General features: G+C 43.0%; 4 protein-coding genes across 5 annotated transcripts; 1 reads left to right on the forward strand and 3 right to left on the reverse strand.

Annotated features, from left to right (window-relative positions):
- Positions 1 to 617: 617 nt before the first annotated feature.
- Positions 618 to 19,045, reverse strand: LOC311138559 (uncharacterized protein). The gene is made up of 9 exons (XM_084173300.1): positions 18,006 to 19,045; positions 17,432 to 17,467; positions 16,962 to 17,027; positions 14,260 to 14,298; positions 14,047 to 14,101; positions 13,885 to 13,963; positions 8,788 to 8,854; positions 2,625 to 2,773; positions 618 to 2,475 (listed from the first exon to the last, which is right to left on the reverse strand). Exons 1-9 carry the CDS (start codon positions 18,762 to 18,764, stop codon positions 1,569 to 1,571), a joined length of 2,157 nt encoding a protein of 718 aa, XP_084029426.1. The 5' UTR covers positions 18,765 to 19,045; the 3' UTR covers positions 618 to 1,568.
- Positions 19,046 to 24,595: 5,550 nt separating this feature from the next.
- On the reverse strand, positions 24,596 to 35,120 carry LOC311138354 (opioid growth factor receptor-like; the record flags this gene model as incomplete). Its single annotated transcript, XM_084173020.1, has 6 exons — positions 24,596 to 24,839; positions 24,994 to 25,142; positions 25,309 to 25,375; positions 25,479 to 25,557; positions 25,646 to 25,706; positions 35,031 to 35,120. The coding sequence occupies 6 exons, from the start codon at positions 35,118 to 35,120 to the stop codon at positions 24,596 to 24,598; spliced, it is 690 nt and encodes a 229-aa protein (XP_084029146.1).
- A 2,260-nt stretch (positions 35,121 to 37,380) lies between these two features.
- Positions 37,381 to 46,506, reverse strand: LOC311138560 (opioid growth factor receptor-like). 2 transcript variants are annotated; one of them, XM_084173302.1, is made up of 7 exons: positions 45,967 to 46,506; positions 45,217 to 45,243; positions 40,343 to 40,403; positions 40,176 to 40,254; positions 40,006 to 40,072; positions 39,695 to 39,843; positions 37,381 to 39,537 (listed from the first exon to the last, which is right to left on the reverse strand). In XM_084173302.1, the coding sequence occupies exons 1-7, from the start codon at positions 46,327 to 46,329 to the stop codon at positions 39,150 to 39,152; spliced, it is 1,134 nt and encodes a 377-aa protein (XP_084029428.1). In that variant the 5' UTR covers positions 46,330 to 46,506; the 3' UTR covers positions 37,381 to 39,149. The 2 variants fall into 2 exon arrangements, with proteins under 2 accessions (XP_084029428.1, XP_084029427.1); XM_084173301.1 differs by having other exon boundaries at positions 40,224 to 40,254; positions 45,967 to 46,460.
- A 20,137-nt stretch (positions 46,507 to 66,643) lies between these two features.
- Positions 66,644 to 68,366, forward strand: LOC311138355 (potassium channel subfamily K member 15-like; the record flags this gene model as incomplete). The annotated part of the gene is made up of 2 exons (XM_084173021.1): positions 66,644 to 66,926; positions 67,300 to 68,366. 2 exons carry the CDS (start codon positions 66,644 to 66,646, stop codon positions 68,364 to 68,366), a joined length of 1,350 nt encoding a protein of 449 aa, XP_084029147.1.
- Positions 68,367 to 72,089: the final 3,723 nt, after the last annotated feature.

Raw genomic sequence — 72,089 nt, forward strand, 5'->3', positions numbered from 1 at the left:
CCAAATTATTGATTAGTGGCAGTCTTACCACATCCGATCAGGAAAAGTAAAGGAAAGTAGTCAACTTCAGAGCAATCCAAAAAGAAAAGACCTGTAATCCAGCAACACTACAGCACCCACAACCCAATTGCTTAATAAGCACCCAATTATCTTAATTTTACAGAATAATGTCAATGCTGGATTTCCAACACAACACTAATCAAAACAAGTCATTCACAAAAACTCTAATGTGCAATTATCAATTACATCAATTCATCAGTCTGTTGCCAAGTTCCTGCGAAATGGTCACAACATGAAATATTCTATGTGTACACAATGTATGTATTATATCCTGTAAGGGAAAGTAGGTTTTGTGGATAAGAACAGTACTGGCCTTGATTGGACTGGATTGTTGTCGCTGATGTACTGGTCAGCACCTCCTCTCTCTCTCTCTCTCTGTCTCCTCCTTCTCGTCTCTCATATGACAGAAGAACAAAGGAACAGACAACAATTTAGTATTTTATGCATACTTATATTCACATTCACGCTAAGAAATAAGCAAACAGCTTAACTCAGGAATATTATAAATAGCTCAATAACATTTTATTTTATTTATTTATTTTATTATTATTATTTTTAATCCGTCAATATATCTCTCATTCACCAACTCAACCGATATCAACCAAACAGTTTCACAGTCAAGCAACAGTTAATTCAACAAGCAGAACATTCCACTTGTGTGCAAGTTTCCCCCTCCCTCTCTGTCTGCTCTGAGACTGCGTCTCCCAGCAGTTCAGTGCAGGGGAGTGGCACATCTGTTCTACGTAACTCTAAACTCATAAAATCCCACGCGTGCGCAGTTCAGTCACCAATGCGATTTCAGAGTGAACAGAGCCCTCCTAAAAATCTCTCTCTCCAAGCCAAACAACAGAGTAGACAGACCTGCTGTCGCTCCGTTCTCTCCTCCCATAGACAAACAATAACACTTAACAAAACTCACAAACGAACACGGAACACAGAACATAGAACACAAATCCTACTTCCAAGTTTGTTATCTGCACTTATCCTAATCTGCAGATTTATAGTTATGTTGTTATCAATTACAAAACATCTCTATACACTCTTAAAAAAGTCCCAGGAATGGAATGCAGAGAAAAGACATATCACGTCCCAAAAGCCTCGTCGCCATTAAAATGTGGTGAAAAGACAAACATTGCTGATAATGCCGTGATGATAAGAAGATCCGCTGACACTGTACTTTGATTATAAAGGTTTATTATAACAAAGAGTTTCAGCGTCAGATTTACAGATACCTGCAGATATCTAAAGAACAGCCGGACCCAATTCTGTGATTTGCTATTCTCATCTCCTTTGTTCAAGACCTGGTATTTATATCCTATGTGACATAGTATGGCGTGATTTTAATACACCAATCCCTGGCTTTTCACATATCTTCCCATATCCTTTTTTCCAGGAACTTAGTCATGCTTTCCAGATGTTTCCGAAAGCAGAGCCAAGTTTCCTCTAACACACTTTTGCAAACGTCAGCACAATCATAGACCCTCAGACACTACACTCTCCAAAACTGTTTAGGTAGTTTCCCCAATTCTAGGCTTTTTGGGGCGGGGGCCCTTTGTGCCATCTCTGGTTCTGGCTTTATTCACCTGGCTCAGGGATACCTTATGAGGAGATGGCTCTATGGCTGGACCCTCAGTGGTCTGAACCTGGCTCTGGGATGGGTCTTTAGGACATGGCTCTATGGCTGGACCCTCAGTGATCTGAACCTGGCTCTGGGATGGGTCTTTAGGACATGGCTCTATGGCTGGACCCTCAGTGGTCTGAACCTGGCTCTGGGATGGGTCTTTAGGACATGGCTCTATGGCTGGACCCTCAGTGGTCTGAACCTGGCTCTGGGATGGGTCTTTAGGACATGGCTCTATGGCTGGACCCTCAGTGGTCTGAACCTGGCTCTGGGATGGGTCTTTAGGACATGGCTCTATGGCTGGAACCTCAGTGGTCTTCTCCAGGCTCTGGGATAAGTCTTGAGGAGATTGCTCTTTCACTGAATTGTTCTTGCCTTCTGGCCTAATGGAAACAGTTGTGCTAACAATAGCATTGTGAGGAACAGATAGGTCGTCACTGACATCTCTGTCATCTAAGTAGTTACCATGCTGGTAATGGCCTGCCATTGGTTGCCTATTATCTGATAATTCTTCTCCATTTGAGAAAGTCATCTGGATCTTCTTAGGGCACCATACAAACTCATGTTTGGGCTCATAGTGCTTGTAGGCATACTCAACTAGATCCCTGCGCTCTTGCTTATCAATGACAGCGAAGATGAAGTAGTTGAGCACGCTCTCCTTCACATTGTACAGCTGGCCTTTAACAAGAGTTTCCTCCAGGAAGAAGCGGACCAGTGGGGCCTGGTAGTGGTGGAACCCCAGAGTGCCCAGGCACTTCAGGATGCGGGTGATGCGCAGGTTGTTGTGTGTATGTCTACCATAGAAAAATCACAAGACCAACAAAAATACAAAGGTACTGTTATTCTCAGAAGGTTAATTTGAAAACTGAAATTTTAGCTATTATGTATTGCAATCACTATAAAATAAATAATAGTTAAATGACCCAATGAAGAAATTGCTAACCTGTCCAGGTTGTCAAATCTGTCACGCCAGTTATTTGCACATCGCACTTCCCCTGTTGTTTCATTTGACATCTGTATGCCGTAGAAGTCCAGCATGAGCTTGTACGACTTGACCAGCCTCTTCTTCGCAGTTTCATCTTCAAGGAAAGCCTGAGGAAGAAGCAGATTGTCATTCAGAACAATTATGAACAAATTGTATTTTCATTAATTTCTAAGCCCACCAGTCAATAGATGACATACAGGTAACTGCTAAAATAAAGGAAACACCAACATAGTTTGTCTGGTACAAAGTGTCTCTGCCATCATTTCCTATGACTGAAAACAGCTTCTGGACATCAGAACAGCGATCACTAACCTTGATTTGGATGACCATTTCTACTTCAGCGAGTCGGCAGCTCTGGATGTTCTGCTTCCTCCGGAACAGGCCCTAATCTCTGGGACTCGAAAGAGGAAGCAACGGCGCAAGAGAGGCAGGCGAAGAGACACCTTGACGAGATTATGTCGGCAAGCTAATAAACCACCTGTACCCTCAGTTCTATTGGTGAATGTACAGTCACTAATGAACAAACTGGACGAGCTCCTTTCGAGACTATCCTATCAACGGGACCTGAAAAACTGTAATGTTCTATGTTTCTCAGAGTTGTGGCTGAATGGGGGACATGGATAATATACATCTCGCTGGTTTTTCTATGCATCGTCAAGACTGGACGGCAGCCTCAGGTAAGACGAAGGGAGGAGGGGTGTGTCTCTTTGCCAACAGCAGCTGGTGTGCGATCTCTAATGTTAAGGAAGTCTAGAGTTTTTGCTTGCCTGGGTTACAATACCTCATGATAAAATGCAGACCATACTATTTTTCGTAGCTGTCTATTTACCACCACAAACCGATGCTGGCACTAAGACCGCACTCAATGAACTGTATAGGGCCATAAGCAAACCAGAAAATGCACATCCAGAGGTGGCGCTTCTCGTGGCCAATGATTTTAATGTAGGGAAATTGATATCCATTTTACCTCATTTTTACCAACATGTCACATTGCAACTAGAAGCGACAAAACTCTAGATCACCTTTACTCCACACACAAAATCGCATACAAGGCTCTCCCTCGCTCTCCCTTTGTCAAATCAGACCATAACTATATCCTCCTGCTTCCTGCTTACATGCAAAAACTCAAACAGGAAGTATCTGTGACACGCTCAATACAGAAGTGGTCCGATGAAGTGGTTGCTAAGCTACAGGACTGTTTCGCTAGCACAGACTGGAATATATTCCGGGATTCATCCAATAACATTGAGGAGTTTACCACATCAGTCACCGGCTTCATTAATAAGTGCACAGTGACCTTATGTACAGACCCCAACCAGAAGCCATGGATTACAGGCAACATCCGCACTGAACTAAAGGCTAGAGCTGCCACTTTCAAGGAGGGGGACACTAATCCGGGCGTTTATAAGAAATCCCGCTACGACCTCCAACGAGCCATCAAACATGCAAAGCGCCAACACAGGACTAAGATCGAATCGTACTACGCCGGCTCTGATGCTCGTCGGATGTGGCAGGGCTTGCAAACTATCACAGATTACAAACGGAAACCCAGCCAAACTTCCCAGTGAAATGAGCCTACCAGACGAGCTAAATGCCTTCTATGCTCGCTTTGAGGCAAGCAACACTGAACAAGCCAAAATTAAACGGGCTTATTTATATAATGAATATGAATTCGGATGGCAGAAATGATTAAATATTAAACCATTAGACCTCTCACTAAAGGCATCAGTCATACAAAAGTTATACTTAAATCCGAACTGGTTCTCTAGCAGATTATTAAGAATGTCTCACCCCATGTTCAAGAATGGCCTTTTTACCTTTATTCAGATTATAACCTCTCACTTTCGGCTATTTGAAAATGTAATAATCTCCAAAATATCGCTCTTTTTAAAACAAGCCATAGAAAGTTGGATGGAATTTCAGTTTAATCAACCAGAAAAGACAGAACAAATATTACAACAAATATTATGGTTAAACTCAAATATACTGATTGATAAAAACGGTATAATCTTTGTAAATTATATCATAAATATGTCACACATTCAAATAACAAAAATAAATGGAAATGTCTGCTCTACCCAAAATTAGTACCCAAAAAACTATGTTTCAAGCAGACCACCATAGTCCCTGTGCCCAAGGACACCAAGGTAACCTGTCTATATGACTATCGCCCCGTAGTGTGGTCCTCTGTAGCTCAATTGGTAGAGCATGGTGCTTGTAACGCCAGGGTAGTGGGTTCGATCCCCGGGACCACCCATATGTAAAAATGTATGCGCACATGACTGTAAGTCGCTTTGGATAAAAGCGTCTGTTAAATGGCATATTATTATTATAAATAATAATATAATATGCCATTTAGCAGACGCTTTTATCCAAAGCGACTTACAGTCATGCGTGCATAAATCTTTTGTGTATGGGTGGTCTCGGGGTTCGAACCCACTACCTTGGCGTTACAAGCGCCGTGCTCTACCAGCTGAGCTACAGAGGACCACATTATTACATCTGTAGCCATGAAATGCTTTGAAAGACTGGTCATGGCTCACATCAACACCATCATTCCAGACACCTTGGACCCACTCCAATTCGCATACCGCCCCAACAGATTACGCAATCTCTATTGCACTCCACACTGCCCTCTCCCACGTGGACAAGAGGAACACCTACAGTGGGGGAAAAAGTATTTAGTCAGCCACCAATTGTGCAAGTTCTCCCACTTAAAAAGATGAGAGAGGCCTGTAATTTTCATCATAGGTACACGTCAACTATGACAGACAAAATGAGAAAAAGAAATCCAGAAAATCACATTGTAGGATTTTTAATGAATTTATTTGCAAATTATGGTGGAAAATAAGTATTTGGTCAATAACAAAAGTTTCTCAAAACTTTGTTATATACCCTTTGTTGGCAATGACACAGGTCAAACGTTTTCTGTAAGTCTTCACAAGGTTTTCACACACTGTTGCTGGTATTTTGGCCCATTCCTCCATGCAGATCTCCTCTAGAGCAATGATGTTTTGGGGCTGTCGCTGGGCAACACTGACTTTCAACTCCCTCCAAAGATTTTCTATGGGGTTGAGATCTGGAGACTGGCTAGGACACTCCAGGACCTTAAAATGCTTCTTACGAAGCCACTCCTTCGTTGCCCGGGCGGTGTGTTTGGGATCATTGTCATGCTGAAAGACCCAGCCACGTTTCATCTTCAATGCCCTTGCTGATGGAAGGAGGTTTTCACTCAAAATCTCACGATACATGGCCCCATTCATTCTTTCCTTTACACGGATCAGTCGTCCTGGTCCCTTTGCAGAAAAACAGCCCCAAAGCATGATGTTTCCACCCCCATGCTTCACAGTAGGTATGGTGTTCTTTGGATGCAACTCAGCATTCTTTGTCCTCCAAACACGACAAGTTGAGTTTTTACCAAAAAGTTCTATTTTGGTTTCATCTGACCATATGACATTCTCCCAATCCTCTTCTGGATCATCCAAATGCACTCTAGCAAACTTCAGACGGGCCTGGACATGTACTGGCTTAAGCAGGGGGACACGTCTGGCACTGCAGGATTTGAGTTCCTGGCGGCGTAGTGTGTTACTGATGGTAGGCTTTGTTACTTTGGTCCCAGCTCTCTGCAGGTCATTCACTAGTTCTGGGATTTTTGCTCACCGTTCTTGTGATCATTTTGACCCCACGGGGTGAGATCTTGCGTGGAGCCCCAGATCGAGGGAGATTATCAGTGGTCTTGTTTGTCTTCCATTTCCTAATAATTGCTCCCACAGTTGATTTCTTCAAACCAAGCTGCTTACCTATTGCAGATTCAGTCTTCCCAGCCTCGTGCAGGTCTACAATTTTGTTTCTGGTGTCCTTTGACAGCTCTTTGGTCTTGGCCATAGTGGAGTTTGGAGTGTGACTGTTTGAGGTTGTGGACAGGTGTCTTTTATATTGATAACAAGTTCAAACAGGTGCCATTAATACAGGTAACGAGTGGAGGACAGAGGAGCCTCTTAAAGAAGAAGTTACAGGTCTGTGAGAGCCAGAAATCTTGCTTGTTTGTAGGTGACCAAATACTTATTTTCCACCATAATTTGCAAATAAATTCATTAAAAATCCTACAATGTGATTTTCTGGATTTATCTTTCTCAATTTGTCTGTTATAGTTGACGTGTACCTATGATGAAAATTACAGGCCTCTCTCATCTTTTAAGTGGGAGAACTTGCACAATTGGTGGCTGACTAATTACTTTTTTTCCCCACTGTATGTGAGAATGCTGTTCATTGACTACAGCTCAGCGTTCAACACCATAGTGCCCTCCAAGCTCATCACTAAGCTCAGGACCCTGGGACTAAACACCCCCCTCTGCAACTGGATCCTGGACTTCCTGATGGGCCGCCCCCAGGTGGTGAGGATAGGCAACAACTTATCCGCCACACTGACCCTCAACACGGGGGACCCTCAGGGGTGCGTGCTTAGTCCCCTTCTGCACTCCATGTTCACCCACGACTACGTGGCAACGCACGACTCCAACACCATCATCAAGTTAGCTGACAACACGTCAGTGGTAGGCCTGATCACTGACAACGATGAGACAGCCTATAGGGAGGAGGTCAGTGACCTGGCAGTGTGGTGCCAAGACTACAACCTCTCCATCAACATCATTAAGACAAAGGAGCTGATTGTGGACTACAGGAAACGGAGGGCCGAGCACACCCTCATCCACATCAACGAGGCTGTAGTGGTGCGTGTCAAGATCTTCAAGTTCCTCTGTGTCCACATCACTAATGAATTAACATGGTCCACGCACACCAACACAGTCGCGAATAAGGAGCGACAACGCCTCTTCCCCCTCAGGAGGCTGAAAATATTTGGTATACAGCTGCACCATTGAGAGCATCTTGACTGGCTACATCAACGCTTGGTATGGCAACTGCTTCACATCCGACCACAAGGCGCTACAGAGGGTAGTGCGTATGGCCCAGAACATCACTGGGGCCGAGCTCCCTGCCATCCAGGACCTCTATACTAGGCGGTGTCAGAGGAAGGCCCTAAAAATTGTCATAGACTCCAGCCACCCAAGTCATAGACTGTTCTCTCTGCTACCGCACGGCAAGCAGTACCGATGCACCAAGTCTGGAACCAACAGGACCCTGAACAGCTTCTACTCTTTTGACTCTATACACACACACACTGGACTCTACCCACACACTCACACATACTTACACTGAAACTCCAACACATACACACACTCACTCACACATAACATGTACACACAGGCATACTGTTGCCACACACACACACACTTCCACACACATCACATACGCTGTTGCTACTGTTTATTATCTTTCCTGTTGCCTAGTGACTTTACCTCTACCTATATGTACATATCTACCTCAATTTCCTTGTACCCTTGCACATCGACTCGGTACTGGTACCCCCTGTATATAGCCAACTTATTGTTACTCATTGTATATTTATTCCTCGTGTTACTATTTTTCTATTATTTATTTTATTTTAATCTCATCTTGTCTCTGCATTTTTGGGAAGGGCCCGTAAGTAAGCATTTCACTGTTAGTCTGCACCTGTTGTTTACCAAGCATGGGACAAATAACATTTGATTAGATTTTGATTTGATTTGATAGGCGTTGGGCCAACACGAGCCGCCATAACATCTTCAATGCGCCTTGGCATAGATTTTACATGTATCTGGAACTATATTGGAGGGATGCGACACCATTCTTTAATGAAAAATTCCATCATTTGGTGTTTTGTTGATGGTGGTGGAAAATGCTGTCTCAAGAGTTAAATTGGGTTGAGATCTGGTGACTGACACACACACACTTTAAATCTCCAATTCTCCTTTCAGACCCCTCTTTCAAAGTCACAGATCTCTTCTTCTTGCCAAGGTAGCCAAAATAATGGGCAACTGGGCATTTTTATACATGATCCTAAGCATGATGGGATGTTAATTGCTTAATTAACCCAGGACGGACACCTTTGTGAAAGCACCTGCTTTCAATATACTTTGTATCCCTCATTTACGCAAGTGTTTCCTTTATTTTCGTAGTTATCTGTACGTAAATGCAGTATGTAGAGAACATTTCCTTGCTAAAAAAAAACTACTAGAAGTACCTCAATTTCCTTTTTGGTGAGTTCCTTGGCTTGATAATTCATTCCTGGTTCTTGAAGAGGGAACAACCTAAATGAAATGTTTGTTTAAAAAACAACAACATATATATATATATATACACAGTGAGGGAAACAAGTATTTGATCCCCTGCTGATTTTGTACATTTGCCCACTGACAAAGAAATGATCAGTCTATAATTTTAATGGTAGGTTTATTTGAACAGTGAGAGACAGAATAACAACAAAAAAATCCAGAAAAATGCATGTCAAAAATGTTATAAATTGATTTGCATTTTAATGAGGGAAATAAGTATTTGACCCCCTCTCAATCAGAAAGATTTCTGGCTCCCAGGTGTCTTTTATACAGGTAACGAGCTGAGATTAGGAGCACACTCTTAAAGGGAGTGCTCCTAATCTCAGTTTGTTACCTCTATAAAAGACACCTGTCCACAGAAGCAATCAATCAATCAGATTCCAAACTCTCCACCATGGCCAAGACCAAAGAGCTCTCCAAGGATGTCAGGGACAAGATTGTAGACCTACACAAGGCTGGAATGGGCTACAAGACCATCGCCAAGCAGCTTGGTGAGAAGGTGACAACAGTTGGTGCGATTATTCACAAAAGGAAGAAACACAAAATAACTGTCAATCTCCCTCGGCCTGGGGCTTCATGAAAGATCTCACCTCGTGGAGTTGCAATGATCATGAGAACGGTGAGGAATCAGCCCAGAACTACACGGGAGGATCTTGTCAATGATCTCAAGGCAGCTGGGACCATAGTCACCAAGAAAACAATTGGTAACACACTACACCGTGAAGGACTGAAATACTGCAGCGCACGCAAGGTCCCTCTGCTCAAGAAAGCACATAAACAGGGCCGTCTGAAGTTTGCCAATTAACATTTGAATGATTCAGAGGAGAACTGGGTGAAAGTGTTGTGGTCAGATGAGACCAAAATCGAGCTCTTTGGCATCAACTCAACTCGCCGTGTTTGGAGGAGGAGGAATGCTGCCTATGACCCCAAGAACAACATCCCCACTGTCAAACATGGAGGTGGAAACATTATGCTTTGGGGGTGTTTTTCTGCTAAGGGGACAGGACAACTTCACCGCATCAAAGGGACGATGGACGGGGCCATGTACCGTCAAATCTTGGGTGAGAACCTCCTTCCCTCAGCCAGGGCATTGAAAATGGGTCGTGGATGGGTATTCCAGCATGACAATGACCCAAAACACACGGCCAAGGCAACAAAGGAGTGGCTCAAGAAGAAGCACATTAAGGTCCTGGAGTGGCCTAGCCAGTCTCCAGACCTTAATTCCATAGAAAATCTGTGGAGAGAGCTGAAGGTTCGAGTTGCCAAACGTCAGCCTCGAAACCTTAATGACTTGGAGAAGATCTGCAAAGAGGAGTGGGACAAAATCAACTACAAGAAACGTCTGACCTCTGTGATTGCCAACAAGGGTTTTGCCACCAAGTACTAAGTCATGTTTTGCAGAGGGGTCAAATACTTAATTCCCTCCTTAAAATGCTAATCAATTTATAACATTTTTGACATGCGTTTTTTTGGATATTTTTGTTGTTATTCTGTCTCTCACTGTTCAAATAAACCTACCATTCAAATTATAGACTGATCATGTCTTTGTCAGTGGGCAAATGTACAAAATCAGCAGGGGATCAAATACTTTTTTCCCTCACTGTATATATATACAGTGGGGGAAAAAAGTATTTAGTCAGCCACCAATTGTGCATGTTCTCCCACTTAAAAAGATGAGAGAGGCCTGTAATTTTCATCATAGGTACACGTCAACTATGACAGACAAAATGAGAAGAAAAAAAAATCCAGAAAATCACATTGTAGGATTTTTAATGAATTTATTTGCAAATTATGGTGGAAAATAAGTATTTGGTCAATAACAAAAGTTTCTCAATACTTATATACCCTTTGTTGGCAATGACACAGGTCAAACGTTTTCTGTAAGTCTTCACAAGGTTTTCACACACTGTTGCTGGTATTTTGGCCCATTCCTCCATGCAGATCTCCTCTAGAGCAGTGATGTTTTGGGGCTGTCGCTGGGCAACATGGACTTTCAACTCCCTCCAAAGATTTTCTATGGGGTTGAGATCTGGAGACTGGCTAGGCCACTCCAGGACCTTGAAATGCTTCTTACGAAGCCACTCCTTCGTTGCCCGGGCGGTGTGTTTGGGATCATTGTCATGCTGAAAGACCCAGCCACGTTTCATCTTCAATGCCCTTGCTGATGGAAGGAGGTTTTCACTCAAAATCTCACCATACATGGCCCCATTCATTCTTTCCTTTACACGGATCAGTCGTCCTGGTCACTTTGCAGAAAAACAGCCCCAAAGCATGATGTTTCCACCCCCATGCTTCACAGTAGGTATGGTGTTCTTTGGATGCAACTCAGCATTCTTTGTCCTCCAAACACGACAAGTTGAGTTTTAACAAAAAGTTCTATTTTGGTTTCATCTGACCATATGACATTCTCCCAATCCTCTTCTGGATCATCCAAATGCACTCTAGGAAACTTCAGACGGGCCTGGACATGTACTGGCTTAAGCAGGGGGACACGTCTGGCACTGCAGGATTTGAGTTCCTGGCGGCGTAGTGTGTTACTGATGGTAGGCTTTGTTACTTTGGTCCCAGCTCTCTGCAGGTCATTCACTAGTTCTGGGATTTTTGCTCACCGTTCTTGTGATCATTTTGACCCCACGGGGTGAGATCTTGCGTGGAGCCCCAGATCGAGGGAGATTATCAGTGGTCTTGTATGTCTTCCATTTCCTAATAATTGCTCCCACAGTTGATTTCTTCAAACCAAGCTGCTTACCTATTGCAGATTCAGTCTTCCCATCCTGGTGCAGGTCTACAATTTTGTTTCTGGTGTCCTTTGACAGCTCTTTGGTCTTGGCCATAGTGGAGTTTGGAGTGTGACTGTTTGAGGTTGTGGACAGGTGTCTTTTATACTGATAACAAGTTCAAACAGGTGCCATTAATACAGGTAACGAGTGGAGGACAGAGGAGCCTCTTAAAGAAGAAGTTACAGGTCTGTGAGAGCCAGAAATCTTGCTTGTTTGTAGGTGACCAAATACTTATTTTCCACCATAATTTGCAAATAAATTCATTAAAAATCCTACAATGTGATTTTCTGGAGAAAAAAAATCTCAATTTGTCTGTCATAGTTGACATGTACCTATGATGAAAATTACAGGCCTCTCTCATCTTTTTAAGTGGGAGAACTTGCACAATTGGTGGCTGACTAAATACTTTTTTTCCCCCACTGTATATATATATATATATATATATATATACATACACAGTTGAAGTCGGAAGTTTACATACACCTTAGCCAAATACATTTAAACTCAGTTTTTCACAATTCCTGACATTTAATCCTAGAATAAAATCCCTGTCTTAGGTCAGTTAGGATCACCACTTTATTTTAAGAATGTGAAATGTCAGAATAATAGTAGAGAGAATGATTTATTTCAGCTTTTATTTATTTCATCACATTCCCAGTGGGTCAGAAGTTTACATACACTCAATTAGTATTTGGTAGCATTGCCTTTAAATTGTTTAACTTGGGTCAAACGTTTCGGGTAGCCTCCCACAAGCTTCCCACAATAAATTGGGTGAATTTTGGCCCATTCCTCCTGACAGAGCTGGTGTAACTGAGTCAGGTTTATAGGCCTCCTTGCTCGCACACACTTGTTCAGTTCTGCCCACACATTTTCTATAGGATTGAGGTCAGGGCTTTGTGATGGCCACTCCAATACCTTGACTTTGTTGTCCTTAAGCCATTTTGCCACAATTTTGGAAGTATGCTTGGGGTCATTGTCCATTTGGAAGACCCATTTGCGACCAAGCTTTAACTTCCTGACTGATGTCTTGAGATGTTGCTTCAATATATTCCACATAATTTTCCTTCCTCATGATGCCATTAATTTTGTGCACCAGTCCCTCCTGCAGCAAAGCACCCCCACAGCATGATGCTGCAACCCCGTTGGGATGGTTGGGATGGTGTTCTTCGGCTTGCAAGCCGCCCCCCTTTTTCCTCCAAACATAACAATGGTCATTATGGCCAAAGAGTTCTATTTTTGTTTCATCAAACCAGAGGACATTTCTTCAAAAAGTATAATCTTTGTCCCCATGTGCAGTTGCAAACCGTAGTCTGGCTTTTTTATGGCGGTTTTGGAGCAGTGGTTCTTCCTTGCTGAGCGGCCTTTCAGGTTATGTCGATATAGGACTCGTTTTACTGTGGATATAGATACTTTTGTACCCATTTCCTCCAGCAACTTCACAAGGTCCTTTGCTGTTGTTCTGGGATTGATTTGCACTTTTTGCACCAAAGTACGTTCATCTCTAGGAGACAGAACGCGTCTCCTTCCTGAGCAGTATGACGGCTGCGTGGTCCCATGGTGTTTATACTTGTGTACTATTGTTTGTACAGATGAATGTGGTACATTCAGGCATTTTGAAATTGCTCCCAAGGATGAACCAGACTTGTGGAGGTCTACAATTTTTTTTCTGTGGTCTTGGCTGATTTCTTTTGATTTTCCCATGATGTCAAGCAAAGAGGCACTGTTTGAAGGTAGGCCTTGAAATACATCCACAGGTACACCTCCAATTGACTCAAATGATGTCTATTAGCCTATCAGAAGCTTCTAAAGCCATTACATCATTTTGTGGAATTTTCCAAGCTGTTTAAAGGCACAGTCAACTTAGTGTATGTAAACTTCTGACCCACTGGAATTGTGATACAGTGAATTATAAGTGAAATAATCTGTCTGTAAACAATTGTTGGAAAAATTACTTGTGTCATGCACAAAGTAGATGTCCTAACCGACTTGCCAAACCTATAGTTTGTTAACAAGAAATTTGTAGAGTGGTTGAAAAACGAGTTTTAATGACTCCAACCTAAGTGTATGTAAACTTCCGACTTCAACTGTATACACACACACACACACACACACACACACACACACACACACACACACACACACACATTTTAAAGAATTGTATTATAACAATTAATATTCCAAATAAAAATAATTAAAAGCCCATGTACATATGTAAAGGAAACTAACCATTGGATGTATGAGTGAACTCTTTCCAGTTGTGAATATTGCCTTTTCCATTTATAGTGAAAGTCCTCAATGAAGACACCTAATCAGAGCAAAGGTTACATTTACAAATGTCAAAGTCTTGTCAAATCTAAACTGCACTCAAAGAAACAGTAAATAGATTACCATCAGGGGAGGAGGGTATTTGTCCACGGTAGAATTGTAAATTAGGCATATCATCCTGAGGGGGAAAAAGCAATGCAAATTCAGAAATGAGGATATTTCTCAGAGAGCTGTATCAAAACAGTACAATAATTATAGAGGAATTGGACAGTGAAATTATTACTTAAATCATTCAGTTTTTCTATTTATTACATAAAGGAATGATAACTTATTTACTTGTTGTTGCCCGCCGAAGTACAAGTGTGTTCTATGCTCCTGTGGAAACAAGAACCAAGTGCTATTTACTGTACAAGCTACCGACTACACTCTTAGGGTTCTAAAAGGGTTATTTGCAGAGGGATAGTGTTCTACCAAGAACTGTTTTCATCTAAAAACCTTTTTGGAAGACGAGGGTTCTTTGTAAGGCAAAGGGTTATTTGATGGTTCCTTGGAAGGCAAGAAGGGTTCTGGCAATTAGGTTAGTATTGTGGAGTAACTAAAAGGTTGTTGATCCATCCTCAGATTTCTCCTATCAGAGCCATTAAACTCTGTAACTGTTTAAAAGTCACCATTGTCCTCATAGTGAAATCCCTGAGTGGTGTGCGTCCTCTCCGGCAACTGAGTTAGGAAGGACACCTGTATCTTTGTAGTGACTGGGTTGATTGATACACCATCCAAAGTGTAATTAATAACTTCACCATGCTCAAAGGGATATTATTTTACCCATCTACCAATAGGTGCCCTTCTTTGTGAGGTGTTGGAAAACCTCCCTGGTCTTTGTGGTTGAATCTATGTTTGAAATTCACTGCTCGACTGAGGGACCTTACAGATAATTGCATGTGTGGGGTACAGAGATAAGGTAGTCATTCAAAATCATGTTAAACACTATTATTGCACAAAGAGTCCATGCAACTTATTATGTGACTTGTTAAGCACATTTGTACTCCTGAACTTATTTAGGCTTGCCATAACGGGGGGCCAGTATGAAAAAATATATGCACTAACTGTAAGTCGCTCTGGATAAGAGCGTCAGCTAAATGACTAAAATGTAAAAATAACAAAATGTATTGACTCAAAACATTTCAGCTTTTCATTTTTAATTAATTTGTTTAAAAAAACGTTTTAAACATAATTCCACTTTGACATTATGGGGTATTGTGTGTATGCCAGTGACCAAAAAATCTAAATTTAATAAATTTTTAATTTAGGCTGTAACACAACAAAATGTTGAAAAAGTAAAGGGGTTTGAATACTTTCTGAAGGCACTGTATTGTACCCGTTACTGAGATGGTTGTTCAAGTTTAGATGATTTAAGTAGTCTCACCTATCAATCTTCCCTACCCTGGCAATCATTCTGAAAGCAGGTTGCGGGTGATTAAAAGTTCAAATTGTTGGATTTTCTCAATTACATATCAATTACATATCACTTTGCAAGCCAGCATGATGTGACTTGCAGGCCTGATGTGGTCTGTAAACCAGGAGTTTCCTAACACCGCCCTCAAAGAAAGGCCTTGTGATACATGTAATGTATTGATTGTCATAAAAAGTTTAATTGTAAAGCCTGATAAGGCTGGATGAACCGTTCATAGAAGGTTCTAGGAATAACCTTGAGATGATAAAAGGGTTTTTGTTAGCACTATTTATAGAAGGTTCTAGGAATAACCCTTCATAGAGAGTTCTAGGTACAACCATTTACAGAGGGTTCTATGAAGAACCCTACATAGAGGTTCTAGGTAGAACCCTCTGCAAAGGGTTCTACCTAGCACCAAAAAGGGTTCCCCTATGGGCAGGGGTGTAGTACTGCCAGAGAGTGGAGGAGCGGCGTTCCCTCACCTTTTTCAATTTAAGAATACTAGGCGCTGGTAAAACTATTTTGGAAAATAAATTCAGATAAAATCTAAATAAATTTGATTTAATTACCACAAAAATTCCATTAAGAAACGATAGAATGATAAACCAAATAAATATGTATAGCAGCCTTGAGGTAAATGGTGGTGTATTCCCTGTCTTCTCTCTGGCAGTGGCGAGAATGATGAAGAACTATAGGCTACGTGTGTGCACTGCGGAGGCCCGTCGGACGCTTGACCACTTTAGCCAATCAGAACGTCGAAAAAAAATCTAAATTCACCCTGTGTCTGCCTTGATGTTCATAAAACTCCACGGACCCCTTTTGCACAGTGGAACACAGAACGATATGTGACCACTTGGTTACGGTGACACCGTTCTGCCAAGGACACCCAAACCAGAGTGGCCACCGCAAAGCCCAAGGAGCCTGACCCACTCTTGACGTTTCTGTAGCCCTGCTTCGGATATTTAGCCTCTATTGGCTATTGAGACGCAGTGCCCATTCTAGCTTGGGATATCAGGGTGGGAAATTGGAAATGTGAATTGGGCCAAGTTGGAGGTAATAATGCATGTAGGTTATTGTTTATAGAGATGCATCAATACACCACACCAAAAGCTTGATTTTATGGCTGTTTTAAAATACATTTCCTGCAATTCCACGTAGTAATGATTTATGTTCACTAATTGGTCATTCCAATCCTAATCTAACGCACCTGATTCTAATAATTAGCTGGTTTATAAGATTAATCAGGTTAGTTATAACTGGGGTTGGAGTGAAAAACCTACAGGAGGGTGGCTCTCCAGGAACAGGGTTAGAGAGCTCTGTTCTATAATGATAGGCTATTCAATAGGCTGTAGGTACAAACTTTGATTGAAGAAAATTGCACGACACCCCTGCCTATGGGGACAAACCGAAGAATCCTATATGGTTCTACTCAGCAACCTTGTTTCCTAAGAGTCTATGATTAATAGTCAGCAGCAGTAGAACTGCATTAGGATTGATAATGTAGCCTGTGGCACACCATCATTATGAGGTGGATTTATATGAAATAGCATCAATTGTGTAATATTGTGTGAAGAGAATATTGACTTACTGGATAATCACGCCTGTACTTTTGCATATCCCTTGCTGCACTTCTGAATCTGTTAAACCTGTGTGACTAAAAACACATTCACTCCATGAGTTCACAAAATGGCAGTTATGGAAACACCTGACCTAAACAATACTGATAGGCCCACATGTCTGAGCTCATATGTAAAGTCAAACAAAAACTTGGAAGTAAAACGTCACTAGCTGCATAGGCCTGCAATCATTCTACTTGGCTACTGACATAGGCCTATAGCAGACTTTATCAGTAATACCCATTTGATGTATTTTCAAGTTAAAGATGGAGATCTTCACATAGACAGACATAATACATCAGTATTCCTAACCCCTTGGCGGAGCTTTGAATGGTGAGCAATATGAGATGCAATGTTGTACAAATGCAATAATGGTTAAATAAATATTTATAAATGTTGTCCCAAAACCCTGTTTCTCAATGTATCAGAACATAACACTTACTTTTTGCGACCAACCGGTGTCCTGGTGTACCCACACCTGATGAAATACAACAGTGAAAATGAGGTACAAAGAACAGTAGTGATTCATAATCTGCTGAGGTCTGAAAATTATCTGAAGATTTGGGCATATGACAGAGCACATGTATAAGCCATTGAGAAAAGCATTTTATACGATTTTTGTCTGAAAATTCTAAAGGATGAGTTATTAACATTATTCTAGGTCTACATTGGAAAAAATATGTTAAATGTAAATGTTGCTTTGGAAAATTAAATATCTCATCTGTATTTTATGGTGCCAATAGGAGACTTTTAATGATAGGCTACAGCCCTCAACTCTGGACCTCGAAGCCAGTTCCACTGCGTTTTTTCCATTGTTCGCTTCTAATCAGGGACTGACTTAAGACCTGGGACACCAGGTGGCTGCAATTAATTATCAGGTAGAACAGAAATCCAGCAGGCTCCGGACCTCGTAGGGGAAGAGTTGAATACCCCTGGGCTACAGTATTCTAAAACTCATCTGCTGAGAGTCCACAACAAAACAAACATAATCAGGGCCCAGGAGCCTGTGTACGTACATGTTGGGGCCTTTGACGACTGGTTTCTTTGCTTGGAGGATCCTCCCATGTCGAGTCGTACTCGCAGTAGTACTCATCGGATTCTGGCCTCTTCACTTTTCCACTGGGAAGGGATTCGGGATTCCCTACTCCTCCACTGGGAAGGGATTCTGGACTCTCCACTCCTTCACTGGGAAGGGGTTCTGGACTCTCCACTTCTTGAATGGGAAGGGATTCTGGACTCTCCACTTCTTCACTAAAAAGGGATTCTGGACTCCCCAATGCTCCACTGGGAAGGGATTCTGGACTCTCCACTTCTTCACTGGGACGGGATTCTGGACTCCCCACTCCTTCACTGGGAAGGGGTTCTGGACTCTCCACTTCTTGAATGGGAAGGGATTCTGGACTCTCCACTTCTTCACTAAAAAGGGATTCTGGACTCCCCAATGCTCCACTGGGAAGGGATTCTGGACTCTCCACTTCTTCACTGGGACGGGATTCTGGACTCCCCACTCCTTCACTGGGAAGGGGTTCTGGACTCTCCACTTCTTGAATGGGAAGGGATTCTGGACTCCCCACTCCTTCACTGGGAAGTGATTCTGGACTCCTCACTCCTTCACTGGGAAGGGATTCTTGACTGTCACGATCACTTGGCATGATACATTTCCCTGTGCGTTCCAAAAGCCAAGCGAAACAATTTCCCATGAACAATCTCCAGGGTAAGTAGGAGAGAACTGGAACCAGGAAAAATGGCCACAACCGTTCAATCCTGCGAAGCATCCTAAAAAGTTGTTGTCTCAATTTAGCAAAACATTTTACTACTTACTGCTCGGGCCAGCTCTCTTCCTATTATCATTGGACGCCCACTAACTCTGCCGCGCCCTTGCCCTAATAACAAGATAATGTACTCTGTAGCCTATTGACTTTGTAGCCTATTGAAAATGTTCTAAAGGTTAACAAAGATTAGTTTATGATTGACCAAACCACGAGAGCCACCACGATATCTTGCATTCGGATTCGGAGAACGTCTGTACAGTTTCACTTTCGTTTTTTTCTACGTCATGTGCCTCCACCAACGTTTACGAGAAGTCATAAACACCAGCCAATCCAGTTTACTGCTGAGTGATATGGGTTTGGTACCAGCCAATCCAGTTTACTGCTGAGTGATATGGGTTTGGTACGCTATCCTTGATACAGTGAAAATCATTTACAAAAATAGAATAATGAAGTCAGCTTAAATATAATATGCCATTTAGCAGACGCTTTTATCCAAAGCGACGTACAGTCATCTTTTTGAGTGCGAACCCATTACACTTTTTTGTTGATATGGGTTTGGTCAAATGACTCACTGGAGTCATGTAAGCCTAGCTATTTGTAAAGTGAAACATACCTAACAGTTGGAACTATTTTACCAGACTTGATTTGGTTTTCTCCTGTTTCCCCTCACTTAAATTATAGGCCTAACCTTTTCAGAAAAAAATGAATGCCTTTGATGGGCCATATTGTAGGCCTACCACCTACATAATTATTGCTCTGTGTTGAACATCAGCACCATATATAGGCCTAAGCTACTTTGCGACAGAAAAGTGAAAAAATGTCATTATGGCAGTATATTCAAAATAATTTGAGTTAGTCCACACTTTCACCGGGATACACATCCAGCCGCCTTCTCCCACTATAAGTATGTAATGGTAACACAGCCTGGTGATGTTTCCCATACATCATTCTGTTGACATGGACTGCAGAGACATTAAAGAGAGGTGAACATGATACAAGAGTTAACCTTAGTCCTAAGTTATCAGTAGGCCTACAAATACTGTAGTAGGCAGCGGGATCATGACAGAGACAGGAGAAGGGACAGGTCCTGGAGCAGAGACCGGGACCGAAACAGGGACCGAGATAGAGAAAGGGACAAAGACCGAGACCGCCGGGACAGGAGCAAGAGCAAAGAAAAGAGAGAAGACAAAAAAGAAACAAACAAATCTGATGTCCCAAAGGAGAGTGATACACCTGCAGAGGTGGAAAGGGATAAAAACACATGTCTTACTTTTGTGGACAACTTTTCTCTGTAGAAACTCAATCACCCTGTGACTTTCACTTTCAGCATCATAACTGTAAATGTAAATAGATGTTATTGGGAATGTTTTTCTACATGACAAAGGATCTTATGGTAAAATGCTCTTGTAGTGGTCTAAAAATTGTTGTTTTCCTTTTGCCAATTCATATGTTATGGATTTAGTCACATTTGAAGAAACTCATTTTGAGGTCATTTAAATTCAACTGACTTTATTATACCATGTAATTTATATATTACATCTACCTTTCTCCTGTCAAAGTACCTTCACATGGTACAAGAATCACATGAAAGTAACTGATAAACTCCCTTCCTTGTAATGTAAATATGAATGTATTTGTGTATATACTGGTATATTTTTAATTACATTTTTCTAAGTAGAGAAATTATAAGCCATATATCTGGAATGGATAATGTGAGAATTGAGGAAACACTTGATTGCTATAGTCTGAAGTCATTGAACAGTATGAATGGTTGCATCTATAGTATTGTTAATTACAGTTTTCTTCTGATCACTTCTTTATTGATTTGAGTTACATGTAAATCAATGTCAGGGTAAACCACTTCAGGACAATTGCCCTGAGTCTTGTTGTGAGTAGCAGCCAGGTAGCAAGCCATCTATGTAAGTCTCAACCAGTTGAGCCACCTCCAACGGAACACTTGCATTCACGTGTGAATCAGAAGGTCAAGATTTAGTGTGATTTTATTTTATTTGACAATTTAAAATACACCCGGCAACAGATAAGTATACCAAAAACTGTCATGGATATAAACACATCAAAAGTCAAAGGACTTCAGTCTTGTAACCAAAGGCAGTTGAAATGTAGTCATGTAATCAGACAAACAAAAGCAATGTAGTTTGGACATGAGACTTCTATGATTGACTTAGAGAATAGTGAATAGGACAGAGAAGAGTACATCATACCGATTACATTTTCCTAAATATTTTTAGAGGATGACAGTATAATTCTTCCTGAATATTGAGAACAGGAAGATGTCAGACTTATACATTACATTTGACATTTTAGTTATTTAGCAGACGCTCTTATCCAGAACGACTTACAGTTAGTGAGTGCATACATTTTTATAAATTTTTTCATACTGGAATTGAACCCACAACCCTGGCGTTGCAAATGCCATGCTCTACCAACTGAGCTACATCCCTGCCGGCCATTCCCTCCCCTACCCTGGACGACGCTGGGCCAATTGTGCGCCGCCCCATGAGTCTCCCGGTCGCGGCCAGCTACGACAGAGCCTGGATTCGAACCAGGATCTCTAGTGGCACAGCTAGCACTGCGATGCAGTGCCTTAGACCACTTAGACCACTGCGCCACTATTTTTTTTATTTTTTTTTATTCACCTTTATTTAACCAGGTAAGACAGTTGAGAACAAGTTCTCATTTACAACTGCGACTTGGCCAAGATAAAGCAAAGCAGTGCGATAAAAACAACAACACAGAGTTACATATGGGATAAACAAAACGTACAGTCAATAACACAATAGAACATATATATACAGTGTGTGCAAATGTAGTAAATTATGGAGGTAAGGCAATAAATAGGCCATAGTGCAAAATAATTACATGATTGTAAGTGATTAGTACATATCTGTCTATACAGTATTTGGGAAAAGGGCAGCCAGCATTACACTTAATAAGTTGTATCATTTGAACAGTCTACTCACCGCAGGAACCTCACCTCATATAAGCTAAAAAGAGAGACTTAATTCAAATCAGCTCAGTTTATACATGCAAAATGTAATCACAAGTCTAAAAAAGCAGGTAGCATATTTTAAGGCACGTAGCATATTTTAAGCAGTAGAAAGTATGAAATCGCTTCCAAAGGCAAGCAAGAATGTTCATCAAAAACAATGACTGACCACCAGATCACAAAGTCCTACCAGTATAGTCATAAATAAATATATATATATATTGAATGGTTAAGATAGTTTTTTTTGTCCCCACACTATAAGTATACATAATAAATGACAATTCATAATGTCCTATTCCTTGTTTAATACTTGTTTAATATCCATTTCTTTGCAATCTTTCCCTCCACCTTTTTATCTACTTTCTGGTTGCTTCACCATCGCAATTTAGCTGTGCAGAATTATTAGGAATACTCCTCTTCTGAGCATTTTCACTGTTACATAAAACCCAGCCTGTTAAATATCCACATAACCTCTCTTCTCTTGGGTAGGAGCGGGAGTCTTATTTGGTGTTTTACTGTTTAATTTTTTACACTTTTTGGATGGGCAGTTTCCTGAAATCGGAATTGACTTTGGACGGGTTTTGGCCTTAGTCCAGCTCTCGGATTCCTCTTTAGGTGGTGGCCCTGTGGCTGGACCCTCATTGGTCATAACCTGGCTCAGGAATTCCTCTTTAGGATGTGTCCCTGTGGCTGGAACCTCATTGGTCATAACCTGGCTCGAGGATTCCTCTTTAGGGGGTGGCTCATTTGCTGAATCTTTGGTATTTAACAGACTCTCTGAAACCTTTTCGGTAGGTGGCTCATTCACTGAAGTCTTACTCTTCTTGCCCTCTGAATCTCTATGAGGTCTACTCCCTGTTGTGTCATCTCCCTGAATATTTTGCACATCTTTGGTGGGGGGATTATTTTCATTTCCATGGGCAGTATTAGAGTGCCTTGTAGAACCAGTAGCTCCATACTGCTTTGGAGCATTATGATGTTGGCTAATTGAAAGATGTTCAGTGGCCAAATTGTCACAAGTAATTTCTGATTTACCTTTATCTGGGGTTCCATGGCTCCGACACAGGGCCTAATGGAATCAGCTGTGTTCACAATATCATTGCGAGGAACAGATATACAGTTGAAGTCGGAAGTTTACATACACTTAGTTTGGAGTCATTAAAACTAGTTTTTAAACCACTCCACACATTTCTGGTTAACAAACGATAGTTTTGGCAAGTTGGTTAGGACATCTACTTTGTGCATGACACAAGTAATTTTTCAAACAATTGTTTACAGACAGATTATTTCACTTATAAATCACTGTATCACAATTCCAGTGGGTCAGAAGTTTACATACACTAAGTTGAATTCCAGAAAATGATGTTGTGGCTTTAGAAGTTTCTGATAGGCTTATTGACGTAATTTGAGTCAATTGGAGGTGTACCTGTGGATGTATTTCAAGGCCTACCTGCAAACTCAGTGTCTCTTTGCTTGACATCATGGGGAAATCAAAAGAAATCAGCCAAGACCACAGAAAAAAAATTGTAGACCTCCACAAGTCTGGTTCATCCTTGGGAGCAATTTCCAAACGGCTGAAGGTACCACGTTCATCTGTACAAACAATAGTACACAAGTATAAACACCATGGGACCATGCAGCCGTCATACCGCTCAGGAAGGAGACGCATTCTGTCTCCTAGAGATGAACGTACTTTGTTGCGAAAAGTGCAAATCAATCCCAGAACAACAGCAAAGGACCTTGTGAAGATGCTGGAGGAAACAGGTACAAAAGTATCTATATCCACAGTAAAACGATTTCTATATTGACATAACCTGAAAGGCTGCTCAGCAAGGAAGAAGCCACTGCTCCAAAACCACCATAAAAAAGCCAGACTACGGTTTGCAACTGCACATGGGGACAAAGATGGTACTTTTTGGAGAAATGTCCTCTGGTCTGATAGAACTGTTTGGCCATAATGACCATCATTATGTTTGGAGGAAAAAGGGGGTTGCTTGCAAGCCGAAGAACACCATCCCAACTGTGAAGCACGGGGGTGGTAGCATCATGCTGTGGGGGTGCTTTGCTGCAGGAGGGACTGGTGCACTTCACAAAATAGATGGCATCATGAGGAAGGAAAATTATGTGGAATATATTGAAGCAACATCTCAAGACATCAGTCAGGAAGTTAAAGCTTGGTCACAAATGGGTCTTCCAGATGGACAATAACCTCAAGCATACTTCCAAAGTTGTGGCAAAATGGCTTAAGGACAAAAAAGTCAAGCTATTGGAGTGGCCATCACAAAGCCGTGACCTCAATCCTATAGAACATTTGTGGGCAGAAAGGAAAAAGCATGTGCGAGCAAGGAGGCCTACAAACCTGACTCAGTTACACCAGCTCTGTCAGGAGGAATGGGCCAAAATTCACCCAACTTGTTGTGGGAAGCTTGTGGAAGGCTACCCGAAACGTTTGACCCAAGTTAAACAATTTAAAGTCAATGCTACCAAATACTAATTGAGTGTATGTAAACTTCTGACCCACTGGGAATGTGATGAAAGAAATAAAAGCTGAAATAAATCATTCTCTCTACTATTATTCTGACATTTCACATTCTTAAAATAAAGTGGTGATCCTAACTGATTTAGAATTTTTACTAGGATTAAATGTCAGGAATTGTGAAAAACTGAGTTTAAATGTATTTGGCTAAGGTGTATGTAAACTTCCGACTTCAACTGTATCATCACTGTTATCTGAGTAGTCACCATTCTGGGACTGGCCTGCCATTAGTTGCATATTATCTGAGACTGCTTCTCTGTTTGAGAAAATATTCTGGATTTTCTTAGGGCATCACACAAACTCATGTTTGGCCTCATAGTTCTCGTAGGCATACTTAACTAATTCCCTGCGTTGTTGCTGATCACGGAAAGCGAAGATGAAGTAGTTGAGCACGCTCTCCTTCACTTTGTACAGCTTGCCTTTAACAAGAGTTTCCTCCAGGAAGAAGCGGACCAGTGGGGCCTGGTAGTGGGGGAACCCCAGAGTGCCCAGGCACTTCAGGATGCGGGTGATGCACAGGTTGTTGTGTGTATGTCTACCATAAAAAAAACACAAGACCAACAAAAATACAAGGGTACTATTAACCTCAGCACTGTTATTCACAGAGGTTCATTTTAAAACTGAAATCATAATATTGCAAGGACTATAAAATAATAACAGTTAAATGACCAAATTAAGAACTTGCTAACCTGTCCATGTTGTCAAATCTGTCACGCCAATTATTAGTACATCGCACTTCCCCTGTTGTGTCATTTGACATCTGTATGCCGTAGAAGTCCAGCATGAGCTTGTACGACTTGACCAGCTTCTTCTTCACAGTTTCATCTTCAAGAAAAGCCTGAGAAGGAAGCAGATTGTCAGTCAGGACAATAATGGACAAAATATATTTTCATTCATTTCTATGCCCCCCAGTCAATAGATATGACTTATGTAAATGCAGTATGTAGAGAACACTTTCTTTCCTCAAATAAGCTACTATATTTTTTGCCTATGCAACAAAGTACCTCAATTTCCTTCTTGGTGAGTTCCTTGGCTTGATAATTCATTCCTCGTTCTTGAAGATGGAACACCCTAAATAAAATGTTCGTTTAAAAAATATATATTTTAAAGAATTGATTTATAACAAATTATTTAAAAGTTATTAAAAGCCCATATAAATGTTAAGGAAACTGACCATTGGATGTATGAATGAACAGCTTCCAGTTTTGAATACTTCCCATACCAGTTATTGTGAAAGTCCTCAATGTAGACACCTTATCAGAGAAAAGGTTACAGTTACAAATGCCCATGTCTTGGAGTCTTGTCAAATCTACACAGCATTCAATAAACAGTATAGATTACCATCAGGGGAGGAGGCCCTCTGTCCACGAAAGAACTGTAAATTAGGCATACGCCTATCATCCTGAAAAGAAGATGCAATGCAAATTCAGAAATAGGGATATTTCTTGGTTAGATGCCTGTATTTCAACAGTACAGGATTAACATCAGAGAAATTGTCCTGTCAAATGATGAACCAAATTATACTGATTCTCTAGTATTACTTAAAGGCCTAACGCAGCGGTTTTGATCTCAATATAAAATCATTTATCCGTAACAGGTAACAACTAAGTACCTTACTGTGATTTTTTTTCTCCAATTAAAATGGTAAAAAATAAACAAAAATAGCTTCTTAGCTAAAGCAATTTCTCAAGCAAGAATTTTACTAGGACTGTCTAGGTGTGGTCTGAGTGTGGAGGGGAAAACTGAAAACGATCTGTTATTGGCAGAGAGTTTTGGAACTGTCTTTCTTATTGGTCTATTAACTAATTTACCGCCTGGTGATGTCACCAGGCAAGCCAAAACTCCATCCCACCAAAAAGGCGGTCTTTTCAAACAACTCTTACACTAAAAGGGCATTATCATCATTTTCACAATTTCACAGCATTATTCCAACCTCAGTGTGGAAATATATTTAAACCCAGGAAAATCACACTTTTGACTGCACTGGGCCTTTAAAGAAATAAGAACACGCTTACTTCTTCTTGCCCGCATAGGTCCTGAGAAAATACAAGAACAAAAAAATGCTAAAGCAATCTGAAGGGTCACGAAAGAACAACGGATTAACTGGAGGACTCTTAAAATACACAAATGGCATAAATGTGTAAGATTTTTTGAAGAGAATGATGACTTACTGGATAATCACATCTGTACTTTTGCATATCCCTTGCTGCATTCCTGAAACTGTTAAACCTGTAAGACTGAAAACACATTCACTCCATGAGTTCAGAAAATGGCAGATACTGGAAACACCTGACCTGACCAATGCTGATAGGCCCACGTGTCTGAGCTCAATATGTAAAGTGAAACAAAAACTTGGAAGGGAACTGTTTCACTAGCATCAAAGGCTGGCTACCATTCTACCACTGACAAACACCTACTCTAGCAGACTTTATGAGCCATATCCATTAATGTACTCTATTTACAGTGCATTCGGAAAGTATTCAGACCCTTTTACTTTTTACACATTTTGTTACGTTACAGCCTTATTCTAACATGGATTATATTGTTTCCCCCCCTCCTCATCAATCTACACACAATACCCCATAATGGAAAAGCAAAAACTGGTTTTTAGAAATGTTTGCTAATTTATATAAAAACTAAAAAATGAAATATCACATTTATATAAGTATTCAGACCATTTACTAAGTACATTGTTGAAGCACCTTTGGCAGCGATTACAGCCTCGAGTCTTCTTGGGTATGGCGCTACAAGCTTGGCACACCTGTATTTGGGGAGTTTCTCCCATTCTTCTCTACAGATCCTCTCAAGCTCTGTCAGGTTGGATGGGGAGCGTCTCTGCAGAGCTATTTTTAGGTCTCTCCAGAGATATATTAGATCGGGTTCAAGTCCGGGCTCTGGCTGGGCCACTCAGGGACATTCAGGGACTTGTCCCGAAGCCACTCCTGCATTGTCTTGGCTGTGTGCTTAGGGTCGCTGTCCTGTTGGAAGGTAAATCTTCGCCCCAGTCTGAGGTCCTGAGCGCTCTGGAGCAGGTTTTCATCAAGGATCTCTCTGTACTTTGCTCCGTTCATCTTTCCCTCGAACCTGACTAGTCTCCCAGTCCCTGCCGCTGAAAAACATCCCCGCAGCATGATGCTGGCACCACCATGCTTCACCGTAGGGATGGTATTGATGGTAGTGGCCAGGTGATGAGCGGTGCCTGGTTTCCTCCAGATGTGATGCTTGGCATTCAGGCCAAAGAGTTCAATCTTGGTTTCATCAGACCAGAGAATCTTGTTTCTCATGGTCTGAGAGTCCATTAGGTGCCTTTTGGCAAAACTTCAAGAGGGCTGTCATGTGCCTTTTACTGAGGAGTGGCTTCCTTCTGACCACTCTACCATAAAGGCCTGATTGGTGGAGTGCTGCAGAGATGGTTGTCCTTCTGGAAGGTTCTCCCATCTCCACAGAGGAACTCTAGAGCTCTGTCAGAGTGACCATCAGGTTCTTGGTCACCTCGATGACCAAGGCCCTTCTCCCCCGATTGCTCAATTTGGCCGGGCGGCCAGCTCTAGGAAGAGTCTTAGTGGTTCCAAACCTCTTCCATTTAAGAATGATGGAGGTCACTGTGTTCTTGGAGACCTTCAATGCTGCAGAAATGTTTTGGTACCCTTCCCCAGATCTGTGCCTCGACACAATCCTGTCTCGGAGCTCTACGGACAATTCCTTCGACCTCATGGCTTGGGTTTTGCTCTGACATCCACTGTCAACTGTGGGACCTTATATAGACATGTGTGTGCCTTTCCAAATCATGTCCAATCAATTGAATTTACCACAGGTGGACTCCAATCAAGTTGTAGAAACATCTCAAGGATGATCAATGGAAACAGGATGCACCAGAGCTCAATTCTGAGTCTCATAGCAAAGGGTCTGAATAGTTATCTAAATAAGGTACATTTTCTAAAAACCTGTTTTTGCTTTGTCATTATGGGTTATTGTGTGTAGATTGATGACAAAAAAAATAATGGAATCCATTTTAGAATGAGGCTGTAACGTAACAAAATGTGGAAAAAGTAAAGGGGTCTGAATACTTTCCGAATGCACTGTATATCTGAAGTTATGAAAGATAGGTTTTCAGTATTCCTTCCTAATTATTCAATACAACTCCTCAACATGTGAGATCCAATGTTGCCATACAAGTGCAACATTTATTAAATAGCATCTACTAATGGTTAAATATTGATTGTTGTCCTACAATAAATCTGTTTCTCAGTGTAGTAGCTACTATAGAAATGAAAAAATACTTACTTGTTGCCTTGTTGACGGACCGGTGTACTGAGGAAATACAACAGGGAAAATGCTAAAGCAATGTGGTACAAATGACAGTAATGATTGATTCATAATCTACAGAAGTCTGAAAATGCTCTGCAGACTTGGGCCTATGAGAGAGCATGTGAGCTGGATACTTGAGTACTTTCTTTTTGTGGGCATTGCGTATACTGACTTCTTAATCCCCACGATGTGTATCAAAGATGCATATCAATGTCGTGTATTGGAACTATACGCTGTATCAATGAATAAGGCTGATGGAACAGATCAGAATGTTTAGCTTAAAATGTTGATAAACTATTATTTTCTCACATTTTAAGTGCAGCAATGTGCCCAGGCGGTAGGCCTACGAGCAAATGTTCCAAAATACAATTTACAGGAAAACACAGTTCTAAAATGCACACCGGTGGTTTCATGGACAGAGATGAAAATATCTGTTCGAAACTATCATGGGTTGGTAATATGACTAGGATCATGCCTTTGGCTGCTAGACAATGAAAGAAAATTGTCTCCATGTTTCTATGGTGGGATTTTGGCTATAGGCTACTTTGAAGTAAGGTAAGACATGCCTCCAAGGTTGTAGTGCTGCCGGAGCAGCGTTCCCTCACTTTTTTCAATTTGAGAATACACGGAGCAGGTAAAACTATTAGGTTAGTCGAGGTAATTTGGGGGGGGGGGGGGGGGGTCAATGCAAATAGTCCAGGTGGCCGTTTGATTAATTGTTCAGCAGTCTTATGACTTGGGGGTAGAAGCTGTTAAGGAGCGTTTTGGACCTAGACTTGGCACCCGGTACCGCTTGCCGTGCAGTAGTAGAGAGAACAGTCTATGACTTGGGTGACTGGAGTCTTTGACAATTTTTTGGCCCTTCCTCTGACACCGCCTAGTATAGAGGTCCTGGTTGGCAGGAAGCTTGGCCCCAGTGATGTACTGGGCCGTACGCAATACCCTCTGTAGCGCCTTATGGTTGGATGCCGAGCAGTTGCCATACCAGGCAGCGATGCAACCGGTCAGGATGATACATTCTAAATAAATTCAATTTAATTACCAAAAAAATTCCATGAAAAAAATTGAAAGACAAACCAATGTATAAATGTATAGCAGCCTCGAGGTGGGTAAATTGTGGTTTCTTCCCTGTCTTCTCTATGGTGGTGGTGAGAATGATGAAGAGCTGTAGGCTACTTGTGTGCACTGCAGGCATAGGCAGACGTGTGGGCATAGGCAGACGTTGCAATTGGAGGAGACATTTTATGCATATTCTATAATGATAGGCTATTCAATAGGCTACATCTCTTGGTACAAACTTTGATTGAGGAAATGACAATTTACATAATTTTTTTGACATTTGATCACCTACAAAAATAGCACTACACCACTGTATGCCTCATAATATAAGGTAAAATGTCCAGTTTTCAAACAATTAAGGAACAGGAAAAATATAGCGATGCTAATGATAGGCCTAACCGTCTTCTGGTAGATGGAAAGGCTTTCCCAAAAACCTTCTCTATTAAATGTTAGCTAGCTACAAAGTAGCCTATGCCTACCTGGGAGAATGATATAATTATTTGCATCAATCCAGTGGTCATTTGTTTTGAAAACTCCATCTCATGTGCACTACAGAAACACTGCTAACCAAACAACAGTGCTAGGTGCCTGCACAGTTGAATTAAAGGTTAACTACACTCAAAACCTACATTTCTTAAGATTATATATTTTTTTAGTGGGGAAATCTACAACCAGTGAATTTCTGACAGTTGACAGCCTCATTTACAATTGTGCAAGTTCTTCCACTTAGAAAGATAAGAGAGGCCTGTAATTTTCATCATAGGTACACGTCAACTCTGACAGACAAAATGAGAATTTTTTTTCCAGAAAATCACATTGTAGGATTTTTAATGAATTGATTTGCAAATTATGGTGGAAAATAAGTATTTGGTCAATAACAAAAGTTTCTCAATACTTTGTTATATACCCTTTGTTGGCAATGACACAGGTCAAACGTTTTCTGTAAGTCTTCACAAGGTTTTCACACACTGTTGCTGGTATTTTGGCCCATTCCTCCATGCAGATCTCCTCTAGAGCAGTGATGTTTTGGGGCTGTTGCTGGGCAACACAGACTTTCAACTCCCTCCAAAGATTTTCTATGGGGTTGAGATCTGGAGACTGGCTAGGCCACTCCAGGACCTTGAAATGCTTCTTACGAAGCCACTCCATCGTTGCCCGGGCGGTGTGTTTGGGATCATTGTCATGCTGAAAGACCCAGCCACGTTTCATCTTCAATGCCCTTGCTGATGGAAGGAGGTTTTCACTCAAAATCTCATGATACATGGCCCCATTCATTCTTTCCTTTACATGGATCAGTCGTCCTGGTCCCTTTGCAGAAAAACAGCCCCAAAGCATGATGTTTCCACCCCCATGCTTCACAGTAGGTATGGTGTTCTTTGGATGCAACTCAGCATTCTTTGTCCTCCAAACACGACAAGTTGAGTTTTTACCAAAAAGTTCTATTTTGGTTTCATCTGACCATATGACATTCTCCCAATCATCTTCTGGATCATCCAAATGCACTCTAGCAAACTTCAGACGGGCCTGGACATGTACTGGCTTAAGCAGGGGGACACGTCTGGTACTGCAGGATTTGATTCCCTGGCGGCGTAGTGTGTTACTGATGGTAGGCTTTGTTACTTTGGTCCCAGCTCTCTGCAGGTCATTCACTAGGTCCCCCGTGTGGTTCTGGGATTTTTGCTCACCGTTCTTGTGATCATTTTGACCCCACGGGGTGAGATCTTGCGTGGAGCCCCAGATCGAGGGAGATTATCAGTGGTCTTGTATGTCTTCCATTAACTAATAATTGCTCCCACAGTTGATTTCTTCAAACCAAGCTGCTTACCTATTGCAGATTCAGTCTTCCCAGCCTGGTGCAGGTCTACAATTTTGTTTTTGGTGTCCTTTGACAGCTCTTTGGTCTTGGCCATAGTGGAGTTTGGAGTGTGACTGTTTGAGGTTGTGGACAGGTGTCTTTTATACTGATAACAAGTTCAAACAGGTGCCATTAATACAGGTAACGAGTGGAGGACAGAGGAGCCTCTTAAAGAAGAAGTTACAGGTCTGTGAGAGCCAGAAATCTTGCTTGTTTGTAGGTGACCAAATACTTATTTTCCACCATAATTTGCAAATAAATTCATTAAAAATCCTACAATGTGATTTTCTGGATTTTTTTTCCTCAATTTGTCTGTCATAGTTGACGTGTACCTATGATGAAAATTACAGGCCTCTCTCATCTTTTTAAGTGGGAGAACTTGCACAATTGGTGGTCAACATTCACAAGGCCGCAGGGCCAGACGGATTACCAGGACCAGACGGATTACCAGGACGTGTACTCCGAGCATGTGCTGACCAACTGGCAAGTGTCTTCACTGACATTTTCAACATGTCCCTGACTGAGTCTGTAATACCAACATGTTTCAAGCAGACCACCATAGTCCCCGTGCCCAAGAACTCTAAGATAACCTGCCTAAATGACTACCGACCCGTGGCACTGACGTCTGTAGCCATGAAGTGCTTTGAAAGACTGGTCATGGCTCACATCAACAGCATAATCCCAGAAACCCTAGACCCACTCCAATTTGCATACCGCCCCAACAGATCCACAGATGATGCAATCTCTATCGCACTCCACACTGCCCTTTCCCACCTGGACAAGAGGAACACCTACGTGAGAATGCTATTCATTGACTACAGCTCAGCATTCAACACCATAGTGCCCTCAAAGCTCATCACTAAGCTAAGGATCCTGGGACTAAACACCTCCCTCTGCAACTGGATCCTGGACTTCCTGACGGGCCGCCCCCAGGTGGTAAGGGTAGGTAACAACACATCTGCCACACTGATCCTCAACACGGGGGCCCCTCAGGGGTGCGTGCTCAGTCCCCTCCTGTACTCTCTGTTCACCCATGACTGCATGGCCAGGCACGACTCCAACACCATCATTAAGTTTGCCGACGACACAACAGTGGTAGGCCTGATCACCGACAACGATGAGACAGCCTATAGGGAGGAGGTCAGAGATCTGGCCGTGTGGTGCCAGGACAACAACCTCTCCCTCAACGTGACCAAGACAAAGGAGATGATTGTGGACTACAGGAAAAAAAAGAGGACTGAGCACGCCCCCATTCTCATCGACGGGGCTGTAGTGGAACAGGTTGAGAGCTTCAAGTTCCTTGGTGTCCACATCACCAACGAACTATCATGGTCCAAACACACCAAGACAGTCGTGAAGAGGGCACGACAAAGCCTATTCCCCCTCAGGAGACTAAAAAGATTTGGCATGGGTCCTCAGATCCTCAAAAAATTCTACAGCTGCACCATCGAGAGCATCCTGACTGGTTGCATCACCGCCTGGTATGGCAACTGCTTGGCCTCTGACCGCAAGGCACTACAGAGGGTAGTGCGTACGGCCCAGTACATCACTGGGGCAAAGCTCCCTGCCATCCAGGACCTCTATACCAGGCGGTGTCAGAGGAAGGCCCTCAAAATTGTCAAAGACTCCAGTCACCCTAGTCATAGACTGTTCTCTCTGCTACCGCACGGCAAGCGGTACCGGAGTGCCAAGTCTAGGTCCAAAAGACTTCTCAACAGCTTCTACCCCCAAGCCATAAGACTCCTGAACAGCTAATCATGGCTACCCGGACTATTTGCACTGCCCCCCCACCCCATCCTTTTTACGCTGCTGCTACTCTGTTAAGTATTTATGCATAGTCACTTTAACTCTACCCACATGTACATATTACCTCAACTAGCCGGTGCCCCCGCACATTGACTATGCAACGGTACCCCCCTGTATATATAGCCTCCCTACTGTCACTTTATTCTATTGTATATATAGCCTCCCTACTGTCACTTTATTTTTTACTTCTGCTCTTTTTTTCTCAACACTTTTTTGTTGTTGTTTTATTCTTACTTTTTTGTTTAAAATAAATGCACTGTTGGTTAAGGGCTGTAAGTAAGCATTTCACTGTAATGTCTGCACCTGTTGTATTCGGCGCATGTGACCAATAAAATTTGATTTGATTTGATTTGATTTGACTAAATACTTTTTTTCCCCACTGTACATGACTCCTGGGAGGCACAGCGTCTAACCGGAGGTTTATCGCGCAATCCCCCGCCCGATGGGGTGGTAATTTGGTAGCTTGCGTTTTGGAAAAAGCATGCGCCAAATCGAGGTATTCGGGGGGGAATGCGCACGGTGGAGGCATTGTCTGGACTTTCCACCATGGTCGCACCAATGGAAACAGCTAGACACCTACCCTGACACTCTCGTGACCACCCTGTGAGAACCCTCTGCGGCCATGAAAAGGTGGGGTCGTGTAGTGCTAGCCAGGGAAGACCTAACACAACAGGGAAATCAGGGGACTCAAGAATATGAAAGGTGATTTGCTCCTTATGGGTCTCCTGCGTAATCATATTGACTTGTGCTGTAACCTCCCTAACAAAACCTGACCCTAATGGTCGACTGTCAAGTGCTTTGATGGGCAATGGAATGGACAGGGGAACCAATGTAATACGTAGACTAAGAGCTAAAGACCTGTCCATAAAGTTCCCAGCTGCGCCTAAATCTACTAGCGCCTTACACTGGGGACCTACCATGTAATCAGGGAAGTGGACGTGGATGGTTAACTGTGCAGCAGAGGGCTCTGAAAGAGTGTGGATTTGCGCTCCCTGAGTGATGCAAGAGCGCCTTGCCTGCCTGCCTGCCGCCTCCAGAACCAGAAGAACATCGTGCAGCAGAATATCCTATCCTGCCACAAGAGTGACACTGGATCTGTCGTCCTCCGTTCTTCTGGACCGCTGCATCACCCAGCTCCATCGGAACGTGAGCCGGGGTGAGGGGGGGGTGAAATGGGCAGGCCCCTTCCAGGACGTCCTCTCGAAGCCAGCAGGTTGTCCAACCAAATGGCCATGTCCACCAGTTGGTCAAAGGTCAGAGTGGTATCCTGGCAGTCTAGCTCCCTTCGGACGTCCTCACGGAGGCTGCATCGGAATTGGTCGATGAGGCACTGCTCGTTCCACCCGGACCCAGCCACTAGAGTTCTAAACTCCAGGGCAAAGTCTTGCACGGTCCTAGTCCCCTGCCTCAGATGGAACAGACGCTCGCCTGCCTCTCTTCCTTCGGGGGGATGATCAAAGACTGCCCGGAAGAGGCGAGCGAACTCTCTGTTGTTGTCCAACGCATCTCCTCCTTCACTCCAGACCGCGTTGGCACACTCCAGGGCTTTCCCCGAGAGGCAGGAGACGAGGGCGGACACCTTCTCCCGATCCGATGGAGCAGGGCTGATGGTGTTGAAATAGAGGTCCAGCAGCAGGAGGAAACCTTGGCAGCGGGCCGCTGTCCCATTGTATTCCCTTGGTCGAGACAGGTGAATACCACTGGGTGCTGGAACCGGTCACTCAGCTGGTTCCGCAGGGTCGGGTCCTCTCCTCTCCAGGCGCTGGATGGCCTGGAGAACCCAACCATCGCTTCGCCCAAGCTGGCTACTATATTGGAATGCTTCCGGACCCGCTCAAAGACTCCAGGCATATTCCCCGCTCCTGCTGACTCCATTCTTTTTGGTGTGTTATTCTGTAGTGGGTGTCAGGTGCAGGAGGTGTGAATCACAAAATATGGTTTATTCGTCCAATACAGCAGTTAGCAGCAATGCATAAACCAAATACAGTGCACCTTCAATGTGTACTGGGAAAATAAAAACACACAGGTGAATATCCCGGCGATAAAAGTACATAATGCTCAACCGAGTTAGTGACACCTCCACATGGAAACAATAACACACAAAGACATGGGGAGCAGAGGGAATACTTATACAGAGACTGATGAGGGGATATGAACCAGGTGTGTGTGAAAAACAATACAAAACAAATGGAATGATGAAAAGAGGAGCGGCAGTGGCTAGAAGGCCGGTGACAACGAACGTCGAAGCCTGCCCGAACAAGGAAAGGAGGCAGCTTCGGAGGAAGTCGTGACAGGGATTAATAATTTTGCAAGGCACTGTACATTCACATTCCTTCACACTTTTAACACACGCTACTGCTACTCTCTGATTATTATCTATGCATAGTCACTTTACCCCTACCTACATGTACATATTACCTAAATTACCTCGACTACCCCCTACCCCTGCACATTGACTCGGTACCGGTACCCCTTGTATATAGCCCTGTTATTGTTATTTTTATTGTGTTACTATTTCTCCTTAAGTTTATTTAGCACATTTTTCTTACTTACTTTTTAAAAACTCTGCATTGTTGGTTAAGGGCTTGTAAGTAAGCATTTCACAGTAATACCTGTTGTATTAGGCGCATGTGACAAACAAAATGTGATTTGACTTTGACTTGTGTTGTATTGTTATGATAGGGCTCTGAAACCTATAGCCGAATGGCTTCAGACTGAGCATTTCACACTGGAAATGGCTACCGACAGTGAACTCAAGTTAGGGTTAGGGGTTATATTTCATGTCAGACGGTCCTATACCAATTTGCCCAACACCTTATACCCCAGAGGTTGTAAATAAAACCTTTAAAGATTGGTATGACTTCTATTATTATGATAGGGTACTAAAAGAGGCTGTAATCACTGCCTAAGGTGCTTCAACAAAGTACTGAGTAAAGGGTCTGAATACTTATGTAAATGTAATATTTCCGTTTTTTGTTTTTAATAGTTTCAAAAATGTCTAAAAACCTGTTTTTGCTTTGTCATTATGCGGTATTGTGTGTAGATTGATGAGGGGGGAAAAACGATTTAATCCATTTTAGAATAAGGCTGTAAATTAACAAAATGTGGAAAAAGTCAAGGGGTCTGAATACTTGCCTGATGCACTGTAACTCGAAGTCCTCGCGTCAGCCAGGCTAGAGAGAGGGAGCCTAAAATAATAAATATTACAGAGACAGAGCACGAGACTGGGAATGAGACAGGGAGAGAGACAAAGAGGGACAAACACAGAGACCGCCGGGACAGGAGCAAGAGCAAAGAAAATATCAGAAATAATTGTACAAATCGAATGTCCCAAAGGAGAGCGATAAAACTGGAGAAGTGGAAACTGATTAAAAAAAAATACATTGCAATAACCAGGTAACCATCCAACCTTTTTATGCAAGTAAAGTACATGTCGGATAAAAAATGTAATGACAGGCCGGATGGAAACGGAACATTTTTCGTGTAAACTTTCCATATTTTTGTGTCGGTAAAATGAATTATGCGAGAAATGTAGATAGAATGCTTTTATGCACGCAAATATTGATATAATAACCATCATATCGAAGTAAACTTGGAGTCACCCGATGACATGTTGTGTGGTCCTCCCACTACGACTCGTTGGGAAAGCATGCTACAGATAGGCTACAGATTAAATAAATTATGATGAACTTCACAGGGTGGTGAAATTGCAAGGTGCTACATCTTGATCCTCCTTTCCAAAATATCGAGGGTCTTATTCTGGTGACGTCATAATCGATGCTTGGCTGCCGTTTGACAAATAAAAATAATCTTGCTCTTTTGTCCATAATAATAATCTCATCATATAGGCTATACGTGCGCTCTAGCCAAGAAGGCGCAGATAGCGCTGTTGGCTAGAGCGCACTTGCCAATACCAGACTATATACAGCAAATCATTTTGTGAGAAAATCATCAGTAGAGTTGAAATTGCGATGGAAACCCATTTTACTTTTATATTTATTCGGTACATGGGAATTTAAACGCAATGAAGGGAGAAAGAACACCACGTCATTTTACATTCATTTTGCCACATTTGAAAAAACAGATTTTGGGGTCATTTAAATTCAACTGACTTTATGATACCATGTAATTTATATATTACATTTACCTTTCTCCTGTCAAAGTACCTTTTCTAAGAATCACATGAAAGTAACTGATTAACATTTACATTTACGTCATTTAGCAAACGCTCTTATCCAGAGCGACTTACAAATTGGACTCCCTCACCTTCCTTGTTACGTAAACATGAATGTATTTGTGTATATACTGGTATGTTTTTAATCACAATTAAAAAAGTAGAGAAATAATAACCCATTATTCTGGAATGGATAATGTGAGAATTTGGTAAACACATTGATTGCTATAGTCTGAAGTCATTGGACACAGTATGTGCTTGTATGTTCAGTAATAAAGCACTGATTGGTTGTATCTATCAGGATTGGGTTCAATTCCATTTCAATTCCAGTTAATTCAGAAGTAAACCAAATTCCAATTCCAAATCCACAAGCACTGAAAATAATTGGAATTTCAGTGTACTTCCCGATTTGACTGGAATTTAAATGTAATTGACCCCAACCCTGGTATCTATAGTATTGCTAATTACAGTTGACAATTGTCATAGAATTTATTTTATTTGATTAAATTCACATTTCATTTGTTATATGCATGCAAATCATTAGGCACCCCTGGTGGTACATATGTTTAGGCACTAAATGCATTTAAAATATGTTAAGCAGTAGAAAGTATTTCAAATACCTTGGAGGCAAGCATCACCATTAAAAACTGACCTGATCATAGCATAGACCAATTTCTTGTACATGTACCCAAAAATCCATATAAGAAACCCTCCAAACCAAAAATATGCCATTACAAAATCAACCGCTAACATAAAAATCATTGTGGATTTGAAAAGATTAATCAACATATAACATTTGTATTGTTTAAAAAAAATAAGGATAACAACCAACTGATAAATTATACATGTGATCAGAAATCAAACGTGAAATTGCATAACTTTAAACTTGAATTGTTCTGATGAAATGAAACGAAAATAATTCATGTCATTCTTGTTTTTTCTCCCTTCATTAGTGCAGGACATGGGTGAATACTCTAATCAATCTTCACATTACCTCAAACACTGAATCTTTCCCTGGAGTAACTTTTTCTTTGCTGGGCACAGCGGTTTCTTATTCGATTAACTTTCACTGGATGTGCTAATATTGTCCTCTGAAACCTCTTTGCTTGGTTCACTCTCTTCTTGCTTATCTGCAGGTCCCTTCTTTTTTCTATCATCAGCATCATCTTTATTAGTCTTTTACTCTTCTAAGTTTGTTAAGGTTATGCTCTGTTTGCTTGTGTCTAGCTCTCTTTCTCCGATCATCAGTAATTGTCTCTGAAACTACACCGCTAGGTCCACATTCTGATTGTTTAATAGCTGCAGCTATTATTTTCAGAGAATCAGTAGTGGGGCGTTAGAGTAGGCGGATAGTTAAAGAGCTCCCATTACCAAAAGCTCCATAACTGGACTGAGCAGTATCATTTTGCCTAATTGGTAGACACTCAGAGGATGAATCAGCACTGGTGTTTTGATTCCTTCCACTAGTAGTCTTGGAGGCCTGACTGGTGCCTTTGTTCCTCTGTGTGTAACTGGTCGCCAGACCACGCATGTTATCATGAGGTATGGATACCCGTGTCAACCACGCGTTGTTTGGTGTCCCCAATCGCGCTAAGTCACTAACCTCATTTGCCATTCCACTCCTATCCGTTGGCTTACCCTTGTTAACATAGTGAGACAGACTGATGACTGGTAGTGTTGTCATCACTGTCATCTGAGTATATGCCATTCTGTTTCAGATCTAGTTTCAGATCAATTGGGTTTTTATAATCTGGGAATGTCCCCTCCCTAAATGTACTCTTGATCTTCTTAGGGCACGACACCAACTCATGTTTGACCTCATAGGCATACTTAACTAATTCCCTGCGTTGTTGCTTATCAATGACAGCGAAGATGAAGTAGTTGAGCACGCTCTCCTTCACATTGTACAGCTGGCCTTTAACAAGAGTTTCCTCCAGGAAGAAGCGGACCAGTGGGGCCTGGTAGTGGGGGAACCCCAGAGTGCCCAGGCACTTCAGGATGCGGGTGATGCGCAGGTTGTTGTGTGTATGTCTACCATAGAAAAAACACAAGACCAACAAAAATGCAAGGGTACTGTTATTCTGAGCACTGTTATTCACAGAAGGTTCATTTTAAAACTGAAATCGTAGTATTGCAAGGATTATACAAAATAATAACAGTTAAATGACCAAATATAGAACTTGCTAACCTGTCCATGTTGTCAAATCTGTCACGCCAATTATTAGTACATCGCACTTCCCCTGTTGTGTCATTTGACATCTGTATGCCGTAGAAGTCCAGCATGAGCTTGTACGACTTGACCAGCCTCTTCTTCACAGTTTCATCTTCAAGAAAAGCCTGAGAAGGAAGCAGATTGTCAGTCAGGACAATAATGGACAAAATATATTTTCATTCATTTCTATGCCCCCCAGTCAATAGATATGACTTATGTAAATGCAGTATGTAGAGAACACTTTCCTCAAATAAGCTACTATATTTTTTGCCTATGCAACAAAGTACCTCAATTTCCTTCTTGGTGAGTTCTTTGGCTTGATAATTCATTCCTCGTTCTTGAAGAGGGAACAACCTAAATAAAATGTTTGTTTAAAAAATATATATTTTAAAGAATTGATTTATAACAAATTATTTAAAAATAATTAAAAGCCCATATAAATGTTAAGGAAACTGACCATTGGATGTATGAGTGAACAGCTTCCAATTTTGAATATTTCCCATACCAGTTATTGTGAAAGTCGTCAATGTAGACACCTTATCAGAGAAAAGGTTACAGTTACAAATGCCCATGTCTTGTAGTCTTGTCAAATCTACACAGCATTCAATAAACAGTATAGATTACCATCAGGGGAGGAGGCCCTCTGTCCACGATAGAACTGTAAATTAGGCATACGCCTATCATCCTGAAAAGAAGATGCAATGCAAATTTAGAAATAGGGACATTTCTTAGTTAGATGCCTGTATTTCAACAGTACAGGATTCATATCAGAGGAATTGTCCTGTCAAATGATGACCCAAATCGTACTGATTCTCCATTTATTACTTAAAGACCTAATGCAGCCATTTTGATCTCAATATAAAATAATTTCTGGATAACAATTAAGTACCTTAGGGTGGGTTGCACCAACATGGTTTAAATTAATCTAGGATTAGAGCTAATCTAGGTTTTGTAAATCTAGGTTTATCATTAAATCAGAGATGTGTTGCACCACTTAATTTTAAATCTGGATCAGTAAATCTATGATTAACGGTTTTAAACTATGATTAGTGACATGTTACACAATATATGAAGTACTTCGTGAGTTGAAACGAAGTAGCTAGCCTACTTGACAGAGGCCACAAAGTTGCTGTTCCTTGATAAAATATTAACAATGTAACGTTAGAACTGTCTGCAACTCCATCGTGAAAGGTTCTCATGGGTTGGCTGATTTGAAATAAAATCCGTTAGCTAACGTTAGCTACTGTAGCTAGCTAGTTTATAAACCAAGCTAGTTAGCATAAAATAGAATGTATAATTGTCATTAGTTAACGTTATTTAGCCATTTATTATTTGTCCGCTAGACACCTGATCATGGCACGTCAAAGAAGTTCACATTTCTCCGTTTATGAAATCGGATGAAGGCGTGCTGGAAAAACTTAAAAGCGAAAGTCAAAAAGGATGCGGCAGAGGAGAGGCTGGGGCTATTTCAGACCGGAAAGTGGGCCTCCGTTCAAGGGAATTGATCCTCTCTCTCAGAAGATATGCGAGATGATACCCCAGCAGTTTGCCCCTCTCCTTAACCCCTATGATGACGACGGACAACTCGACCCAACAATATTTAGTAAGCATAAATAACTGGTAAATATCAATGACTATAATGCACGTTAAAACTAACGTTAATGCTACTTCACTACAATGTTACCGTTATCAGGCCCATTACAGCCTGTTGCATAACATCATCATTCGTACCAAGGCTGGGCATATCATAAACCCCAATTCAATTGTTGTACGTAAATAGCCTACTAATAATGAGTTAATTTTATTTCCTTTCCTTTAGTTGAGCGGACACCCTGTGCCATGGAGAAACAGCAGTGCCTGGACCTTGCACCAGCAGCAAAAACACTAGACAGGCCAAGCAAACGCCCCAGAACTGACATGAACCAAGCTCCTATTGATGTTTTGGAGCTGGAGAGAGAGAAACATCAACTGCAGATTGAGGTCCTGAATTTACAAAAAGAGCTACTGCAAATTCAGAAACAGAAACTCCTTCAGGGAAACAAATGCCCAATGTGAAAGAATGCTGATCTTTTTATTTATTTAAACAATTATTTATTAAAACAATCCTTTCCCAAGCAAATTGGTATCCTCCAGTCTTGTCCCCACTCTTGTGTTCTGGTGCTTCCAGTTCCACCCTGTATGGTGTTGAGAATAACAAAGTCTTAATAATACATTTTAATACAGATAGCCTAATTAGGAATTGTACGTGTCTATCAAAATATAATATTGCTTTTTACATGGTACCAATGTTACATAATGCACACTTTAGGCTGCAAAATGGTTCTCAATCAAGGTTCTCCTCACAGCATTCCTATTTGCATTGGCAGCATGTTGCACCTGGCCATCTTCTGCTTTCTCCTCAGGTAGGTCCTCCTCAGTCTCCTGACAAAGTTATACAGAACTGCCACTGCAATAATGATTGTCAGTGTAGTGTACATCTTCGTGCGGAGCCCCTCTCTATGAGACATCTTGCCAGGATATGAGAGGTGTTGTATTCTCTCTCTTCAGGTGTCTGGGGGTTTAAAAGGGGAGTGCTAAGGTACCCACAACAGGCATATCCATTGTCACCTAGTAGGTGGCCTTCATATGCCCCCCTTTCCAGCATTGCACACAGGCAACTATTGTCAAAGATTCTGCTGACATGGGTGGATCCTGGCCATCTAGCTACGATGTTGGTGAGCTGACCTTGGTCGTCACAGACAGCCTGCACGTTGATGGAGCAGTAACCTTTCTGATTACGGAATAGTTCTCCATTCTCGGCACCAGGGTTGGGAATAGGAGTGTGTGTACAGTCTATTGCCCCTAGTACACCTGGGAATCTAGCTCTCCTGTAAAATCCAGCTGCTGTTTCCTCTGTAGGACTGAACCTTATATACTGATTCTTCAGACTGGCAATAGCACTGGACTACAATCCTGCAGACGGTTGACTTGTGGAGTCCAAAAAGGCCCCCATCCACCATCTGGAAACATCCAGTTACTGTGAACCGTAGGGCCACCAGGAGCTGAAGTAGTGGGGGTACAGCTGCGTTCCTATCACTCCCATGCTTAATGGTTGGTCCAACCTTTCTTTCCAGTTGCATTACAGAGTCCTTGGAGAAGCGGCATCGCCTTGAAAACAAATCATTATCATAAAATTCAACAGGATTTAACCTGTCTCTAATTATTCTCTGAGGAACTCTGTCGTTTTGGTCTCTCCAGAGTAGATATGCTGCCATTTTATCAGTTAAACCACCTCAAGTGGCAGTTTAGAATTAATCTCCAATCTAAATTTATATTAATTGAGCAACAGGGTTAAAATTAATCTAGGTTTAAAGTGAAAACTAAATTTAGATTAGAGGAAGGATTTAATTTAACTAGGATTAATTTAAAACCTAGGTTTAAAATGTGGTGCAACAAGATTAATAGATAAACCTTGATTTAACCCAGTTCAAGAGTGTCACGATCGTTAGACGGAGTAGACCAAGGCGCAGCGTGATGAGCGAACATACTTCTTTATTTGATGAATACACGAACAAACAAAACAACAAACGATGACGTGACGTCCTAGGTTAACAACCAACACGGAACAAACCAAACGGAACAAGATCCCACAACTATTGTGGGAAAACAGCCTCTATAAATATGGCTCCCAATCAGAGACAACCAGCAACAGCTGACACTCGTTGCCTCTGATTGGGAACCACTCTGGCCAACACAGAAATACAATACATAGAATAAACACACCCTGGCTCAACATATAGAGTCCCAGAGCCAGGGTGTGACAGTACCCCCCCCTAAAGGCGCGGACTGCGACCGCGCCTGAACATAAACAAACCAGGGGAGGAAAGGGTGCGTGGAGCAGGAACGGGCCGGACCGGGCTGACGATGCGCACCCCTGGCTTGGTGCGTGGAGCAGCAACGGGCCGGACCGGGCTGACGATGCGCACCCCTGGCTTGGTGCGTGGAGCAGCAACAGGCCGTACCGGACTGATGATACGCACCCCTGGCTTGGTGCGTGGAGCAGGAACGGGCCGGACCGGGCTGACGACTCGCACCCCTGGCTTGGTGTGAGTGGCAGGAACAGGCCGGGCCGGGCTGGCGACGCGCACCGTAGGCTTGGTGCGAGGAGCAGGAACAGGCCGGGCCGGGCTGGCGACGCGCACCGTAGGCTTGGTGCGTGGAGCAGGAACAGGCCGGACCGGGCTGGCGACGCGCACCGTAGGCTTGGTGCGAGGGGCAGGAACAGGCCGGGCCGGGCTGGCGACGCGCACCGTAGGCTTGGTGCGAGTGGCAGGAACAAGCCGGGCCGGGCTGACGACTCGCACCGTAGGCTTGGTGCGAGGGGCAGGAACAGGCCGGGCCGGGCTGGCGACGCGCACCGTAGGCTTGGTGCGAGGAGCAGGAACAGGCCGGGCCGTACTGGGAACACACACCACTGGCCTTAAACGGGGATCAGGAACGGGCCGGACCGGACTGGCAATACACCTCAGTACCTCTCGCCGTGCCTCTACAACTTCCTTCCCTCCTCTCACCAATGGCTCCCGTAACCCGGTGGCCTTCTCTCCTCGTCTCCCATTTCGCCCTGTGGCAGCCTCCTGCTGCCCAGTCGCCCATGCCGTGTGCCCCCCCTAAAAATGTTCTGGGGTTGCCTCTCGTCCGTCCGACGACGACACTGTTGACGCCGTTGCTCCTCTCTCGCCAGGGCCTTAATCTTAGCCCATGGCCCTTTGCCCCCGAGCATGTCCTCCCAGGACCACGATTTGCCCACCTGGGCCATCGCCAACCTCTCCAGCTCCTTTCCCGGCGCTTCCTCCCATGTCCAGGCCGCCTGCTCCTGGACACGCTGCTTGGTCCTGGTATGGTGGGATCTTCTGTCACGATCGTTAGACGGAGTAGACCAAGGCGCAGCGTGATGAGCGAACATACTTCTTTATTTGATGAATACACGAACAAACAAAACAACAAACGATGACGTGACGTCCTAGGTTAACAACCAACACGGAACAAACCAAACGGAACAAGATCCCACAACTATTGTGGGAAAACAGCCTCTATAAATATGGCTCCCAATCAGAGACAACCAGCAACAGCTGACACTCGTTGCCTCTGATTGGGAACCACTCTGGCCAACACAGAAATACAATACATAGAATAAACACACCCTGGCTCAACATATAGAGTCCCAGAGCCAAGGTGTGACAAAGAGTTAATCCATGTTGGTGCAACCCATTACTCTCGCAAACTTTATGAGCCATATCCATTAATACACTACATTTATATGAAGGTATGAAAGATAGGCTATTATTAGTATTCCTGCCTAACTACTCAATACAACTCCTCAACATGTGACATCCAATGTTGGTGTACAAATGCAACGTTTACTAAACGGCATCTAATAATGGTTAAATATTGATGAATGTTTTCACACAATAAACCTGTTTATCAACGTAGTAGTATGTAAGGAATGAGAACATACTTACTCGTTGCCTTGTTGACCGACTGGTGTACTGAGTAAATACAAAAAGGAAAATTCTTAAAGGGGCAATCAGCAGGAGACACAACAGCAAAGATCTCCCCACCCCTATTTCGGTAATTCACAGACAGAGCAATGGATGCAAGGACTGACCATCCATTATATCAACATTACACTTTTAACCATGTGTGTTTACATTTACTTTGTTTACAAACATTGGAGTAAAACAAGCTTATATTTTGTGGTTCTGATGGGGTACGACAGTTGAATTAAACTCATAAGTCATTTATAAGTTATATTCTTCAAGAATCAATGGGTACATATCATTAATTTATAAGTCCAAAGATGCATGTAGCAACTGCAGATTGCCCCTTTAAGCAATGTGAAGTAGTGCATAACATAACAATGCTCTACAGACTTGGATCTATGAGAGGGAACCAGAGGTGGAGCCTTGGATCAAGCATTTTATATAGGCCTAATTCAATAAACACACACAGATCCTTCAACATCATAGAAAACCAATGATCCTAAACTACAGCCTAATTAGCCTACTCATCATGTCATTATGGTTATATACATTGAACAAATATTTCAAATGTAAATCTTTCTGGAATATTTAATGTATTTAATCCCAGCTGTCTTTTATGGTGGAACCTAGGCCTACTGTATCATCATCAGGCTCTGAAACTTTACAAACTCATCAGTTGAGACCACACCCACAACCTGATCGTCAGGGCCCAGGGTCCTGAATACTTACATTGTTGGTTCTCTCACGACAAGATTCTTCACTTGTTGGATTCTTCCATGTCGAGTCGTAGTTGCAGTAGTAATCGTCGGTGTGTTTAATATCATATCTGTGATCTGACCTGGGAAGTGATTCTGTTCTGGGAAGGAGTCCTGGATGATCAGGAAGACAATTTGGGAGGATCAATCTCCAGGCGTGTATGGGGAGTAGAATTAAAAACCAGAAGGCGCGTTTAAGCAGAGTAGAGAAATAGCATCTGTTTAGCCATAACCAAAGCCGTTCAATCCTGGGACACGTCCTACATTTTCGTCTCAGTTCAGCAAACAATTTGACTATTGCTGGCAGCGCTCTCCCTATTGGAATAGCCATAGACATGGAATGGATTATATTCTATGGGAATAGCCCTAGCCAGACGCACACCATTCCGTAATAAGAGAATAGGCTATTAAAAAAGCTATTTAAAATGTTCCAAAGGTTAACAGTCGTTAAGATGAACGAAATGAAGATTTGAGCATGCCACCACGGTATCTTGCATTCGGAGAATATCTTTACACTTTCAGTTTCGTTTTTTACATAGAGTATCATGTGTGCCACCAGCGTTTAAAACAAGTCATGAACACCAGCCAATCAACCACACTGAATATTCAGCAGGCATTGGAGACAGTAGGCTGAAGTGACCATCATCTAAATAATAATTTATTGGGGATTGTTTTGACAAACTAGATTTGTTTTTTTCCTCACTAATCCTATGAGCTCTTGTGGGTGACAATAGCTCAATAATTGTGGGATAGAGTGACTTTATTTTCTGACCTCACCATTCACAAGTGACAACTCTGACTGGATGTCCTTCTCACTGCATAGAAAACAAAATACACATCACAACACTGCACATATGTAATATACCTGACACCACTCTCCCCTTCAGTCAACAGCTTCTCCTCTCCCACCTAGCCCCTTTCTTCTCCAGCTGTTTGCATAGTGGATGTAGATAGTACCTTCCTGAGTGTGCCTGAATGACCTGCAATCGTCCACTGTTGCCATGCCGACCAGAAAATCAGCTTCTGAGGGGATGGATTCAATGGTGCCACCGTCTGCTTCGTAACACCCCTGTCCCTGCACCTCCCTCTGTACTGAGGAGTTCATTACTGTCTCTACCTGGTAGCGGGTCCCTTGGCAGGCCTGGATGAAGAACCGTTTGGGTTCTGCCAGAGTTGGGCATTGCTCTCTAAAGAAGGGCCGTTTGAGGGAGCAGATGGGCACCCGTCTCCCATCTGTCCCAAACACCCCTTCCCCCGTGTGATAAAAGACACACCACCTGGAACAAGATAGAGGAATAAGATATTGACCCAATTCTAAATTGTGTGTCTAAACTGTTGTCTAAACCAACTTCTATTACCAATATGGTAACGTTACAAGAGCTCCATCATGTCATTTTCACCATATTGATTACACATCTTGTTCTTTCAAATCCACACTAGTGTCTAGAGCAGGGTTAGGCAAATCCAGTTCTCAGAGACTACAGTGTACTAGTTCTCGTCTACCTTTGGCACTAACCTTTAAAAGTCTAAGCCGTAGGGGCTTTATATCGGAGTTGTGCCTGTTGTCATAGAGATAGATAGATGACTCATCATGGAAACCAGTTTTAGCATGGACATTGCCATTGAGTGCTTCCACCAGGTGGAAGCCAGGGTTGGCGTCAATTCCATTTAAATTCCAGTCAATTCAAAAAGTGAACCAAACTCCAATTCAAATTCAAATGCTTCCTAATTGAAAAGCATTGAAGAGAATTTGAATTTTAGTGTACTTCCTGAATTGACTGGAATTTAAATGGAATTGACCCCAACCCTGAGTGGGCATTCCTATGAGTTGGGCGCAATCATCCAATGAAGAAGAAGAAAGTGTGCTACTTTAAAATGGAGATAGCCTCAATGGCGGTGCCAATGTTGTCACAGACACTATAATGGCACAGATACAAATATGAGTCCTCTATCTCTATGGCCTGTTGTTCACATGGGTATCCTCCCTCTCATTGGCTAGAATGGTCCAACCTGATCTCGCCTCATCTCGCCTCCTGCCGCCTGCCTTCTATCTTTGAGGACATGCATATCCTGATCTGTTTCACCGGTCTTTGTGATTGTCTCCACCCACTTCCAGGTGTCGCCCATCTTCCCCATTATCCCCAGTGTATTTATACCTGTGTCAGTTCATTTTGTTTCGTCAAGCCTACCAGTGTTTTACCCTGGCTCCTGTTGTTGGCAAGTTCCTGTTTTCTGGTTTTGACCATTCTGCCTGCCCTGAGCCTGCCTGCTGTTCTGTACCTTGTCACACCACCCTGAATTCTTGACCTCTGCCTGTCCTGTCCTTGAGACTGCCTGCCGTTCTGTACCTTTTGGACTCTGATCTGGATTACTGACCCCTGCCTGCCCTTGACCTCGTCGTTTTGCCTGCTCCCTGTTTTTGTAATAAACTTTTGTTACTTCGACACTGTCTGCATCTGGGTCTTCTCCTGAAACGTGATAATAATAGACAATCTTTGGTTGGGTTTATTTCAATCCTGCCCACAGCTGGCAGCTCCCAAGTACTCATCAATTCAGAGCGCAGCTGCACACGACCCGATTGAAATGCCAATGGTCAATTTGGTTTGACATTAGATATCCCTATGGGGCTAGTTAGGGACCATCATTAAATTACACAACGTACATGGGAAAATATTTGTTTATGTCAATAGCTCCTAATTTCAATGACTTATCCTCAAACCAACTATACATTTTAGAAATAATATAGAAATATTGAAAGCATTTAATGGGACAACTAAAAGATGTGCAACATGAAAATATTGTCCCTTTTACATGGTTTAATTTATTGACGGTCCTTAAATAGCCCTGTAGATAGCCTATCAAAAGTCAAACCAATTTTGCCATGGTCGCACACCTGCCGGCTGAAGCTAATTGGCGAAAGAAGTTGGCTAGTTTGCTAGCTAGTCTAGGCTAATTCCAGACAATACCTGGTTAGACTGTTTCAAGTTATATAGAAGGGTGAGTGACTGTAACTGTGTACTGTTTTGGCAGAGTGAAAGTACAAACGCTTCCCACATTCAAACACACACACGAGACACCCACATCAAAGCACGCCTCCAAGACCCAAATCACATTCTCAGTCACATTTCATAATGAGAAGAATTGAAACCGAGGCTAAATCAGGAAGTTCAGCCACCCCTTTAATGTAGACCTATTAAGAAACATCTTCTATTTTTACTTACAATTAAAGTGATTCCAAAAGGACTCAATACACTATTCACCACTCAGTTCCTAATGGGCAAAACATAATCCCCTAACACAACCAAAACAAATTTCAAATGCAACCAACAAGTTTGTAGAATCACAAGCTTGATGTAGTCATTGTGTGCAAGGAATATGGGACCAAATACTTTTGACAACTTTAATACACTATTAGTACATTTGTCAAAATTTTATTTTTACCTTTATTTAACTAGGCAAGTCAGTTAAGAACAAATTCTTATTTACAATTATGGCCTACAACGGCCAAACCCGGACAACGCTAGGCCAATTGTATGCTGCCCTATGGGACTCCCAATCACAGCCGGTTGTGATACAGCCTGGAATCGAACCGGGGGTCTGTAGTGATGTCTCAAGCACTGAGATGCAGTGCCTTAGACCACTGCGCCACTCGGGAGCCCAAATACTTATGACTTGTACAGATGGGGGGACTAGATACATAAAGTGCTTTCATTTCTAACGGTAAAACAGATATGTATGAAAACACCCTCAAATAAAAGGTGACATTATGTGCTGTTGCCTCATATGAAACATTTGATCTCAAATCCAAAATGCTGGAGTATAGAGCCAAATTATAAATGTTAGCTTCACTGTCCAAATACATATGGAGGGGAGTGTATAAGCCATTGAGCCAAGCATTTTATATCATTAATTTAAATTTGAAAATTCGGAAAGATTGAGTTATTAACATTATTCTACATTGGAAAAAATAAAATGTAAATCTTTATTTAGAAAATTAAATATCCCAGCTGTATTTTATGGTGCCAATAAGATACTTTTGAGGATTGGCTACAGTATTCTAAAACTCATCTGCTGAGAGACCACAAAAAGGGGCCAGAGGCCTGCATACGTTACGTACATGTTAGATGCTTCTTTCCCGACTACTTTCTTCGCTTGGAGGATCCTCCCATGTCCCATGATCGTCCTCTTCTCCACATAGAAGGGATTCTGGACACTCCTCTTCTCCACTGGGAAAGGATTCTGGACACCCCTCTTCTCCACTGGGAAGGGACTCTTGACTTCCCACTCCTTCAGTGGAAAGGGATTCTGGACTTTCCATTTATCTGGGAAGGGATTCTGGACTGTCAGGATCACTATATATACAAAGTATGTGGACACCCCTTCAAATGAGTGGATTTGGCTATTTCAGCCACACCCGTTACTGACAGGTGTATAAAATCGAGCACACAGCCATGCAATCTCCATAGACAAACATTGGCAGTAGAATGGCCTTACCGAAGAGCTCAGTGACTTTCAACATGGCACCATCATAGGATGCCACCAGTAAGATCGTAACATTTCTGCCCTGCTAGAGCTGCCCCTGTCAACTGTAAGTGCTGTTATTGTGAAGTGGAAAGGTCTAGGAGCAACAACGGCTCAGCCGCTAAGTGGTAGGCCACACAAGCTCACAGAACAGGACCGGCGAGTGCTGAAGCGTGTAGCGCGTAAAAATCGCTTGGCCTCGGTTGCAACAGTACCGAGTTCCAAACTGCCTCTGGAAGCAACATCAGCACAATAACTGTTCTTCGGGAGCTTCATGAAATGGGTTTCTATGGATGAGCAGCCGCACACAATCCTAAGATCATCATGCTCAATGCCAAGCGTCGGCTGGAGTGGTGAAAGGTTACCGCCATTGGACTCTGGAGCAGTGGAAATGCTTTCTCTGGAGTGATGAATCACTTTTCACCATCTGGCAGTGCGATGGACGAATCTGGGTTTGGCAGATGCCATAAGAGCGCTACCTGCCCGAATGCATAGTACCAGCTGTAGTTTGGTGGAGGAGGAATAATTGTCTGGGCTGTTTTTCATTGTTTGGGCTAGGCCCCTTAGTTCCAGTGAAGGGAAATCTTAACACTACAGCATACAATGTTATTCTAGATGATTCTGTGCTTCCAACTTTGTGGCAAAAGTTTGGGGAAGACCCTTTTCTGTTTCAGTATGACAATGCCCCCATGCACAAAGCAAGGTCCATACAGAAATGGTTTGTCAAGATCGGTGTGGAAGAAATTGACTGGCCTGCACAGAGCCCTGACCTCAACCCCATTGAACACCTTTGGGATGAATTGGAACGCTGACTGCGAGCCAGGCCTAATCGCCCAACATCAGTGCCCGACCAACTCCATATTAATGCCTATGATTTTGGAATGAGATGTTCGACGAGCACATGTTGTGGTCATGTAGTGTATCTTCCAGTCAAGTGTCAAGATTGAGCATGATCGATCTCAAGGGTATGAAGTAGGTGAGAATTGGAACCAGGAATTAGGTGCATTTGACTACAACCGTTTAATCATGGAAAACATCTCAATTTAACAAACCATTTTACTGCTGCTTGCTGCCTTCTTCCTATTGTATTTGTATTTGCATTTGTATTTATTATGGATCCCTATTAGCTGCCAAGGCAGCAGCTACTCTTCCTGAGGTCCAGCAAAATTAAGGCAGTTATACAATTTTAAAAACATTACAATACATTCACAACAGATTTAACAACACATTAAGTGTGTGCCCTCAGGCCACTACTCCACTACCACATATCTACAACACAAAATGCATGTGTCTGTGCCTGTGTTTGTGTCTCTTCACAGTCCCCGCTTTTCCATAAGGTGTATTTTTATCCGGTTTTTAAAATCTAATTTTACTGCTTGCATGAGTAAATTGATGTGGATTAGAGTCCCATGTAGTCATGGCTCTATGTAGTACTGTGCACCTCCCATAGTCTGTTCTGGACTTGGGGGCTGTGAAGAGACCTCTAGTGGCATGTCTTGTGGGATATGCATGGGTGTCTGAGCTGTGTGCCAGTAGTTCAAACAGACAGCTCGGTGCATTCAACATGTCAATACCTCTCACAAATACAGGTAGTGATGAAGTCAATCTCTCCTCCACTTTGAGCCAGGAGAGATTGACATGCATATTATTAATGTTAGCTCTCTGTGTACATCCCAAGGCCAGCCGTGCCGCCCTGTTCTGAGCCAATTGCAATTTTCCTAAGTCCCTCTTTGTGGCACCTGACCACACGACTGAACAGTAGTCCAGGTGCAACAAAACTAGAGCCTGTAGGACCTGCCTTGTTGATAGTGCTGTTAAGAAGGCAGAGCAACACTTTATTATGGACAGACTTCTCCCCCATCTTAGCTACTGTTGTATCAATATGTTTTGACCATGGCAGTTTACAATCCAGGGTTACTCCAAGCAGTTTAGTCACCTCAACTTGCTCAATTTCCACATTTTTCATTACAAGATTTAGTTGAGGTTTAGGGTTTAGTGAATGATTTGTCCCAAATTCAATGCTTTTAGTTTTTGAAATATTTAGGACTCATTTATTCCTTGCCACCCATTCTGAAACTAAATGCAGCTCTTTGTTAAGTGTTGCAGTCATTTCAGTCGCTTTAGTAGCTGACGTGTATAGTGTTGACTCATCCGAATACATAGACACACTGGCTTTGCTCAAAACCAGTGGCATGTTGTTAGTAAAGATTGAAAAAAGTAAGGTGCCTAGACAGCTGCCCTGGGGAACTCCTGATTCTATCTGGAATATGTTGTAATTGGAAGCCCACTAGTTCTGGCGCGCCTTTCAGTAATAACAAGATAATGTAGGCTGTAGCCTATTCAAAATGTTTTAAAGGTTAACAAAGATTAGTTTAATGATTAACTAAATTACAAGAGCCAACACAACATCTTGCATTCGGATTCGGATAATATCTCTACAGCAGTGGATTTCATAAAAATACAAACAGTGAAACATTAAAAAAGTTTCAATTTTTTGATACAACTTTACCAAATATTTTCACGTCACCAAATAACTGATTAAAACACACTGTTTTGCAATGAATGTCTACAGTAGCCTTAACAGCACCCTCTAGTGTAGCACCATGGTATAACTGGAGGACAGCTATTTTCTGGGTACATTGACTTCAATACAAAACCTAGGAGGCACATGGTTCTCACCCCCTTCCATAGTCTAACACAGTAATTATGATGACTTCCGGAGGACGTCCTCCAACCTATCAGAGCTCTTACAGTATGAACTGACATGTTGTCCATCCAATCAAAGGATCAGTGAATGAATACAGTACTGAAAACATTAGATACAGCTACAATGCCTTGCAAAAGTATTCATCCCCCTTGGCGTTTTTTTCTATTTTGTTGCATTACAACCTGTAATTGAAATTGATTTTTATTTGGATTTAATGTAATGGACATACACAAAATAATCAAAATTGGTGAAGTGAAATGAAAAAAATTACTTTGCTATGAAGCCCCTAAATAAGATCTGGTGCAACCAATTACCTTCAGAAGTCACATAATTAGTTAAATAAAGTCCACCTGTGTGCAATCTAAATGTCACATGATCTGTCACATGATCTCAGTATATATACACCTGTTCTGAAAGGCCCCATGTCATTAGATTTAGGTTAAAAGTTAGGTGAAAAAAAGACGAAATGCCTTTACATTGATAACGTTTTGCAAATCCAATCAGTTTTCCACGTTGATTCAACGTCATAAGATTACATATTTTGGTTGAAATTATGTGGAAACAATGTTGATGCAACCAGTTTTTTGCCCAGTGGGATGGTGACAACGATATAGGCTTTGTAGCGTTTAGCGGTTATTGTATGAAGGTTTGGCTTGGATACGTTTTTTATGCCTGGTCACAGACAGCTGTTGTGTTGTGCGCTGAAGTCCACAAGCGAAGGGAAAAAGGTGAGAGGAGAGCGCGTAGATGCGAGAAGGAGTTATACAATGTGCAAAGTAATGATGCTGTATGTGGCTGCTATGAAAGTGAACTGTGTGTGCAGGTGATCAGGGGTGTATTCATTCTGCCGATTCTGTTGCAAAACGTTTCTTAAACAGAAGCAAATGGAACAAAATGGAGAGGGACCTACCTGAATTAGTCCAACAGAAACTCTCGTTTTGTTTTGCAACTATTTTGACTAATGATTACATGTTTGATCCCCTGCTGATTTTGTACGTTTGCCCACTGACAAAGACATGATCAGTCTATAATTTTAATGGTAGGTTTATTTGAACAGTGAGAGACAGAATAACAACAAAAAAATCCAGAAAAACGCATGTCAAAAATTTTATAAATTGATTTGCATTTTAATGAGGGAAATAAGTATTTCACCCCTCTGCAAAACATGACTTAGTACTTGGTGGCAAAACCCTTTGTTGGCAATCACAGAGGTCAGACGTTTCTTGTAGTTGGCCACCAGGTTTGCACACATCTCAGGAGGGATTTTGTCCCACTCCTCTTTGCAGATCTTCTCCAAGTCATTAAGGTTTCGAGGCTGACGTTTGGCAACTCGAACCTTCAGCTCCCTCCACAGATTTTCTATGGGATTAAGGTCTGGAGACTGGCTAGGCCACTCCAGGACCTTAATGTGCTTCTTCTTGAGCCACTCCTTTGTTGCCTTGGCCGTGTATTTTGGATCATTGTCATGCTGGAATACCCATCCACGACCCATTTTCAATGCCCTGGCTGAGGGAAGGAGGTTCTCACCCAAGATTTGACGGTACATGGCGCCATCCATCGTCCCTTTGATGCGATGAAGTTGTCCTGTCCCCTTAGCAGAAAAACACCCCCAAAGCATAATGTTTCCCCCTCCATGTTTGACGGTGGGGATGGTTTTCTTGGGGTCATAGGCAGCATTCCTCCTCCTCCAAACACGGCGAGTTGAGTTGATGCCAAAGAGCTCGATTTTGGTCTCATCTGACCATAACACTTTCACCCAGTTCTCCTCTGAATCATTCAGATGTTCATTGGCAAACTTCAGACGGGCCTGTATATGTGCTTTCTTGAGCAGGGGGACCTTGCGGACGCTGCAGGATTTCAGTCTTTCACGGTGTAGTGTGTTACATTACATTACATTTACATTTACGTCATTTAGCAGACGCTCTTATCCAGAGCGACTTACAAATTGGTGAATTCAACTTATGATAGCCAGTGGGACAACCACTTTTTTTAAATGGGGGGTGGGGGAGGGGGGGGGGGGGGGGGGATAGAAGGATTACTTTTATACTATTCCAGGTATTCCTTAAAGAGGTAGGGTTTCAAGTGTCTCCGGAAGGTGGTCAGTGACTCAGCTGTCCTGGCGTCGTGGGGGACCTTGTTCCACCATTGGGGTGCCAGGCAGCGAATAGCTTTGACTGGGCTAAGCGGGAACTGTGCTTCCGTAGAGGTAGGGGGGCTAGCAGGCCAGAGGTGGATGAACGTAGTGCCCTCGTTTGGGTGTAGGGTCTGATCAGAGCCTGAAGGTAAGGAGGTGCCGTTCCCCTCACAGCTCCGTAGGCAAGCACCATGGTCTTGTAGTAGATGCGAGCCTCAACTGGAAGCCAGTGGAGTGTGCGGAGGAGCAGGGTGACATGAACTTGGGGAGGTTGAACACCAGACGGGCTGCAGCGTTCTGGATAAATTGTAGGGGTTTAATGGCACAGGCAGGGAGCCCAGCCAACAAATTGTTACCAATTGTTTTCTTGGTGATTATGGTCCCAGCTGCCTTGAGATCATTGACAAGATTCTCCTGTGTAGTTCTGGGCTGATTCCTCACCGTTGTCATGATCATTGCAACTCCATGAGGTGAGATCTTGCATGGAGCCCCAGGCCGAGGGAGATTGACAGTGATTTTGTGTTTCTTCCATTTGCGAATAATTGCACCAACTGTTGTCAACTTCTCACCAAGCTGCTTGGCGATGGTCTTGTAGCCCATTCCAGCCTTGTGTAGGTCTACAATCTTGTCCCTGACGTCCTTGGAGAGCTCGTTGGTCTTGGCCATGGTGGAGAGTTTGGAATCTGATTGATTGATTGCTTCTGTGGACAGGTGTCTTTTATACAGGTAACAAGCTGAGATTAGGAGCACTCCCTTTAAGAGTGTGCTCCTAATCTCAGCTCGTTACCTGTATAAAAGACACCTGGGAGCCAGAAATATTTCTGATCGAGAGGGGGTCAAATACCTATTTCCCTAATTAAAATGCAAATCAATTTATAACATTTTTGACATGCGTTTTTCTGGATTGTTTGTTGTTATTCTGTCTCTCACTGTTCAAATAAACCTATCATTAAAATTATAGACTGATCATTTCTTTATCGGTGGGCAAACGTACAAAATCAGCAGGGGAGGCAAGAGTGTGCAAGGCGGTATTGAATGTGTCACTGTCTGCCACCTTGATTACTCCAATTTGTCTCTCCACGTTATAAACGTTCATTTGTAGGCTAGGTTGTAGCAACCTCATGATGGGTATAGGGCAAATTCAAGTATCATGTAGTAGCCTAAACCTATCGATGTTACATTGAGCTGGGTGAATGAAATTTGAATGACAGTCATCCAATATGCTGTAAAAGAAAATAAGGCCATGCTCATTAAAAAAAGATTTGTCCTCCCTAATCTTAAACTGCACCGACTGCCACTGCTCTACAGTTTAACCTTTTTACTATGTCATGTACATCCACCCAGCCTGGAGGGACACAAAAAAAACATCACAAATCGCCCTCAAACCAGGTTGCTCCACCAGCTTTTACAAGAAGTCATAAACACATTTATGTCATTTAGCAGACGCTCTTATCCAGAGCGACTTACAGGAGCAATTAGGGTTAAGTGCCTCGCTCAAGGGCACATCGACAGATTTTTTACCTAGTCGGCTCAGGAATTAGAACCAGCGATCTTTCGGTTACTGGCACAACGCTCTTAACCACTAAGCTACCTGCCGCCCCAGCCAAGCCAGCACACTGAGTGATATGGGATCGGTTGAATAACTCACAGGAGACAGACAGGCGCTGGAGTCATGTAGGCCTAGCTATTTGTAAAGTGAAACATGCCACAGTTGGGACTATTTTACCAGACTTGATTTGGTTTTCTCTTGTTTTCCCCTCACTTAAATTATAGGCCTAACCTTTTCAGACAAAATGAATGCCTTTGATGGGCCATATTGTAGGCCTACCACCTACATAATTATTGCTCTGTGTTGAACATCAGCTCCATCTCTAGCTTTTCAACAGAAAAGTGAAAGGATGTCATTATGGCAGTATATTAAAAATAATTTGAATTAGTCCACACTTTCACCGGGATACACATCCAGCCGCCTTCTCCCACTATAAGTATGTAATGGTAACACAGCCTGGTGATGTTTCCCATACATCATTCTGTTGACATGGACTGCAGAGACATTAAAGAGAGGTGAACATGATACAAGAGTTAACCTTAGTCCTACGTTATCAGTAGGCCTACAAATACTGTAATACAGTTAAATGTATTTCAGTTTATCTTTTAAAAAAATGGCCAGATCATATGACCCCTTTCATCTTTACATCAGTCTCATCTGATATAGTAAGGCCTTTACCCTCTCTTGGTTTCCAGGGCAACCAGCTGCAGACCTGAGTCAGGTTAACATCACATACATCTTCTCCAGGCAACATCAGAGCCTAAATCGCCCTCTGGTGGCTGGCTGGCTGGTTGGCTGGCAGGCAGCAGACAGGCCTGGGGACAGAGAGACTCCCTCTGGCCCCAGCTCCATCCATGGTCCATTATAGGTCACGCACAGACAGTCCTTTGGTGAGGCTATTTGTGGAGGAAATGTCCATTTACAAGTGACAAGATTAAAGAGGAGGGAACGCTGCACTGTTGCCAAAATGAGTCATTTAGCAGATGCTCTTAAATCAAAATAACACAATTTAGAGTGAGGTTTAAATTCAATAAACTGCATGTTTACAGGACATGTATGTTTTATTTGAATTATATAACTGATTGATTGAGTGGTTGGTTAGTTATTATTGGTTTCAACAGATTTGTGAATCTTTTCACAAGAATATTGTGAATATTGACATTATGTAGGTCTAATATTGACATGGTGAAACCCTTTGACTGATCACGTCCATGTTCCTTGTTATTGCCAAATCCAGAATATCAAATATCCTACAAAACACTGTTCTAATTTCAGCCATAGCCTTCCCCACCCTTCCTCTCATTGTATCATAGGAAGGGCACTCCAATGCTAAGTAACAATTAGCAGCCATGACTCAGGACATCTGCACAGGCAGCTTGCAGTTGCACTGGGTGGGAGTTGTGGAGTTCAAGGGCTGACTGTATAGGGCCTTGTTAATACATGTATTTTATTTATTAGTTTTTTATTTGCATAGCATGTCGGTTGTATGTTGAGTTAGAATTCTAGCTAAATTCCATCTGCAGTCCCCAAGGAAAGAAATGGGGCATATTCAAAACTACACTATAAATTAATATACTTTACAATATAACCTACAGTGCCTTCAGAAATTATTCAGACCCCTTTACTTTTTCCACATTTTGTTACATTACAGCCTTATTCTATGGATTAAATATTCTTTTTTTCTCAGCAATCTACACGCAATACTCCATAATGACAAAAACGAAAACAGTTTTTTTGAAAATTGTGCAATTGTATCAAAAAGTAAAAAAATATATACCTTATTTACATAAGTATTCAGACCCTTTCTATGAGACTCGAAATTGAGCTCAGGTGCATCCTGTTTCCATTGATCATCCTTGAGATGTTTCTACAACTTGTGGTAAATTCAATTGATTGGACATGATTTGGAAAGGCACACACCTGTCCATATAAGGTCACACAGTTGACAGTGCATGTCAGAGCAAAAACCAAGCCATGAGGTCGAAGGAATTGTCTATAGCGCTCCGAGACAGGATTGTGTCGAGGCACAGATCTGGGGAAGGGTACCAAAAAATGTCTGCAGCATTGAAGGTCCCGAAGAACACAGTGGCCTCCATCATTCTTAAATGGAAGAAGTTTGGAACCACCAATACTCTTCCTAGAGCTGGCCTCCTGGCCAAACTGAGCAATTGGGGGAGAAGGGCCTTGATCAGGGAGGTGACCAAGAACCCCATGGTCACTCTGACAGAGCTCTAGAGTTCCTCTGTGGAGATGGGAGAACCTTCCAGAAGGACAACCATCTCTGCAGCACTCCACCAATCAGGCCTTTATGGTAGAGTGGCCAGGCGGAAGCCACTCCTCAGTAAAAGGCACATGACAGCCCTCTTGGAGTTTGCCAAAAGGCACCTAAAGACTCTCAGACCATGATAAACAAGATCCTCTGGTCTGATGAAACCAAGCTGAACAATTTGGCCTGAATGCCAAGTGTTACTTGGAAACCTGGCACCAGCCAGGTTATACAGTGTTATAAGAGATGGCGCCGGAGAAGATGGCTGCCGGTTTACAGCCCTCTAACCAATTGTACTATTATGTGTGTTTTTTCACGTTATTTGTAATTTATTCTGTATATAATGTTTTTGCCATCGTCTCTTATAAGCAAAAAGAGCTTCTGAATATCATGACAGCGATTACTCACCTTGTACTGGATGAAGATTTTTTCTTCAACGAGTCGGACGCGAAGGATATCCTACAGACACCCGACAAGGCCCAAATCCCCGTCATTCGCAGGAGAAAGAGACGGAGATATCGTGGACGTAGGTCGGGGTGCTTCATAAGGATCCGACGGAGAGCGAGTAAACTGCCACTTCCATCAATCCTATTAGGCAATCTTCAATCATTGGAAAATAAATTAGATGACCTAAGATTACACTTATCCTACCAACGGGACATTAAAAACTGCAATATCTTATGTTTCACAGAGTCGTGGCTGAACGATGACATGGACAACATAAAGCTAGCGGGCTATACGCTACATCGGCAGAATAGAACTGCTGACTCCGGTAAGACAAGGGGTGTCGATCTGTGTATATTTGTAAACAACAGCTGGTGCACAAAATCAAATACTAAGGAAGTCTCGAGGTTTTGCTCGCCTGAAGTAGAGTGTCTTATGATAAGCTGTAGACCACACTATTTACCAAGAGAGTTTTCATCTATATTTTTCATAGCTATCTATTTACCACCACAAACCAATGCTGGCATTAAGATTGCACTCAATGAGCTGAATAAGGACATAACTAAACAGGAAAATGCTCATCCAGAGGCAGCGCTCCTAGTGGCCGGGGACTTTAATGCAGGGAAACTTAAATCCGTTCTACCTCATTTCTACAAGCATGTTAAATGTGCAACTAGAGGAAAAAAAACTCTAGACCACCTTTACTCCACACACAGAGACACATACAAAGCTCTCCCTCGCCCTCCATTTGGCAAATCTGACCATAACTCTATCCTCCTGATTCCTGCTTATAAGCAAAAACTAAAGCAGGAAGCACCAGTGACTCGGTTAATAAAAAAGTGGTCAGATGACACAGATGCTAAGCTACAGGACTGTTTTGCTAGCACAGACTGGAACATGTTACGGGATTCTTCAGATAGCATTGAGGAGTACACCACATCAGTCACTGGCTTCATCAATAAGTGCATCGATGACGTCATCCCCACAGTGACCGTACGTACATACCCCAACCAGATGCCATGGATTACAGGCAACATCCGCACTGAGCTAAAGGGTAGAGCTGCCGCTTTCAAGGAGCGGGACTCTAACCCGGACGCTTATAAGAAATCCCGCTATGCCCTCCGATGAACCATCAAACAGGCAAAGAGTCAATACAGGACTAAGATGGAATCGTACTACACTGGCTCTGACGCTCGTCGGATGTGGCAGGGCTTGAAAACTATTGCAGACTACAAAGGGAAGCACAGCCGCGAGCTTCCCAGTGACACAAGCCTACCAGATGAGCTAAACGACTTCTATGCTTGCTTCGAGGCAAGCTACACTAAAGCATGCATGAGAGCACCAGCTGTTCCGGATTACTATGTGATCACGCTCTCCGTAGCCGATGTGAGTAAGACTTTTAAGCAGGTCAACATTCACAAGGCCGCAGGGCCAGACGGATTACCAGGATGTGTACTCCGATCATGTGCTGACCAACTGGCAAGTGTCTTCACTAACATTTTCAACATGTCCCTGACTGAGTCTGTAATACCAACATGTTTCAACCACCATAGTCCCCGTGCCCAAGGACACTAAGATAACCTGTCTAAATGACTACCGACCCATAGCACTGACGTCTGTAGCCATGAAGTGCTTTGAAAGGCTGGTCATGGCTCACATCAACACCATTATCCCAGAAACCCTAGGCCCACTCCAATTTGCATACCGCCCCAACAGATCCACAGATGATGCAATCTCTATTGCACTCCACACTGCTTTTTCCCACCTGGACAAGAGGAACACCTACGTGAGAATGGTATTCATTGACTACAGCTCAGCGTTCAACACCATAGTGCCCTCAAAGCTCATCACTAAGCTAAGGATCCTGGGACTAAACACCTCCCTCTGCAACTGGATCCTGGACTTCCTGACGGGCCGCCCCCAGGTGGTAAGGGTAGGTAACAACACATCTGCCACGCTGATCCTCAACACGGGGGCCCCTCAGGGGTGCGTGCTCAGCCCCCTCCTGTACTCCCTGTTCACCCATGACTGCATGGCCAGGCACGACTCCAACACCATCATTAAGTTTGCAGACGACACAACAGTGGTAGGCCTGATCACCGACAACGATGAGACAGCCTATAGGGAGGAGTTCAGAGACCTGGCCATGTGGTGCCAGGATAACAACCTTTCCCTCAATGTGATCAAGACAAAGGAGATGATTGTGGACTGCAGGAAAAAAAAGAGGAACAACAAACTATCATGGTCCAAACACACCAAGACAGGGCACGACAAAGCCTATTCCCCCTCAGGAGACTGAAAATATTTGGCATGGGTCCTCAGATCCTCAAAAAGTTCTACAGCTGCACCATCAAGAGCATCCTGACTGGTTGCATCACCGCCTGGTATGGCAACTGCTCGGCCTCCGACCGCAAGTTACTACAGAGGGTAGTGCGTACAGCCCAGTACATCACTGGGGCCAAGCTTCCTGCCATCCAGGACCTCTATACCAGGCGGTGTCAGAGGAAGGCCCTCAAAATTGTCAAAGACTCCAGCCACCCTAGTCATAGACTGTTCTCTCTGCTACCGCACGGCAAGCGGTACCGGAGCGCCAAGTCTAGGTCCAAAAGGCTTCTCAACAGCTTCTACCCCCAAGCCATAAGACTCCTGAACAGCTAATCATGGCTACCCTGACTATTTGCACTGCCCCCCCATCCCCACCCCATCTTTTTACACTGCTGCTACTCTGTTAATGATTTATGCATAGTCACTTTAACTCTACCCACATGTACATATTACCTCAACTACCTCAACTAGCCGGTGCCCCCGCACATTGACTCTGCACCGGTACCCCCCTGTATATAGCCTCCCTACTGTTATTTAATTTTACTTCTGCTCTTTTTTTCTCAACACTTTTTTGTTGTTGTTGTTTTATTTTACTTTTTTATTAAGAAATAAATGCATTGTTGGTTAAGGGCTGTAAGTAAGCATTTCACGGTAATGTCTACACCTGTTGTATTCGGCACATGTGGCAAATAAAAATTGATTTGATTTGATTTGAACCCTACGGTGAAGTGTGGTGGTGGCAGCACGCTGTGGGGATGTTTTTCAGCGGCAGGGACTGGGAGACTAGTCAGGATCGAAGGAAAGATGAACAGAGCAAAGTACATAGAGATCCTTGATAAAAACCTGCTCCAGAGCGCTCAGGACCTCAGACTGGGGGCTAAGGTTCACCTTCCAACAGGACAACGACTCTAAGCACACAGCCAAGACAACACATGAGTGGCTTCAGGACAAGTCTCTGAATGTCCTTGAGTGGCCCAGCCAGAGCCCGGACTTAAACCCGATCGAACAACTCTGGAGAGACCTGAAAATAGCTGTGCAGTGACGCTCCCCATCCAACCTGACAGAGCTTGAGAGGACCTGCAGAGAAGAAGGGGAGAAACTCCCCAAATACAGGTGTGCATGCTTGTAGTGTAATACCCAAGAAGATTCTAGGCTCTAATCGCTTCCAAAGGTGCTTCAACAAAGTACTGAGTAAAGGGTCTGATACACTTATATAAATGTCATATTTGAGGTTTTTATTTTCAATAAATTAGCAAACATTTCTAAAAACCTGTTTTTGCTTCGTCATTATGGGGTATTGTGTGTAGATTGTTGAGGAAAAAAAACAATTTAATTAATTTTAGAATAAGGCTGTAACGTAACAAAATGTGGAAAAAGTCAAGGGGTCTGAATACTTTCCGAATGCACTGTACATCCCATATTCACTGCTTGTTTCATGTCTATTCATAATTTTTTCCAAATAGACCACATAATTTATTTTGTGGTGTGATTTTTTCAGTTGAAAACTTGGTCACGGTCATACCTGGTCACAGTCATCAGCCCTCCTTAAAGGTGCTGTCCCAGAGGAATGAAAGGTCTGTCAGTCCTCGCTAAAGCTACTGTCCCAGAGGATTGAAAGGTCTGTCAGGCCTCCCTAAAGGTGCTGTCCCAGAGGAATGGAAGGTCTGTCAGTCCTCGCTAAAGCTACTGTCCCAGAGGATTGAAAGGTCTGTCAGTCGTCACTAAAGCTACTGTCCCAGAGGATTGAAAGGTCTGTCAGTCCTCGCTAAAGCTACTGTCCCAGAGGATTGAAAGGTCTGTCAGGCCTCCCTAAAGTTGCTGTCCCAGAGGAATCAAAGGTCTGTCATTCTGCCCTTTTCGTTAATAAGCCTCAAAGCACTACTCACATTAGCAGTAAAGTTCAAGTCAGTGTCCTTCCGTGACACCTTTGTATCCCTCTGGGGAAAAGAGCCAGTGCCTTTGGCATTAGCACAATGAGACAGCTGAAATCCTCCATTCACAGTGATCTGGACTCGGATATAAAAGTCATCCAAACCCCTACATCTTACTCATCCCCCTTTATTTATAATAATTCAGCATAAACGTTGTATTATGTGAACACACAGGTCTCAGTACACTCAACAAAAAACTCATCAGTTCTGCTGCTGTGCTGTGACTTCTATCTTGATCATTTCCTATGCTGACAGTTAGTCTCTGTTATCAGTGTAAAGACAGCATCATGTTCTCAGTTATATCATGTCTCATCTTCCATCTAGTGATGGAACATTGGCAGATGACTGGCCTGGTGCTTGATATCCTGGTCTTAATGTCTTCCTGTGAGAGATAGCTTAGAGGCTGAGTCCAGCCAAGCCATTCTGTAGAGGAGAGCATGATAGGAGCTTAGCAAATCAGATAAAACACTATAATTACTCCCTAGGCATCAGCAACCACAAAGCCATTAGAAGGGTTGGGGACTAATGCTCAAAGATCACTTTCTGTTTTTATATAGAATCACAAGCCAATATATTTATCAATGCCTATCCTGCTTGTGAAACTTCAAAAACGTTTGTTTGATTGAATTATTTGTGTCTAACTTTAAAGCTGTAGTTGTGTAACTGATCTGCCGTAATAACCATACACGCTGACGCCACATGGACTGGAAAGGACTTTGGACATTGGCTATTAACTTATCTTTCAGGGACATAATCCATTCAATAGTAATGATTGTTCTTATCCTTTTTTCCAGTAGGAAAAACAGAGCCATGCTCACTCTCTGCACTCTTACCATCTGGGTGGTAATGGATTTTGTTGGCACTGAGTAAAGCACAATGTGGTATTTACTGTACTTCATATAGGACATAATAGCCCTGAATAGGCTTGAAAGGAGACAAACAATACATGTACATTGTAATAACAGAGATGATCATGCTCTTGGTGGAGAAGAGGTAATACACTTTCAGAACTTAGAGGGACTCTCCCTCTGTCTGTGTCTCTCCCTCTTTGCTCTGTCTCCCCCCCCCCCCCCCCCCCCACCCCCCCCCCTCTCTCTCTCTCTCTCTCTCACACACACACACACACAATACAGCCTTTAGCAATGATTAATTATCTCTATTATTCATGATGTTTATATTAATATCATTGAATTAAACTGAAATATGGAAATTTAACCTGGTATGCAGAAAAACAATATAACATTAATAAATGTGTTACAAAATGACCAATTGAAATTGTTATCACTGGTCTCTGTGTCTAATCAGACCCATGTAAATGTACCTCATGTCCTAGTCTTTGTCAATCATGACATTTAAATATTGATGCTTTGGGGGTCATGAAATACTCACATGGTTAGCTACCTTGATTCTCTCTCTCTCTCTCTCTCTCTCTCTCTCTCTCTCTCTCTCTCTCTCTCTCTCTCTCTCTCTCTCTCTCTCTCTCTCTCTCTCTCTCTCTCTGACTTAGTTAATGATGAAGGCTCTATTGATCCCTCTGGGACTAAGTGTGCTTTATAAAGGTCAACTCTGCCACCAGCCCATGCTTCATCAGTCAGAGTAATATATTACCCAAGCATTTTGTGAATACTTCGCACATGTATGCTTCACAAAGCAAAGCAATCAAGAGAGTAGATTATGAAAAGGCCAGCTGTTTCCACAGTGCCCCCCTCTCTCTCTAAAGAACCAAAAGAACAATAGTCTCTTTCACCAACTGAAGCCATCCAACTGACCGTCTCTCACTGATTACAAACCAGTGTTCAGCACCATGGACAGGTCCAGCTCGTTGCACACACAGCAGGGTATGACTTTTGGTCAAGGCCCCCAGTTTATTTCACCCATTTAGATTAAGATAAAGGTTTATTTGAAATTATCTACATTGGGCTTACATAAGAAGTTGGATCTGTTAAAGATGGATGAGAGCAATGGCTAGAGGATCAAAAACCTACAGACAAAAAAGTAAAAGTGTGTCCTTCTTGGCCATTAGTGGCAAAACCTGTCTAGGCTACCGGCCGTCATTAGAGCTGAGATTTAACAGAGGTGGGTACCATGAAAAAACAGTTTGGCTAGCCAGGTCCAGGTTAGGAAATACCCCTAGTCTGGCCCTATCCATAAACTGTAATTTGACCGGTCTTGGTGATAAAGGTGTCTCGCCAGCGCACGTGCATCTGTCACGCACTTTAGTTCCAATGTGTGAGAGAGCATCATCATTAAAGACTCGGGTGAACCCCAGTAAGTCTTAAATTTGGTCATTCAGACTATAAACTATGCATGCACACTGGAACGCATACTGTAATGAGAACACATACCCCAAAGCCTATTGAAAGTGCGTGCAGTGCCTGTATAAAAAAATATGACAGGCACAATTACCTACACCGTAATACTATATAAGCCTAGGACACTGATGAGTTATATCAATCAACTATGTAGTCCAGGCCCCATAACTGTTATGTGAATGGGGTGAATGAGGCCATGTGCGCGCTTTGTTCAAATAGGGGAAAATGACGCAAAAAAACGAAACTGTGCCTGTTGGGCCTAGCCTATTCTTCAAGTAACCTAAGATAATAACAGAGGACAACAAGCAGTCAAACAGGTGTAGGATCCGTTCTTCCTATAATTATCAAGGCTGTGTTGGTCAAGGCTTGCATGACAGAACTTGCGCGTACACCTGCTGTCTCTCTTCCTTAACACACACCCTCCCACCTCTCAGTGCCCACTCGAGTTCGCTCGGAGTGAGGATGAAGGCGCAGAACATTCGGACCCTTTCTCTCATCCTGTGTATGCTATCCTACCTGCTTATGGGAGCCGCGGTGTTCGACGCCCTCGAATCAGAGACCGAGAACTCGAGGAAGAAGATCCTGGAACAGAAGCGCAATGAGCTGAAGAAGAAGTACGGATTTACCGATGACGACTACCGGGAGATCGAGAGGGTGGTTCTACAGTCGGAGCCCCATTGCGCGGGGAGACAGTGGAAATTCGCGGGTTCCTTTTACTTTGCCATCACCGTCATCACAACGATAGGTAAGTTATTTTGCTATGCCTTTTAGAAATATTTTCCAAGCAAGTCTTGGACTCTTAGGTTTATGTGGTTTCTTTGCTCTGCAAGTTAAATCATCCATACATGACTCATCCGTGGATCCATACATCATCCATACAACAAATCTGTTTGAACATTTCCTCTACTCTTACGGGCGCTGACCATGGTGCTGAAGCTGAACTCCGGTTTAAATTATTTGTGAAACTGGCAGTTATGATAATGCAGTTATGGTGATTGTGTTAAAGAGACTGCTGTTCTTTGGGTTATTTAAAAGAGTTACTGTGTGTGTGTTGTTTGTGTGTGTGTTAATGTACACATATGATGTGTCTATAACTTTGATATGATTCTGTTCTGCAGGTTATGGCCATGCTGCTCCAAGCACTGATGCTGGAAAGGTATTCTGCATGTTCTATGCAGTTCTGGGTATCCCTCTGACACTGGTCATGTTCCAGAGCATGGGGGAAAGGATCAACACGTTTGTCCGCTACCTCCTCCGCAGGCTCAAGCGATGCATGGGCTTACGGAAGACTGACGTGTCCATGGGGAACATGGTGCTGGTGGGCCTCCTGTCCTGCATGAGCACCCTCTGTGTCGGGGCAGCAGCCTTCTCCCACTTTGAGGGCTGGACCTTCTTCAACGCCTACTACTACTGCTTCATCACGCTCACCACCATCGGCTTCGGGGACTTTGTGGCCCTGCAGAAGATGGAGGCCCTCCAGAGGAGGACTCCCTATGTGGCCTTCAGCTTCATGTACATCCTGGTGGGGCTGGCAGTGATCGGGGCTTTCCTGAACCTGGTGGTGCTACGCTACCTCACCTACAGCACAGAGGAGGGAACTAGGAGCCTGGAGGTGGAGGGAGAGGAGCAAAAGCCGGCAGCGCCTAAGAAGACAGGGGGTGGGGAGGCGGGGGAGGTGGAGGAGGCGGGGAAGGTTGGGGAGGTGGGGGAGGTAGGGGAGGTGGGGGAGGCGGGGGAGGCGGGGGAGGAGGAGGCAGATGTGGAAGCATCAGCGCGGGACAGAGCTGATGGGATAGAGAGGATTAGAGCTGAGGATGGGAACAGTAGCTGCTGTAACCTCTCCCTGCCCATGGAGGGAGGTACCAGTCGTACCAATCTCATCCCCTCTCCATCTGAGGAGCGTAGGGAGACCCCTGGGGGCAGGGACTCTGCTAAGCATCCTGAGTCCCGCATCAGCGCCCTCTGCTCCTGTATGTGCTTCAGGCTGGGTGCCTCTGACAGCCCCTCTCCGGCGCACTGTGAGCACTCAGGCTGCCACAGCAACCCTGTCTTCTACAACTCGATCTCCTACAGGGTGGATGGAGCCTCCTGCAGCTCCAGGGGCACCTCATCCCAGTCCTTCCCCAGCACCGATGCCCTTTTCCTGGCGATGAGCAGCCCTCACACACGGAGGAAGTCAGTGTAGCTGCTTGGATTGTTGGGACTCACTCTGGACTAAAGTGGCCTTTGTTCTTATCTACACTGCAGCCAGAGATGTTACTCTGATTCTCTGCAGGTGGAACAAATTGTGTATGTTTTTCCAAAAAGGTTGCATTTAAAGATTTTAGTTTGTGCTTCTACACTATATATACAAAGTATGTGGACACCCCTTAAAATTAGTGGATTCAGCTATTTCAGCCACACCCATTGCTGACAGGTGTATAAAATCGAGCACACCGCCATGCAATCTCCATAGACAAACATTGTCAGTAGAATGGCCTTACTGAAGAGCTCATTGACTTTCAACATGGCATTGTCATAGCATGCCACCTTTCCAACAAGTCAGTTCATCAAATTTCTGCCCTGCTAGAGCTGCCCTGGTCAACTGTAAGTGGTGTTATTGTGAAGTGGAAAGGTCTAGGAGCAACAACGGTTCAGCCGCGAAGCGGATGCCAGGAGAACGCTACCTGCCCCAATGCATAGTGACAACTGTAAAGTTTGGTGGAATAATGGTTTGGGGCTGTTTTTTATGGTTTGGGCTAGGCCCCTTAGTTCCAGTGAAGGGAAATCTTAAAGCTTCAGCATACAATGATATTCTAGACAATTCTGTGCTTCAAACTTTGTGGCAACAGTTTGGGGAAGACCCTTTCCTGTTTCAGTATGACAATGCCCCCATGCACAAAGCAAGGTCCATACAGAAATGGTTTGTCAAAATCGGTGTGGAAGAAATTGAGTGGCCTGCACAGAGCCCTGACCTCAACCCCATTGAACACCTTTGGGATGAATTGGAACGCCGACTGCGAGCCAGGCCTAATCGCCCAACATCAGTGCCCGACCTCACTAATGCTCTTGTGGCTGAATGGAAGCAAGTCCCCGCAGCAATGTTCCAACATCAAGTGGAAAGCCTTCCCAGAAGAGTGGAGGCTGTTATAGCAGCAAAGGGGAAAGCCATATCTCAGACTGGGCAATAAAAAGAAAAGATTAACATGGGCACTCTGAGATATGGCTTTTTCTTTGCAACTCTGCCTAGAAGGTCAGCATCCCGGAGTGTCCTCTTCACTGTTGACGTTGAGACTGGTGTTTTGCGGGTACTATTTAATGAAGCTGCCAGTTGAGGACCTGTGAGGCGCCTGTTTCTCAAACTAGACACTCTAATGTATTTGTCCTCTTGCTCAGTTGTGCATCGGGGCCTCCCACTCCTCTTTCTATTCTGGTTAGAGCCAGTTTGCGCTGTTCTGTGAAGGGAGTAGTACAGAGCGTTGTACGAGATCTTCAGTTTCTTGGCAATTTCTCGCATGGAATAGCCTTCATTTCTCAGAACAAGAATAGACTGACGAGTTTCAGAAGAAAGTTCTTTGTATCTGGCCATTTTGAGCCTGTAATCGAACCCACAATTGCTGATGCTTCAGATACTCAACTACATTTACATTTACATTTACATTTACGTCATTTAGCAGACGCTCTTATCCAGAGCGACTTACAAATTGGTGCATTCACCTTATAGCCAGTGGGATAACCACTTTACAATATTATTATTATTATTATTATTATTATTTAATTTTTTTCTTTCTTTGGGGTGGGGTAAGGGGGGGTAGAAGGATTACTTTATCCTATCCCAGGTATTCCTTAAAGGGGTGGGGTTTCAAGTGTCTCCGGAAGGTGGTGAGTGACTCCGCTGTCCTGGCGTCGTGAGGGAGCTTGTTCCACCATTGGGGTGCCAGAGCAGCGAACAGTTTTGATTGGGCTGAGCGGGACCTGTGCTTCCGCAGAGGTAGGGGGGCCAGCAGGCCAGAGGTGGATGAACGCAATGCCCTCGTTTGGGTGTAGGAACTGATCAGAGCCTGAAGGTACGGCGGTGCCGCTCCCCACACAGCTCCGTAGGCAAACACCTAGTCTCAAGAAGGCCAGTTTTATTGCTTCTTTAATCAGCACAACAGTTTTCAGCTGTGCTAACATAATTGAAAAGGGTTTTCTAATGATCAATTAGCCTTTTAAAATGATAAACTTGGATTAGCAAACACAACGTGCCATTGGAACACAGGACTGATGGTTGCTGATAATGGGCCTCTGTACGCCTATGTAGATATTCCATTAAAGATCAGCCATTTCCAGCTACAATAGCCATTTACAACATTAACAATGTAAATTATAAAACAAATTTACGTTTTGTATGACTAGACTTGTTATCACCATCTGTACATTTCATCCCCATAGTTTTGGAACTCTAGGTATAGACTACATAATGAGGATATTTAATACTAATGAGGGAGAGAGAGAGCGAGACAGACACAGGTGGGCCCAATGAACGTCTCAGACATTCCTCTATGATGTCACATGTGACCTGCAGCTTATTTCCAGTCTGTTATCATCAGCTGATTTGCACTCTCTGCTTAGGCTGATTCCCTTGGTAAAGTGTCCATCCCCAGCTTTCTGCAGTGGAAAACGTGCTGGAGAGGAACAGTGGGAGGAAGCTGGGATGTGAGAAGTATTGACTGTGATCACTTCTGTATTGATATTGACATTTTAGTCATTTAGCAGACGCTCTTATCCAGAGCGACTTACAATTAGTGAGTGCATACATTTTTCATACTGGCCCCCTGTAAATGCTCTTACATATCTGACCAACTACACCAACTACATTTTAACAAAAAATAACTGCCACTACACATACTAAGTATGCTGATAAGATCCCTTTCTTCAAAACAAATGGCCATAGTTTCTGCTCCAACAGGTGCATATTCATGAGATAATCACAGGGCCTCTAGTGGCAGCAGTCTTTAAGGTCTCTATTAAATCAGATCCTCTTTAGCTGACATCCGCATAGCGGTTGTTTTGGTGGTGTTGGAGATGGAACTGTGTTAGAACTGTCAAATCCAGAAGTGGCTCCTGGCATTATAACTAAAGCGGACATTGCCATTGGCTGCACGGAGTCGCATTAAGAGAAATCCCATGCAGCCTTGTTTACGAGTTCGAAAACTGGAATGTGAGATGTAATCTACACCTCGATTAGACTGCTTAGTCCTATTGTTATTTAGTCGTAGTGTTCTTAGTTTAAATTTGTGTTACTGTTCTTGTCCATTAGTGTTCTGTATTTTGTCATGTTCTATGTTTTGTGTGGATCGCAGGAAGAATAGCTGCTGCTTTTTCAACAGCTACTGTAAATCAGAATAAAAATCATCAATCATAGAAATCCTAATTATTTCATTAAATTATTTCAATTTGAGCATAATTATTTCTATATAGCCTACACTTTCTCATTCTGAACTTTGCGAGTGGGATGCGTATGGCTTCATGGCAATGATCAAGAGCAGCTGCTCACCGATTTAACAGCTCCAACGCAGTTACGCCTCTGACACCGCCAAAACATCAGCTATATGGGTGTCGGCTATCGCCGGTTAAAGCTAAATCTTACCGTATGCTTGCCAGTCTAAACAATTTGCACATACTGTATATTATGACAACATTTGGTGACGTTTTGGTCTTCGGCTGTTTTATTTTCGGCTGTTTGTGCACACACATTGTTTTCTTCAGGTAAGTCGAAGTTTGGTAGCCGAAGTCTACTCCCCTTTGTTGGTGATTGGTCAACAGTAGGGTAGTAGGGGTTAACTAGCCCAATGAGGTAACTGCCATCCCCCTTGTAATTCACATAAAGACCACAAGATGTCACCAAATTATTTCCCCAACACTTTCCCTGGCTGTCACTGTTCTT

Source organism: Coregonus lavaretus (assembly GCF_964263955.1).
Source record: "Coregonus lavaretus genome assembly, chromosome: 12".
In the NCBI taxonomy this organism is placed as follows: domain Eukaryota; kingdom Metazoa; phylum Chordata; class Actinopteri; order Salmoniformes; family Salmonidae; genus Coregonus; species Coregonus lavaretus.

Bases quoted from the DNA above. Each gene is read 5' to 3' on its own strand.
- LOC311138559 (XM_084173300.1), bottom strand. From the start codon at position 18,764: ATGCTTCGCAGGATTGAACGGTTGTGGCCATTTTTCCTGGTTCCAGTT. The intron at 17,468-18,005 runs GTACGTACACAG...GTATTTCATCAG, and splicing joins GTCGTCAAAGGCCCCAACAT to GTGTGGGTACACCAGGACAC. The intron at 8,855-13,884 runs GTTAGTTTCCTT...CATTTCATTTAG, and splicing joins GTTCACTCATACATCCAATG to GTTGTTCCCTCTTCAAGAAC.
- LOC311138560 (XM_084173302.1), bottom strand. From the start codon at position 46,329: ATGTCTATGGCTATTCCAATAGGGAGAGCGCTGCCAGCAATAGTCAAA. The intron at 40,073-40,175 runs GTCAGTTTCCTT...CATTTTATTTAG, and splicing joins GTTCACTCATACATCCAATG to GTTGTTCCCTCTTCAAGAAC. The intron at 39,844-40,005 runs GTACTTTGTTGC...CTTCCTTCTCAG, and splicing joins TCACCAAGAAGGAAATTGAG to GCTTTTCTTGAAGATGAAAC.